Below are 72,089 nucleotides of genomic sequence, written 5' to 3'. Positions count from 1 at the left end.
TAAATTGTATCATATCAAAACACAAAAAGTCTCATTGACTTCAGAACAAACCAAGGCCAAGGCTGAATTTTGACTGGGTTCTTATCAGAAAGCCAAGTCGGGGAATATTTTTCTCATGGTTGAATTGCCCCTGCTACGGTTTTGGCCTTGGCTGTACCAGGCAGCTACATTCCTGGCCAAAGGGGAATAGTGTTAAGCCTTTTAACTTCTGGTTAGCTAGGAACTTAAAGCTTTACAATAAGGCCACAATACTTTTCAACAAGAAATCACAAGGATCACAAAAGGGGTCAAAAGAGGAGTCTCAGATTTTTATCTATTCTCTTATTGGCTTCCCACACTTCCCTTCTGGCTCTAAATACATGATTATTTGACTAACTAGGCCTTCAATTAAGGCCAGCCATGACACCAAGGAGAACTGGAGACCATCTCGTGAGCCCAGATGAAGAAACAGGGAAATTTTATGTGGAGCTAATAAGTTAGAATTGGTAAGAACTTTGGAATCTTGAAGTACAGAAATGCAAGTTGCATATATGTATATAAGGAAAATCACTTCCTTACCTGCCATCCATTGGCTAATGCCCATTTAACTGTAGAAATACCATCTTATTTATGCCACTCCCTAAGCCATCATGGATTGATGACCTACTTTTCTTCCTTAAATCTCCTTCTTTCCTATCCAGCTTCCACAGTTTGAACTCTGGCTTCCTACAGCTGCAACTCTTCCCCAGTTATAAGGTTTTCCTTGGATTCTCCATTTCCCAGTACAAGTACACTCTGTGGTCCTATATAAATGGAGGGGGGAAATTGAGGAAGACTCATAAATTTTCGTAATCTCTGGCATGGCCTTAAAGGCCTCTCTCTGTTACCTCCTTGGCCCAGATTTTTTTCCAGTCTCTGTAAATTGGTGGATAACCCCAACATTTGCTGTTAAAGATGATCTGGGGGCTTCTCGGCAGTCATATTCCTAATCTTTTAAAAGGCATCATGAAGGGGGCAGCTGGGTTGCTCAGTGGATTGAGAGTCAAGCCTAGAGATGGGAGGCCCTAGGTTCAAAGCCGGCCTCAGACACTTCTAAGCTGTGTGACCCTGGGCAAGTCACTTGACCCCCATTGCCCACCCTTACCTCTTCCACCTAGGAGCCAATACACAGAAGTTAAAGGTTTAAAAATGTAAAAAATAAAAATAAAAGGCATCATGAAGGATAACTCTGTTCTCTCAGATGGTCCCTTGATACACCTAGTGGTATTCTGGGCCTAGAAAGACGATCTTCATGAAGGGCTGAGGGGATGGGGCACCTGACCTTTCATTACTATGGTCCTGTCTTTAATAAAGGCTTTAAGAGTGTCTTTAAGGCTTTTTTGTAATATTTTACTGGACCTCAGGCAGATTGACGTCCATGACCAGTCATATGGCCTTCATCCCAGAAAGCACTTCTCTCACCTGTCCAGTGCCTTGATTAGAATTCTGCCACTAATCGAAACTCATTCAGTTGAATGGCAAACACTTGCCACATGGCCACAAGAGACCAGAGATCCAGAGAGAGATGAAGTAGTCCCTGAAGGCCCAGAGACCTTTATTAGACTGGAGTGGGTAAGTAAAACCAAAGTGGGCTTATGTTTTAGGATGTGAAACAGCATGGGGCAGCAGGCTAGAACTCTGGATTTGGAATCAATGGCTCTGGGTTCAAACATTTAACTCTACCATGCCCAGTGTGCCTTAGACAATGAATAGCAAGGGAAGAGGAGGGACAGGTAAGATTTTGGGATATGAATAGAAAGGAAAAGAACCCCTGAAAAATCAATAAATTCACTGTAATAGTGGAAACAAAAGGGGGTTTAATTTGCAATTCAGATAGATGTGCCATGGTACTTAGGGTGCCAGGAGGAAAGCCAACAGTGTCATTTCCATGGATAAAAAATCCATGTGACATTGGACCATCTGTAATCAAGGATTGGGAAATCCAGAATTTTCTTTTCTGGATCTTCAATGGTTATAAGTATTTCATGGGTGCCTACAGAAGCTGGGACTATCTCTGTAGAGGTGACTACTGAGGACAATGCAGGAGGGAAGAGAAGGGGACAGACGGCCTCTTTCTCTATAAAGGAAAGGGATTGGACTGGGAAACCAAGGTTTATGCCAGTCCTCTGGGATCCTATGAGCTTCAGGGCAGGAGGAGGTATTGCCTTCCAAGGCAGCCAGTGCTACTTTGGGGGAGACTCCAGTGGTTAGAAATTGTTTTTTCCCCCTGTGTCAAGGCTAGACCTGCTTAAGCTGAAGGTTAGACAAAGGAGAGGTCCTTGTGCAGGTTAGACTATGTGAGGCAGATGCTGTTTTCAGCTTTGATAGCCAGGCACTTTGAATCAGTATATAACTGGGTTATTAAAGGGGTAAATGGGAGACCAGCAGAAGAGGCTAAGCCCTTAGAAATCCTAAGGTACTAGCAGTATAGACCTCAGGAGAAGATGAACTTGACTTGGTTCTAATAGCACCCCTTCCATAAAAATTGAATTAACAAAGCATTTATTATTCACTTTTTAAAACCCTTACCTTCCATATCTTAGAATCAACATTGTGTATTGGTTCCAAGCAGAAGAGTGGTAAGGGCTAGGCAATGAGGATTGACTTGCCCAGGGTCACACAGCTAGAAGTGTCCAAAACCAGATTTGAACATACAACCTCCTGGGCTCTAGGGTCTGACTCTCAATCTACTGAGCCACCTACCCAGCTACATTTTTAAAACTGAGTCTATGTGCACTAAGCAATTATTGAAGTCATTTAGACTTAAGTTTTCTACTTGAGTACTTCCTACAATTATGAATATGATCAATAACCCAATTGGTAATGACCTCTCCCAACCCAAGGTTACCATAGAAAACAGAAGATGCAAAACCAGGATCTAGGTGCTTAAAATACCTAAAGTCAGTGCAAACATGACATTGTCAGGGACTAAAGAGTTCTGCAGCAAGAGGCTCGCCAATTAAGAAATATGTAAAGGCTATGGATTGTTGTAGATTGAAAACTAACCATTTCTTTAAATCACAACAGCTAGACTCCAGAGACTTTAATTCAAGTCCTGTCTTGGATCCTAATTAGCAGGTGACCTCTGGCTAGTCACTCAGGTTAAGGCTTGTGTCTTGAGAAGTGACAGTTGTATTGCCTACCAAGGTCTGCTGTGAAAGTAAAATGCTCAAGAGATCTTAAGACTCCATTCAAATATGAAGCCCCTCCCACCAGCAAAGCCCTGAGCTAAATCACCTACTTAGAGTGTCCAATGTAGGGTCTTATTCATAGAAGTCTACAATGGCTCAATTGAAGCTCAGCTCAGATAAACAGGCTAGAAGCAATTTTAGCTTTGGACTGATGCCACCTCATTTCCTTGACAAAATGGAGCACCCAGGGAAATTGCGTCTATGTTAAGGTCATAGGCACAGACAGAGGCAGGGTTCAAACCCAGTTCATCTGTCTCTAAATCCAGTATTAGATACTGGATTGTTAAGAATTGTGTGAATAAGAGGGAGATGGGGGAGAGGAGAGAATTAAAATTTCTCATCATACAGAGAAGACTTCCTTGATTTGGACTCTCAATCACAAACTAAGTTTCCTCTTTCCCCACTTTCATTGCTATTCTAGAACAACTTAAACCTTGCAAGAAAGGAAAAGGAGAATAGGGCAGTATCTAAGAAAAGCCCAATTCTCTGAGAGTACTCACACTGTTAAAGGACTCTGCTCATTCTACTGTGTTTGTTTGTTTTTTTATAAAGAAAACACCTGATGCTATCAATGATGAGGAAGAGAGTGTCCAAAGTTTAATTTCTTAGTATCGTACACAGCAAGTGATCATGGAAACCCAACTCAAACCCAGGCCCTTTTGAGATCCAAAGTTTTTTCCCTCCATAATATTCTGTGTGTTATGGTGGTTCCACTTCCCCACAAAGTTTGTTACTCCTCTTTAGACAGTGTTCTTTATTAGCCCTGGCTATATCTCCTCCCAGGCACTGAATTCAAAGCCTCACCCAGGCAAACTCAGGTATATGGAATTATGGAGGAAACCAACAGCACCTAAGAAATTCCAATTAAATAAGAACAAAATAGTGTCAACCTAGGTCAGTTCCCTCCCATTACAGGTTCTCTTCTAATTCTCAGGTAAGCTTGTTCAAGTAAAATTTTTTAAACCCCTTCCTTCCTATCTTTAATACTGTATATTGGTTCCAAGGCAGAAGAGCAGTAAAGACTAGGCAATGGGGCTAAAGTGACTTGCCCAACGTCACACTGCTAGAAAGTTTCTGAGATCAGATTTGAATCCAGGAGCTCCCATCTCCAAGTCTGGTTCTCAATCCACTGGTCCATGTAGCTGCTCCCTAAAAGAGCCTTTAAAAAAGAAAGTTCTAAAGCAGACTCTCTCCTCTCCTTAGAGATTCAACAATAAGTATAGAGAAAGATCTCTGAATTCATACTGAAAGAAATTAGTAAATAGCAAAGACAAGATTTGAACCTATCTAGACGAGATTTGAGGAGAGTCACTTGGAAGAGTCTTATTTTTCTTCTATACATGAAAGATTTTACTCTATGTAATTCCAGGTTCACTTGTTTCACTACTACTTGGCTCCTGCCTTTTTGTCTAAGAGTGTTACTAAGCCACAAAGTAAGGATTTAAAAAGATACTTGTTTCACCAGGCACTCTGAAAGCTAACAAATACTCTTACTGTATCTTTAGAAGCCAAATAAAATGTTGCTAATAGAAGGGGAAATTTCCAGCTCGAAATCCTCTGGGGCCAGAAAAGTTAGTAGAAGGCTGGAATGTTTTTGTTGACAATTAAGCCCACAACAAAGAAAAGTAACTCTTCCCCAGCTTTCTGGCTATCACAGAGAGCAGCTAAAGTTACTCTTTTCTCTCCATCAGTGGGAGAAGAAGGGAGAGACTAGTACATTGGCATGTCTAGCAAAAGCCACAAGATAAAGGCTCAGATTAGTGAGGAGAAACTTGGGAGAGAAAAAGAAAAGGCTCTTCTCATCCCCTGGGAAGCCTCTGCTAGTAGAACTGCTCCCTGCCTAACTAGAACTCTTTCTGGGTTCTCTCAGTCCCACCCCATTCTTGACAGCTTCAGAAGTGACCCCAGTTTTAAGCAGGGGAGAAAGCTCTAACTGAATAAGTGACATCTAGGCAACAAATAGTAAAGTGAAGCTTGGTCAAGGCATTAGAGAAGAAGCAAAAGAATCAGTTTAGAAGAGACAAAAACGCAGGAAACAACCAGCAGCCATTTCAGCAGGAATGCTCCCCCAACCCCCTCATAGTGGGTTTTAACCTTTCTCTGGCTGCCCTCCTTGCTACCTATTGGCCGGATGACCAGCCCCCTCAAATCTCTTACACCTGGGCCAGACTCAGGAAAGTTGTTGCTGAAAGGGGGTGGGCTGAGAGGCTGGTTTGGCAAGTTCAGAGCAAACTGACTGGTACTAGATGTTGTTCATCAAGGGAAAATAGCACTGGGATGGGCACCAAAACCCTGTAAGAAGCACAAAGAAAGCATCCTGAAAGCAGTCAGGCAGAAACCACCATGTGAAAGCATTTCTCCTGAAGCAGGTAGGTGTCCCAGTAGACGGAGTTCAAATCCTGCCTTGTATCCTCACTACTTACATGGCTTCTTGACAATATCATTTAAATTCTTAGCCTCAGTTTCCCCATTTAAAAATGAGAATGATAATAGTGCCTGCCTCATAAGGTTTATTGTGAAGATAAAATGAGGTAATACATACATGGTACCTAGAAAACCTTAGGTGTTATGTAGATCAGAGCTATTATTTTATTATTACTTTAAGGATAGCTTTATACAGAAGAGAGATATGCAGTTCAATAGTTCAGTCAATGAAAAGCCACCACAACAAAAGACAGCCCTGTCTTGGGGAAGGGCCTTGGACTGAGTGTTCAGACCTCTCAGATGGGCATCCAGTGCCCTCCACCACAATCCTAGCTTCTCAACCTCATTTCCTCCTCCTCCTCCCCCTCTCAGTATACTGGGTTTCCCTGAGTCTAAACAGAACTCATCAATTTGCACCAGATCCTCCCTTCACTTTCCTGACTCAGGGTCTTTGGACTCTTCCTTGTACCTAGAGTGCCAGCCTCCCTCCTGAGTCTTCTTTGCCAGTTGAATTCAATCCCATCAATTTCAATGCCCCTTCAAGCAGCAGCTCCCTTTCCATCCCTTTGGCCAGTAAAGAGTCTTTCTTCCTCATTGCAACTCACATTGTAAATCTCCAATAAATGTATGCTGCCATATTTTATTTTATATATTTTAGGGCACTCAGGTGTCACAATGGGCTTAGAGTCAGGAAGACTCATATTTCTGAGTTCAAATCTGGCCTCAGACACTTACTAGCTGTGTGATCCTGGGCAAGTTATTTATCCCCTTTTGCCTCAGTTTCCTCATCTGTAAAATGAGCCAAAGAAGGAAATAGAAACCATTTCTGTATCTTTGCAAAGAACATCCCAAATAAGGCCATGAAGAGTCAGACATGACTTTAAAAAGGCTGAACAATAACAAACAAATAAACAAACAAACAAAACCACGTTCTATGTGCCAGGCATTATGCTAAGAGCAGAGGATCCAATGGGGACAAAAAGGTAAAATGGTCTTCCCAGGAGGCGCTCACATTCTATGGGAGGAAGGACAAGACAGGGGGATCCACACAGAGTAGAGAGAGGCATCATTAGCAATAGAAGGTGCTACTACTCCATGATCCTCTAACTTGTGGGGATGGATTTAAAAATAGCCAGGCTCCCACTCCAAACTCGATTCTGCTGAGCAGGAATGGAGCCACTTACTGACTAGGGAACCACAGTTCCAGCTAGCAACCATATGGCCTGGGACCCAGGGACGCAGAAATACCTTCCAGGGGCTCCAGGAAGCCAGAAGCGGAGCCTTTTTTTTTTTTTTTAATTCTCCCAGAAGTGGACTCGGTTCCCCCTCCCACTCCAACCCCCCCATACTTTTTTAGCAATCATATCTGACTGCTCTTTGCTAATTTCCAACAGATGTTTCACTAATGAATAACAATGTAATCTCAGTTCCTTAATATAGTGCCAGGGCGCGATAAGTCCGGAACGGCTGTCATCGTCCGCCCGAGGATGGTCTGGTCACTGTTCGAGACTGTCTTCTTCTGATGATTATGTGAAGGGGAATTTTTTTTCTCTCATCTTCTTTCCCCCCCCCCATTCCAACACCCCTCCCTCTCCCAGCCCTCCCCAAATTAAAAATATGCCCCGACCATTCTGAAAGGCATTCAATCTGGCTCCAAGAACCAGACGTACAACCAGTGTGTTGAAGGGGAGATCTATGATCTGTGAGAGCCTGAATCAATATCCCCTAATAACAACACCAAACTTCGTCTATACCAGCCCAGACGAGGCTCCTGGGCTATCTCTTCACAGCAGATGCTGCCCACCGAGGGGGTGCTGGGCTGTCCGAAGGAGAAGGGGGGAGCCCCATGGAAACCCAGCAGGAAACATCCATTTATGAGCTCTCCAGGGGAGAAGGGAAGGGGCGCCCCAGCCATTCAGGCCTGAAGAAAGGAGCTAAGGTTGGTTCTGGCCTCTTCATTTGTGTCTGATCACATCATGTCTGATTGCCTTCTCTTGGGGTCCCAGAGGGCTACCATATGAATTGGAAGGGCTTGCTGGTTTGGGCCTGGGATAGGCAGCCTTCCCCCATGCTAACGCAGAGGACTTGGCCGGCTCCTATCTCTAGTGCGTTCATCAAGGTTTGCAAAGTACTTTTGTAAATGCGGGCACATAGGTAGCCTGGTATTGGAGTCAGAAAGATCTGGGTTCAAATCTGGCTTCAGACACATCCTGTGTGACACTGGGTGAGTCATTTAACCCTAGTTGCCAACACACTATCCCTGATTTATACCAAGACAGAAGGTAAGGATTTAAAAGGAATAGGGAGAGAGAGAGAGAGAGAGAGAGAGAGAGAGAGAGAGAGAGAGAGAGAGTTACTTACTTACTTACTTACTTACTTACTTACTTACTTACTTACTTACTTACTTACTTACAATAGCCCTGAGGTGGTAGAAGGGGCTGTGGAGTAAAATGGAAAGATCACTAACCCTAGTGGAGTCCCAGGTTCTGGGTTCAAATTCCACCTCCATCACTTATTTTTTTGTGGTCTACACATCTCCTGGTCCTCAGTTTCCTCACCTCTAAAATGACAATGAAAAGATCCTCTCCAGTTCTAAATCTGTGATCCTGTGAGCTATGTACTCTAAGTATTATTTTTGTTGTTGTTCAGTCATTTCAGTCTTCATGACCTAATATGGCATTTTCTTGGCAAAGATACTAGAGTCATTTGCCCTTTCTTTCTCCAGCTTATTTTACAAACGAGGAAACTAAAACTAACAGTGTTAAGTGACTTGCCACAGCTAAGAAATGATTAAGGTCAGATTAAACCTAGGCCCTCCTGACTCCAATCCTAGCGTTCTTCCCACTGTGCCACCCTGCTGCCCCTATTATACCTATTTTATATGTTGGAAAACAAGGCTTTGGAAATTTGAGGATTTGGAAATAAAGGACCTGGGTTCAAGTCTCAGTTTTACCCATTACATGACCTTAGTCAAGTTACCTACAAGATGGTAAGTGGATAATGTACGGGCTCTCAAAGGACTTTGGTTCAAATCCCTTCTCTGACATGGCCTGTGTGACATTCAGGGCATCATTTAACCTCTTTGGTCCTTAGTATCACTCAATTATAAAATGAGAGGGTTAGATAAGGTAGCCTCTGATGTCCCTTCCAGCTCTTAATCTATGGTTTTTGTTCAATCGTTTTTCAATCATGTCTGACTCTCCATGATGCCATTTGGGGTTTTCTTGGCAAAGATCCTAGGGTTCTTTGCTATTTCCTTCTCCAGTTCATTTTCCAGATGTGAAAACTGAGGCAAATGGGGTTAATTGATTTGCCAAAGGTCACACAGCTAGTTCCTATCTGAGGCCAGATTTTAGCTCATGAAGAGGAGTGTTGTTTTTTTTTATTCCAAGCCCAATGTCCTATCCACTACGCCACTCTAGCTGAGTTGTTTTTTTTTTTTTTTTTTTTTTTTTTTTTGTCAGCCATATACCTAATAAATAAACCAGACTGGATTTTCTATCATGTACATCAAGCAAAGAAGGGAAATAAGTGATCCCAAAGCACTAAGTCCTCTGAGTTTTTACACAGTTGATCTGTAATGTCTACTGCTACTGTGGAACTATGGATGATCTAATCTTTTGGGAAAGCAATATGGCAGCTGATAATCAGAATGAAGAAATGATCGTGCCCTTTGTTAGGGATCCTACTGATGGGACAAAAAAATCTCTATGCAAAAATGTAGCAAGAAATCAAACAGCTATTTATAAAGTGTCTATTATATGCCAAGCACTTTGCTAAATGAAGTAGGAGAAGGATCAGAGTTCAAATCTTGGTTCAGCCATATGCTACCTGTGTGACCTTAGTAAAGTCACTTCCCATTCACAGTAAAATGAGCTGGAGAACACTCTATGTGATGACTCCAACACTACAAAGTGAAATCCAGTGACAAATTACAACTCCAGATTACTGATAACAAAACATGCTTCCCAGCTATTGTCAGAGAAGAGGTGGTGAAGAATGAGAGAGGTATTTTCAGAGCTGCCCAATATATCTCCCTGTTATAAAGAAAGGTTTTTACTGGATGAAGAAAAGGATAGTTGTTGGGATATCAGGGGTGTAGTGGATAGGGAAGCAAGAGAAAAGTGAAAAGCTCATCAATGATTTTTTAATGCACAAAACGGAGTTAAGAAGGGGGTACAAAACAGCAGAGCAAAATTGGAACTATTGTGTTAAATTTAACATGCACTTAAAAGCTCTAATAGAAATGTGTGACTTTATATATTGTTGCTATTGTTGTTCAGTGACTCTTTGTAACTCCATTTGGGATTTTCTTGGCAAAGATACTGGAGTGGTTTGCAGTTTTCTTCTTTAGCTCATTTGACAGATAAGGAAACTGAGGCAAACAGGGTTAAGTGACTTAACCAGGTTCCCAAGGTTAGTGTAAATGTCTCCAGCCAAAACTGGACTCAGGAAGATGAGTTTTCTTGACTCTACACTGGTAGTCTAACAATTGGACCACCTAGCTGCTCCATGATTTTATTACCAGCTTTGTTTCTGTTCTTCCTTCTATGTGGCGTGTATGTTTTTTCAAGGCATTCACGAAAAAGGAAATTTTAAAAAAGAGAAAAACAAAGTCCCTTCCCCTCTGAGTCTCAGTTTTCTTATCCTTAAAATGAAGATGTTGCACTGCATGACCCCAATGTTCCTTCCAGCTCTATATCTAGGATCCTTGCAAGATAATACATTGTCTCTCTCAATGTCTCTTTCTGCAAGAATCTTAGCTTGTGTGTGCCTTCTCTTACAAGAAGTCTTTCCTGATTTCCTTGGTATTAAGGCTCCCTCCTCCATGTATAATCACTTAAATGTGTGTCCTTTTACATGAGAGATTTTCTCCAGTAGAATGTCGAGTCCTTGAGAGCAAGGATTTTTCTTCCCTTGTTTTTGTCCCCATCTCCAGCACTTAGGACAGAGCTTGGCATATAGTAAGCATTTGTCGGTTTGAACTGGAATTGAGCTCTCTAGCAGGCATTAAGCACAGGGTTACATAGCATCATAGTTCTATATCTGGAAGAACCTGATCATTTTTTGTAGATGAGGTTCCACAGGTATTATATGGAAGAGCTGAGAAATGGAGCCAAGTGCAAATTTATTCTTTATTCTGAGTTGTATCCTGTGTTGCAGCACACAGGATCTGGAGTCAGAAGGACTCATCTTCCTGAGTTCAGATCTATCCTCAGATACTTCCTAGCTGTGTGACCTTAGGCAAGTCACTTAACCCTGTCTGCCTCAGTTTCCTTATCTGGAAAATGACCCTGGAGAAGGAAATGGTAAACCACTCCAGCATTTTTGCCAAGAAGGCCCCAAATTGAGTCACAAAGATTCAGACAGGACTGAAAATGACTAAGCAGCAAAATTCTGAGTTGTATTTTTCTCTAGGAGCTTCAAGCATGAGCCTTTTGTCTTTGTAGACTGTGAGCCTCTAAGGCACTCTTATTCATATTTCTCTGTACCCCCCAAAGTACCTAACATGGGCCAGAGGACACAGGAAGCTGGCTGAGGATCTGCTAATTGAGTGAATGAAGGGATACACCCAGATCTACTTTGTGATGTGACCCATCACTCATGGAGGGGGATCTCCCCTGCAGTCCATTGTGAAGGTTGAAGTCCAGAATTCAGGTTGGAATTACAAGCATCTTCGAGGCCACATGGCTTTCTCCCACTACTGACCTCTGGCTTGCCAGCAATAAAGGGGAGCAAAGAAGACTCCAGCTCTTAATTGGCCTTGGCTCTGGGCCCAGAGCAACATGGAAGGAAACTCAGGGCCCTTGCTTTGAAATTGCAGTCAAGGGGGTCAAAGGCTGGGGGAGACGCTGCCCAGAACATTGTAAAACCCAGAAGGTTAGGTGGCCTGAAGACTCACTTTCACTCTCTCAAACCCAAGTGTTAACTGGCCACGAAAATGTGTTTCACCTAGACTGGCACCATAGGGCAGGGCTGGGCCAGGGAATCTGGGGAGTAGCCTGTCTCTGGGCTGACTTTTGGTGGGGAAGATCAGGGACTGTTAAGAGCTCCTGTGGAAGGGGCAAGTGAGATGACTGCCCAGGACCCAAGCCTTAGGGAATATCTGTTATATACAAGGAGGTCTTGGGGGAGCTTGGTGGCTCAGTCAATAGAAAATCAAGAGATGGGAGGTCCCAGGTTCAAAACTGGTCTCAGACACTTCCTAGCCATGTCACCCTGGGCAAGTCACTTTAGATTTCCTAACCCTTGTAGCTCTTCTGCCTTAGAAGCAATACAAACAGAAGGCAAGGGTTTTTTTAAAGGCGGTATTAAAGTAGATATATAAGATCCTCCATCATTATAGTTGCTTTATCAACTCTTTATGAAAATCCTCCAGTCTCCATTAATTGAGCTAAAAGGCTCCTGGGAGTTCTTTCTCAGAGCTTTTCATAAAAGCTGAGGCTCAATGCCCCCTTGACTACTGAAGCACTGAGAATATTAACTCACAGCAAATAGAACCCATCCTTGTTTATCAGACCTTACAGGGAGGCCATTTCTGGGCAACTGGTTGATTCCTAGAATCCCAGATTTGGAAGGAGCCCTGGAGGTCAATCAGTTCAACTCTGCCTAATATATGAAACCCATCTTCCAACATTCCCAACAAATAGGAATTCAGCAGCCTCTCTTTGAATCCCTCTAGTGATGGTGTGCTCACTACTTTACCTCAGTACATTCAATTTCCAAACATTTTTTTTCTTTCTACATACTCTTTGCTTCACCTACAAAGGTAGAGTAGAAAGAACCCTGGATCTGGAGTCACAAAACCTGAGTTTGAGTCTTGATTCTACTATTTACTATCTGTAAATAATGGAAATATTCAACGTTACTTCATACATAAAATAGGTATCGTGTTTCTTTCCTACTCAATGGGTGGAATAAGGGAGAGAATTTAAAACCAAAAGAATTTTTTTTTAATTTTAAACCCTTAACTTCTGTGTATTGACTCATAGGTGGAAGATTGGTAAGGGTAGGCAATGGGGGTCAAGTGACTTGCCCAGGGTCACACAGCTGGGAAGTCCAAAAGAATTTTTTAATCAAAAAAATTATATAATTACTACCTGGAATACCTTAGATCCTCTCTTATGGGAGAATAGTGACACACGATATTATCAAAGACAATTTATAATTTGATGTGATCACAGGTCCATTTAAGAATTTTAGTGTGACCTTGGGTAAGTCCCTTAACCTCTCTTGGATTCAATTTCTTCATCTGTAAAATAAGAGAACTGAGTTAGATGGCCATTAAGGAAGGCCCTTTGTAGTTCTAAATGTATGCTTGGATGACTTTTGCCTTTCTCTCCACTCATCTATGGTCCTGCCTTCCTCCCTTTCTATTACTTCTCCCATCCCCACTCTCTTCTCCTATCCACTCTTCATAGATCCTTTCATCTGTCCTCAGAAATAACATCTATTCACTGTGGGAAAACCATTGGATTCTAGACTCAGATTCTAGACTTGCCTCTACTATCCATTTGCTATAAGACCTCAAGCAAATCACTTTCTTTCTTTGACACAAAGAGCCTTCATCCATTAAAAAAAAAAGAGACTGGGGGATGCAAACTCGAAACGATCACACCAGTGCAATTATCAATAATATGGAAATAAGTCTTGATCAATGGCACATGTTAAAAGTAGTGGAAATGCACGTCGGCTATTGGGGAGGAGGGTGAAAGGGAAAGTAAGAACATGAATCATGTAGCCATGGAAAATTTTTCTAAAAAATAAAATATTTAAAAAATAAATAAAAATTTAATTAAAAAAGAGACTGGGGAGTAGTGGGGTGTTGGAGGTACACTAGATGGCATCTCGTGTCCCAACATGACTTTCTTTGTCCTAGGGTCCCTTCTTGCTCTGACAATCCATGTTCTAAGAATGCTCCCAGTTCTAGCATTTTGTGCTTTATAGTCTGAGGCTTGTCCTGGCTTTGTTCTTCATTGCACCATGATTATAATAGATTGGTTATAATTATTGTTTATAATAACTCATAATAATTATGATTGTCATGGAGCATTATTGATTATAATTCATGATTAGAACTCAGACTACATCTACACATGACCAAAACAACAGGGTGAAATATTAGAAATTCACGAGGTCAGCTGGCTATTCGCTTACTGTACTGAGCCAAGAATCAGCCGGCTCCATTCTCTCACTGAATTGACTTCTTCTCCACCCCTACTCTGACTCCTCAAGTCAGTTTATCGAAAGGAAAAAAAAAATCATTCCTACCATTTGTTCAATTAAATTGGCCATTGCTTCCATTAACTGCACACACTAAGTCTTTATTGAGCTTGGCCTGTTTGCCTAACCCTATCGGGGGGCGCTGGGGAACAAAGGAGAAGAGACTCTTCCATTGCAGGTTCTGGGAGGGCTTATCTGTGGCTAGAACAATAAGACTCCCCAAATCCTAAAAGAGCAGCACGGAATAGAACATAATCATGCGTCTGTGGTTAGTCAAAGTAAGGTTGATAGGATGGATCCGAAGTTATTAGATTAGATTCTTGTCAATTATTAATATTTATACTATGTAAAAATTGTTAAATATTTATTAGATTAGGACAAGAGAGTCTGTGCCAGTTGAAGGCAAAGAAGAAGCCAGAGGAGATTTTGGTGTTGTGGAGACAAATCAATTAACCAGCATTTATTAAGCATTTACGATGCAGATAGGTGGCAGAGTGGATAGAGAGAAAGACCTCAGTTCAAATCTAGCCTCATACACATATCTGGTGTGTGATCCTCCCTGGTCCAGTCACTTAACCCTGTGTATCTCAGTTTCCTCATCTGTAAAATGTGCTGGGAAAGGAAAGGGCACATCACTCCAGTGTCTTTGCCAAGAAAACGCTGATTGGGATCATGAAGAGTTGGGCATGAATGAAAAAAAAAAAAAAAAGAAAATGGACTGATGATATGCTAGGGAGATGAGGTTGTTCCCAGCAACTGCGACCCTTTCTGTTTCACTGCTGGGCATCATCTAGTCAGTCAATAAACACTTATATAAGGGTTTCCACCTGGTCCCTCAAAGGCTGCTTCACTTGTAGACTTAGTACAATGGAAAATATCCCTTGTTCTAGAGCTGGTTCTGTTATTGAGTTCCTGTGTGATGTCGGGTAAGTTTCCTCCCCATTCTGGCCCTCAGTTTCTTCATCTGTAATGGGAACAGGTTCACCTTATAGGAGAAATATCAAACATATTGCTTAACCCTATTCAAATGTAATTCGGCAGGGGGCAGCTGGGTAGCTCAGTGGATTGAGTCAGGCCTAGAGACAGGAGGTCCTAGGTTCAAATCTGGCCTCAGACACTTCCCAGCTGTGTGACCCTGGGCAAGTCACTTGACCCCCATTGCCTACCCTTACTACTCTTCTGCCTTGGAGCCAATACACAATATTGACTGCAAGAAGGAAGGTAAGGGTTTAAAAAAAAACAAATGTAAGTTGGCAATGTTTGAAAAAATAAATAAAGATACAATAAAACAGATGGTAAATATGTGATTTTCTAAGTCAATCTGCACCCCAAGGGATCCTTATTGCATGGGTTAGTGGGTCCCATTTCTATCTGAATTTGACACCCCTGGGCTATACGACCTGTAAACTGGGATACACAACTGGACTCACTTTCAGCTCTAAATCTAAGATCTTACAATAAATAACTCCTAATCCATATTAAGTGGTGAGACATATATGGAGAAGGACAGTGGGGAAAGAGACCTGCAATAATGGACTGGGTGTCAGGAGACCAGAGTTCTAATCCTGCTTCTGTGGCTAACTTGATGATACCTTTTCCTTTCTCTAAGACTCCTTCTCCTGGGGTAGCCAAGTGGCTCAGTAGAGAGCTAGGCCTGGAAACAGGAGATTCTAGGGTCAAATCTACCTTCAGACACTTTCTACATGTGTGACCCTGAGCAAGTCACTAAACCCCAATTTAACCCTTCCTGCTCTTCTGCCTTGGAATCAATACTTAGTATCCATTCTAAGACAGAAGGTAAGGGTTAAAAAAAAAAGACCCCATTTCCTACTCAGTAAAATAAGGGGTTAAACTAGACCAAAAGTTTCTTTATGGAGAAATTTCAGGATGTCTATAAATTTATTTTTAAAATATTATTACAAAATTTATTTCAACATAGTTTCTTTTTATCCTAATTTTTAAATTTTCATTTTTATTTTTTATTCCAAATTCACTCCCTCCATCTATCCCCCCAACCCATCCCATTATACAAGTGAAGTCATGCAAAACATTTCCATATTAGCCATATTCTGGGGGGAAAAGACAAGAAAAGTAAAGAGAAAAAGCCTACTTTAATATTTATATCAATAATGATGGTGGTGTATCAATCAGAATGGTAAAATCTTTCAAAGTCAATCATCTTTACAATATTGCTGTACTTTGTAAATTTACAAATTGACTTTGTAAATTGTTCTCCTGGTCCTGATCACTTCACTTTGGGTCAGTTCATATGTCTCCCCAGGTTTCTCTGAAATGTCTCCAGCTTGTCATTTCTTATAGTATAATAGGATCCTATCACATTCACACACCACAACTTGTTCAGCCATTTCCCAGTTGATGGGCATGCCATCAGTTTTCAGTTCATTAATAGCTCTGTATCTGTGCTTTCTATATTTAAATAAAGGATTCTGAGAAACATGAGCTTCACTGGACTGACTGTCCATGAGAGCCAGGACACAAAAAAGGCAAATAATTCCTAAACAGGATGATCAAGCAAGAATGGAAAAATTACAGTACAGAGAGCCCAGGGCCCTGGGTTCAAATTCCTGTGGTTCTATATGACCTTGAAAAAATCATTTTCATCTTTCTGAGCTTTGGTTTCCTCATCTGTAAAATGAGGAAATTGGATGAGCTGTTCCCTGAGGTCTTTTCCAACTTGAAATCTATAATGGAGCTAGGTGGTACAGTGGATAGACTGGGTCCTGTAGTCAGGAAGATGTGAGTTCAAATTCATTTCAAACACTTACTAGCTATACGATACTAAAATCACTTAACTTCAGTCTATCTCAGTTTCATCACCTGTAAAATGGGGATCATAATAGTGGCTCCCTCCCAGAGTTGTGGGAATCAAAGGAGACAACCTATTATATGCTTTGCACAGTGCCTGACCCACAATGTTAAGTGCTTAATTAATGTGTTTTTCCCTTCCTTTCTATGATCTTTTAAGGCCCTTTCTAGCCCTAAAACCTATAATCCCAAGACAGCTTCTAACTCCTAAATGGTTTAATGAATCAAACAATGGACTGGGTATCATTCTACCTGGGTCCTAGCCCTGCTTCTGCTGCTAATTTGTGTGACCTTGGCAAAGTCCCTTTCGTTCTCAGAAATTTAATTTTTCACTCTGTAATACAAGGCGGTAATAGATGATTTTTGAAGACCTCTTTCAGCTCTGCATGTTATCCTGCTTGTCGGACCCTCTTTTCCCCCTTTTTCCTCCTTCTGAGATATGTCCAATGTTCTCAGTGGTTAATGGGGTAACATATATCTACCATCCACTTGCCAGGGAGAATTCTTCCTCTGTGACAGCCGGAAGACCTGCTAGCTTTATACACAAGCAAAACCAGCGTCTCCAGAAATGTCTGGCATTTTTCACTGGCACTAAATTCAGGCTTAAAAAAATAGTTTATGTTCCTCATAATTGTAAAATTTATTAGATATTTTAACACACACTAAATTTATAAGGCCCAATTAAGACAACCCTGGGAAAACATCAGCCTCTGCTGGCTGGAAATTAACTAATTTTCCTGCCCGTCAGGAAACATCCCAGCAACCACTGGAGCAGGCTGGGTCACTGCATTTCCCACCTCCTTGGCTGAAGGCAGCTGCCTTGTTTGCTCTCCATGGGGTGCTGGGGAAGGGATCCTCTAGGACTCACTGGCAGCCATAATACTGACCATCCGAGGCAGAGTCCAAGACATCATCACCCATGAAACAAAGGTAGAGGGTTAACAAAATGAGGCTCCAAATTTTTGGAAGTAATCATTTGAGTAACGCTAAGTCCTATGGAAGACAAATGATAAATGACAAGGTGGGGAGCCCAGGAGGGCTCTCTAGCCAACCAGCAAAGGACAAGAAGAAACCCGTTTTCCTAGCAAACGCCCAATTACAGGGGAAGTCTTACAAGGCAAGAAGAAGGGGCAGTTTGCTGATGCTGGCTGTTACTGTGGTGTGGATTGGGGACTGGACCTGTGAAGCCATTGGTATGGGTTGCTCCCAGGTGAGGAAACTCTACCAGTGTAAGTCAAAGGTTTGGGGGGTTTTCCTGCCATTTATAGTCTTAGAGAGTACCTAGAACACTGAGATGTCAAGTGATGCACAGGGATGCATAGCCACTAAGTGCCAGAGGTGGGATTGGAACAGAGGTTTTCCTCGTTGGACAACCATGGCTCTGGCCACTATGCTTTGCTGCCTCAGTGTCAACAATATTGGTAAATGAGATGACTAGATGGCTGTGTGACCCTGGGTAAGTCACATAACCCCAAGGTTAAAGATAACTGATGGTTCTCAAATCCATCTGGGAGTTAGGAGGGTGTCTATACCATGCATGTAAAGACATCCGCCAGAGAAAGGGGCAGATGAGAACAATTTGTTCCACTGGGCACAAAGGCAGCTGATGTAGGTGCAGCAAAATACCCTTGGATTTTGGTTAGACATCAAAGATGCCAAGTCACACATTGCATCCTGGACCATCACCAGTCATCCAACTTGTGTTGCTGCTGGACTCTGGAAGAGAGAGTGAGGCTGATGACTTTGTGCCCCTTTGCCTCACTTAAATCCAATCCATGCATAGGTCATGTTAAAATGCTAGAAGGAGAGCCCCAAAGATGTAATTGGTTGGCTAGTCTATTTGTGTGTTAAGATTAGCTGGGTTACTCTCCTCCCTAACACTGAGAGCTTCAAAGGGTTTATCTCTGTGATGGTATGGAGAACAGAGATGGACAGGAACCAGAATTCAAAGGACTTTGGGGTTTTGGTATGGACTGTTTGCCAGAGGTTGGGGAATGGCCTGGCCCCTAAAAGTCCCCACTGAACCCAGTTCTCTGTCAGGGGTACAACAATGCCAGACAGCTTTGGGTTTGGCTTAATAGAAGCTTAATAGAGTTGTCTCCCTCAATTCCCTTCACACCCTCAGCCTGCTTTAGGTATTCCCAAGGAACTCTAATCTGACTGCTTATCTCTCAAACAGGGGTGGTTTATTATAACAGTAACAAGGAAGAGAGAGGGTAGTGGGATCAGGAAACCCTATTCTAACCCACGTGAAGTTTGGGGTCTCTGGCCAATGCCAAGCCAATAGCTTGGCTTCAAGCATTCTTTCCTCAATTCCTATCAGCTAACCTAATCTAATGACAGGTAGCAAGTGTTTCTCTTTAGTTAGCCAGAGTAGGTCGAGTGTCTTCAGGCTGACTCAGCAAGCTTTCTGGGTCGACCCCTCCAGCTGCTCTCGATGTCTAGACAGCCTCTTTGGTTTTATTCAGGAGAAACTGGAACACTTTCAGATCTTCAGGGTACAAGGGAAAGAAAGGGAAAACCCAAGGTATTCAAATGTTGAATCCTGAGGTGAGGTAAAGTCCCCCTTCCTGCACCAAGTCCAGAGATGAAGTTCCTCCTCCTAGTTCTATTTACTAAAAGCCTCTGTTCTCCTTCCAATTGTCGCACCTGTCCTTCAAGCTTTCTTGCAACATTCCAAAAATCTCCTCCCTGTGCCAAACTTTTCCTACAGTCATCACCCTGGGATGTCATTTTCCACCTTGAAATTGAAGGATAAACAACAGCAATGACAATGATAACAACCACGCTGGCTCAGAACCCCAGATACTTCCCCTCTGGTGATTCTGGTTCCCACTGCAGGTCTCCTAATACCTGGTCCAGGATTCTTTTCCCTGTACTGAGGCTGGTCACCATATGTAATTGCAAGGGCAAGTTGGAAGAGTGAGGTCACTGGAGAGCCTCAGGAACCAATAACTTCAGGACATCTGGAAATCTCATGCACTACACTAATCTACTATTATATCCACATATGAATATATTATATGGATTTAGGAGGTAATGACTATAGTAGGGATAAACTTTCATTCATCTTACTTGTGTTCTCTCTCTTTTCCCCCTCCCTCTCCCTCTGTTTATCCTTTTCTCTTTCCCTCCCTTCCTCTCTGTATGTCTGTCTCTTTCTCCCTCCCTCCTTTTACTCCTCCTCTCTTTCCTTCTCTCTCCCTTCTTCCTCTGTCCTTTCTATCTCTCTCCTTTACCTCTTTTTCTTCCTTCCTTTGTCTTTCTCTGTCTCTCTCCTTCTGTCTCTTGCCCTTTCCCTCCCTTCCTCCTCCCTCTCTTTCTATGTCTCTCTCCTTCTCTTTCTCTCCTCTCTTTTCCTCCCTTCCTCCCTGTCTCTCATTTCATCTCTCTCATTTTGCTGTCTTGCTCTCTTCTTTTCTCTCCTAATTTTCTAATTTTTCATTATTCTCTCATTCTTTCTGTGTCTTTCTAATTGTCTTTACTTCTCTGTCCCTCTCTCTGTTTTACTCTACCTCTCTTTCATGATAGCATACTCTCCTTGCTTTAACCCTCACTATTGTTCACCGAGCTGGTCTCCCCCAGAACTCTGATCCCAGATTCTGAGTCTTGATACATGGCCACAAGAAGAAGGCTATAGACATACTTCAAAATGGCCTCTGGGGGCCCCAGTGTCTTCAGGAGCAGCCCCCAGGCTCTCAAGGTTTCATCTTCAGCAGCCTTCATTGAAACAGCAGCCAGAGCCTGGTTAAGACATGAATCGGGGTCCTCCCACTCCCCCCTTGCTTTAAGGCCACCTTCTCTGGTCTGTATGAGATTTCCTTCCTGCCCATACAACAGGACTGGGCTGAACTTCATGGAAAGTGGGGAAGGGGGAAAAGGGGTGCACAGGAGTCACAACTCTCTCCAGAATCCAGTATGATTCATGGGGTAAAGTGGAAGAACCAAGGCCTGAAAGTTAGATCCTATCACTTGACTAGTTTTGTGACATCAGTCAAGTCATTTCCCTTCTTGGATCATCAGGTTTTTCAGTTAAAAAATGAGGGAGTCAGATTATATGGTTTCTAAGATGCCTTCCAGCCCTGACCTTCTTGTTCTAAGACCCTTCCTCAACCTACCATTCTCTTTCCTAAGTCCCCATCCAGCTCTGACATTCCCGGTTCTAAAAGCCAAGTTCATAAGCTCAATCAGCCATGATCTTGGACTACCTGTCCATGTGCTACTTTTACATCCTCCACTGATGCTAGCAACAGCTAGACTTTCAGCTACTATCTTCCCCTTTTAACTGGGAAAGTAACAACTCCCTGATTCTTTCTCTTTTTATAGGCTTGTAGTAATAATACTGACATGATCCTACTGGTTATATTTATATCTGAGTAACTGGTCCTAAAAGCCAGTGGGTTTTTATAATGTCAGATTATGAAAATATTGTGTGACCCTGTAAAAGTCACTTCGCTGCTATGTGACTCAGTTTCCTCATCTGTAAAAAGTTGACAATCATAATTGAATTATTACCTCACAAGGTTGATGTGAGGAAAGAGTTTGGGAAACTTTAGGTGCAAATGTTATTATTAATCCCCTCACAGCCCAACCCATTATCTAAGCTGAGTATGTGTTTAAGGAGATATGGTGGAATGGCAAAAATAAGGGGGGTGCCTTTCACAGTGATACACACACCAGGGACTTCATGTCCCCTAAGGCTGTCTGGGTTAGTGAAGATAGTAATAGACCTAAACTAAGTTCAAATACCTAAGTTCAAATCTTGCCTCCAATACTAACTCTCCCTAAGAGTCAAAGAAACAAATAGGTCATGATAGTTCTGTAGTCGGGACCAACTTGGAAGCACTGTGATTATCTTGTTGGCATGGAGGCCAGTGGAGAGAGTGTCCCTCCTTCATTCCTGGCACCAAAAATGGCAAACTATGTGAAAGAAATGAAAAACACCAATACCCCTCCCAACCATCCTGCTGGAAATGCTTTGAAGCCAACAGCATGTTCTTCTTTCTTTCTTCCCTTCTTTCTTTCTTTCCTCCTTCTTCCTTCCTCCTTCTTCCTTCTTCCTTCTTCCTTCCTCCTTCTTCCTTCTTCCTTCTTCTTTCTATAATCTGAACTGATTACTTTGTGGACTTCTTAAGAATAACCCTTCTATAATTTCTAGCAGAGCTGTTCTATTCCTGATTCTGGTCATAAACCACAAACAAATCCTCATTACTCAACTCTTTGTTTGACATTTCTTTGTTGACACATCTTATTTTCACAAGGTTGTTGCCCACAGAAGGCCTTTGGATTCCTCTCTTTGATCAGAGATATGCCACAGACTCCATTTGAAGATAAAGTGCTTTAGGTTATAATCAGCAAATACAATGTCAACCTCTGCTTATTTGGCGAACTGATGTTTGCTTGTTCTAAAAGTATTCTTGAAGGATTCTATCCTGGATGTACTCTGAGAATGTCAATTGATCATCTTTTTTGAGAGAAGAAGCATTTATATAGCAGCTTCAGTAGAGGGGAACCTGTGGTTCTTTAATATAGCTAAAGGGGTTGTTTGGGTACTTCCCAGATTTGTTAGGACTCATTTTACATTATGCAATCTACATCATACAATTACATAATGTACAATGTTCATACATTAAGGCTGCTGTTGCAGAGATATGAATTGGCTTCAATATCTTCTTCCCATTTTGCTTTGATTTCAGAGTCACAATAACTCTTTTGACAGCTTTATGCTTGAGGGGCGTTAACTGGAGAAATCCAAGGTCTTTGTAAGAATCACCTTTATCCATCATTTCAATAATTTTGTACTTTTTAAGACAAAATTACATTTGTATATAGTTATTTTATATCATTAGACAAAAGTAATAATAGCAAAGAATAATTCTTTTGCAAAGCATTTCCTATTTATTATCTCATCTGAAACTCACAACAAGCCAAACACTGGCAGCCATAATACTGGCCATCCGAGGCAGAGATCCAAGTCATCATCACCCATGAAACAAAGGTAGAGGGTTAACAAAATGAGGCTCCAAATTTTTGGATGTAATCATTGGAGTAACGCTAAGACCTATGGAAGACAAATGATAAATGACAAGGTGGGGAGCCCAGGAGGGCGCTCTAGCCAACCAGCAAAGGACAAGAAGAAACCCGTTTTCCTAGCAAACGCCCAATTACAGGGGAAGTCTTACAAGGCAAGAAGGAGGGGCAGTTTGCTGATGCTGGCTGTTACTGTGATGTGGATTGGGGACTGGACCTGTGAAGCCATTGGTATGGGTTGCTCCCAGGTGAGGAAACTCTACCAGTGTAAGTCAAAGGTTTGGGGGGTTTTCCTGCCATTTATAGTCTTAGAGAGTACCTAGCAAACAGGAGCTAGGGAAGGTATTATTATGTCCATTCTACAGAAGAGGAAATTAAGAATCAAAAAGGAGAAGTGAATTATCCAAGGTCATGTGGAGTTTAGACAGGGCTAAGAACTCAAAACCAGGTCTTCTAAGTAGTCCAGAGTCTTCTTCTATCTGTGCCTCTGTTCTTGCTCCCTCTTGCTCACTTAACTCTAAGTAGCAGCCTACTCTTTCTCTTTCCTTGGACCAATGATGGGCTGGAGACTGAATGAATGACTGAATATAGAGGACTCCCAAATGAGAAGACTCCCTCTACCCCTGCAGATTAGAGAGGGTCAAAGGAAAACAGGATAATAGATTTAAAGCTCGAAGAGAGTTTAGAGGGCATTGATTTGAAACTTCTCATTTTCTAGAGAAGGAAATCAAGGCATAAAGAGAGACAAAGTGTCTTGCCCAGGGAACATAGCTAGTAAGTGTTTCAGATGAGATTTGAACATGGGCTTTTCTAATTCCAAGTCTAGGGTCATTCCACTATACTGGTAATGGCAAAACTTTTAGAGGGCCGGGTGATGTGAGAAATGTCATCAGGTGCCCTTGACGAGGGTAAGGGAGGCAGCCTGGCCCCATTTCCCTCTGGCTTTCTAGTAATGAACTCTGTACTGGGGCAATGGCACACATGCCCACAGAAAGAGCTCTGAGTGCCCTCTCCAGCACATGTGCCATAGGTTCACTAACATAGCACTTACCATACTATACCATCATCAAGTTACAGAGAATTGCATAAAGCACAGAGAACTTAAGTGACTTGTCCAGGGTAACACAGCCAGTATTTGTCAGCATCTTAAATCCAGGTCTTTGTGGCTCCAAGACCGGATCTCTAGCACCATACCACCTACTACTGACACTATCACTGCCATTCCTACTAGTACCACCACCACCACTGCTACTCAGGATACTAATAAAAATGATACTAACCTTGTTTATATCTAAAAGGCATTATACTAGAGTAGAAAGAAGGCTGAATTTAGATTCAGAGGACCTGACTTCAAAAACTTGATTGTAGCACTAAATAATTTCTATAATACTTTCTACATTACATTTCTAAAATACTTTAATGTTTGCAAAGCATGTTTACTATAACTCATTTGAGCCCTAGGACAAGGAGAAGTAATAATAACAACAATAATAATAGTTAGCATTTAAGGTATGCAAAATACTTCACAAATATTATCTCATCCTCACAATAGCCCTAGGAAGGTAGGTGCTGTCATTATTGTCCCATTTTGACAGATGAGGAAACTGAGGCCAAAGGCACTGTGACCTGCCCAGGGTCACATAGCTTGTAAGTATCTAAAGCTGGATTTGAATGCAGCTCCTCCTGACTCCAGGCCTAGCAGTCTAATCACAGTGCCATCTCAAGTTATTGTTATCTTTGTTCTGGAGATGAGGAAATCATTTTGGAGAGATGATCTGAGCTTTCTGGCTGCTGCTACAAAGACAATGTCAGAGGCAGGATTTGTACCTTGGTGGTCCTGACTTGCAGCCCTGCATTCTTTTCCACGTATGTCTTTGAGCCTCAGTTTCCCCCTCTATAAAACAAGGGGGTTGGATAAGAAGGATGCTGAGATCCCTCCCAGCTCTAAGTCTGCCATCTCTGTTCTATCCTCTCCCTAGCCATGTCTCACCATCGTTCTCCATCTCCAATGTTACAAAACACCCCCCAGCCATCTTGGGCCCGTTGTGCACACATGCTTAACCTGCCTGGCCCCCCTGGATGGCAGTTTAGAATGAGTTAATAATTGCACATAATCCCCACTCAGCACATTAGATGTGGGGCCCTCCGTGAATTCCCGTCTCCCTCAGAACATCTGGGCTTTCGGCCCTAATCGGGGAAGTCTGTCTCTCTCTCGGGATGTGTCTGCAGACCTTGGCAGTGTCGGCATGGCAAGGGCTGATGGGGAGGCGGGGGCAGAGGAAGAGAGAGGGCGAAGCCCCTGGTAGAGGAGGGGAAGGGCAGAGCCGAGCCACGAGAGCTCAGTGCCCCCCAGCTGCGGCATCACATAACAGCAGTGGCAGCTGTCCAGGCCAGAATGGGCCACACCTGTTTGCAATGTAATTTAGCCATTATCAGCCTTCACATCCAGCTGTAATTCAAAGAGAGGGGAATGGGGGGAGGAGGGCAGGATGGGCCGATCGAATGTCCTAAATTGACTCCGCTTTAGTGCCTTATATAAAAATTTCCTGTAATGCATGTTACCATAAATAAGGGCTTTTCCAAGGAGCTCGGGGCAAAGCCGCTTTCTAGTTGAGGGAAGCTTTCTCCTGGAGGGAAGCTTCCCAACTGCTCCAGGCAGGGCCCATCCTTGGAATTATCTCCCTTGTGAGAGCCCCAGCTGGGACTGCCATGACTTACAGGGCAGGAGAACATCCATTCGAGCCTTCTTCAGGGAAATGCATTTGAGAGTCTTTGCTTTGAAGAGATTTGCCACAGAGCCCCAGACCTTGGTTGAGTCCCCAGTTACCGCAGTAGATGCATGGATGGATGGATAAATAAATAAAAAAAAGCACTGTCTATGTGCCAGGCACTGTATCCTGGGATTGGATGGAACACACAGAGAAGGAGAATCTCCTCAGGCAGATTCCTAGCATCCTTCAAAGCAGTTCTTTAGGAACAAAAACAAGCCAGGCCCAGAGATGGGAGGTCCTGGGTTCAAATCTGACCTCAGATACTTCCTAGCTGTGTGATCCTGGGAAAGTCACTTAACACCCATTACCTATCCATCTGAGACAAACAAGGTTAAGTGACTTGCCCAGGGTCACACAACTAGTAAGGGACTGAGGCCAGATTGGAACTCAGGAAGATGAGTCTTTCTGACTCCAGCCCCAGCACTCTCTCTACTTTTTTTATTATTATTTTTTTATTATTATTCCTATTGACTCCTTAGGAGCATAGGGCCGCAACCATCTCACGCCAACGGACTCTGTTCTGGGCAACTTCCCCCAGCTGGGCCCATGTCATTCCGACTGTTTTTGTTTCATTTTCGGCAGATCTGTTTTGGCCTTCCGACTTTCCTCCTCCCTGAAGGGTTCCAGCTCAATGCTTGTCTGGCTACGCTGTCTTCCGGTTTTCGTAGCGTATGTCCTATCCATCTCCACTTACGTTTCTTTATGTCCTGACTAATGGGATACTGGATTGTTCTTTCCCAGAGACTAGCATTGGAGATCTTTTCAGGCCATCTGATGTTCAAGATGTAGCGTAGACATCTGTTAACAAAGACTAGGAGTTTGTTGGTGTTGACTTTCGTCACTCTCCAGCTTTCTGATCCATATAGGAGGACGGCCTTTACGTTGGTGTTGAAGATTCGGAGCTTAGTGACGAGGGACAGTGCTTTGGAGATCCAGACAGACCATAAGGTGTTAAATGCCTGTCTGGCTTTGTTGATTCGGTTTCTGATGTCCTCGTCTGCCCCGCTGTCCTTACTGACTATGCTACCCAAGTAGGTGAAGTGGTCCGTCTCCTTGATGTTTTCTCCCTATAATTGGATTGGCAGGTCCTGTCTGCTGTTGACTGTGAGCACCTCGGTCTTCTTGTTGATCTTCAGACCTGTCTTCTCCACTTCTTCAGAGAGTCGTGCAAGTTTGGCTTGCGCATCCTGCTGCTTGTGAGAAAGGAGACAGATGTCATCTGCGAAGTCAAGGTCCTCGAGCTGTTTGGTGTGAGTCCATTGAATGCCCGTATTGCTGCCCTTGGTAATTCTTCTCATGATCCAATCTATGACCATCAAGAAGATAAGGGGCGAAAGCATGCAACCTTGCTTCACTCCGGTCTTCACTGTGAAGGGAGCTGTCAGTTTCCTATTATGGATGGCCTGGCAGGTAGAGTCTTCATATAACCGCTGGATGATGTTGATGAGCTTCGGGGGAATCCCATAATGCTGCATCAATCTCCAGATGATGCTCCTGTCCACGCTATCAAATGCCTTCTCGAAATCCACGAAAGTCATGTAGAGGGGGGGCTGCCACTCGATGGACTGTTCGATGATGATTCTTAGGGTGACGATGTGGTCGGTGCACAATCTGTGCTGACGAAACCCTGCTTGTTCTATTCTCAGTTTCCTGTCCAAGGCCTCCTTCAGTCTTTCTAAGATTACTCTGGTTAGGATTTTGCTGGGAGCAGATAGAAGCATGATTCCTCGCCAGTTGTTGCATTGGGATAGGTCACCTTTCTTGGGTATCTTCACCAGGTAGCCTAGTTTCCAGTCTGTCGGGACTTGTTCCTGTTCCCAGATCTTCTGCAGGAGGGGTTGTAGCACCTCTGCTGACATTTCTGGGTCTGCCTTGAGGGCTTCAGGGGGGATGCCGTCTGGACCTGCAGCCTTACCATTTTTCATGGTCTTGATGGCTTTGATGATCTCAACTTTGGTAGGTGGGCCCGTGTTCAACTGAAGCAGTTCAGTGGTTGGCGGTATGTCCGGAACAGTTGGTGGAGGCGGTCGGTTCAGGATCTCCTCGAAATGCTCTGCCCATCGGGCTCTCTGCCCTGCATTGCTTGTTATTGTCTTGCCAGTCTTGTCCTTCACTGGCTTGCTAGGGTTGTAATTCTTTCCCGATAGAATTCTTGTCATTTCGTATAGCCTCTTCATGTTCCCCTGCCCAGTTGCTGTTTCTGCTTCTTCGGTCATATCGTGAATGAACCGTCTCTTGTCATATCTTGCGCTCTTCTTGACTTGACGGTTAATTTCCCAGTACTGTGTTCAAAATTCTTCTTTCTCCTGTTGATCTTGGCACTGGCTGATCTTCTGTTTCAAATCTCTTCTCTGTTGTATCTTGGCCCATGTCTCCTGTGTTAACCATTCCTTGCACTTTCTCTCTCTCTTTCTCAGGACTTCTGCACAGGTGGTCTTCCAGGTCTGCTGGCGTTTGGTCCAGTGGTTTTCAACTGTCTCTCCCGTGAGTCCTGTCAAGGCCGCGAACCTGTTCTTGATTTCGCGATTGAATGCTTCTTTTTCCTCTCTGGTCTTTAGATCTTGCACGTTGAACTTATGCTGTAATCTGCCTGAAAGGTCGTTGAATGATTTCAACTTGGTTCTTAAAGTTGCCACCAGGAGTCGGTGGTCCAAGGCCACATCTGCACCACGTCTTGCTCTAACATCTACACCAGCCTAATAAATCCTTGTGTCTGTTCTACTAAAGAACAAACATTGTCCGCACCTTGGGATTAAACGTCAGCTCCTCTCTCCTGCTGAAATTTAATGCTGTCTCATCCATGGTGCCCTCTGATGGCACTGCAGGAAGATGGGGGTCCAAACTTACATCTGATACATACCAGCTGACTCACTTAGCTTCTGGGAGCTCCATGTAGCCTTCTAAGACCACATAAACATTGCCTCTGTATCATTAGAGGGACTTTCTGCCCTGGCAGCAGCCGATAGTGATGAAATCCCAAGTCCAGACAAAAAAAAGAAAAGAAAGAAAGAAACTGCCAACCAAGAATAAAGTTCGAGTTCTCCTATTTTCCAAAAGAACAAATGTTGTCAGCACCCAGCTTTGGGGGTCCCTTGGATAAAGCCTCGGCTGCTCTAGCCTCGTTGTGGCTCCAGCCCTGGAAAATACTTACCTAGTAGAATTGCCAATGACGGTCAAGGTGGTACCTGCCACATTGGGGTCATCTGAGAACCTCTGAGCCTGCCAAGGAGACAAGGTTCTAATTTTCCTGGTCATCCACTCAGACGGGAGAGAAATGGGTCTTTAGCCTTTGGCTCTTCACTAATAGCTCCGTCAGGTATTTGCCCTCTTCCTTAAAGGAACTTCTATTTAGAGATGACAAGGCCCATAGAGATGATCCAGTCCAAATCCCCCATTTTACAGATGAGAAAACAAAGACCCACAGAGGATAAATGACTTGCCCCAGGTGCCCCAGTTTAACCAGGTAATAGAGAGGCAGAACTGAGATATGAACCAAAGTATTTTAATACTGAAAGGAGTGATTGTCAGAGGCTTTTTGATACAGCCAGGCAGTCTTCCCCAACCCCTCTTCCAAGCACAGATCCTCAGTAATGTCTTCTGATCCCCAGAGCTGCTATCCTACCTCAGCAGAAATACACTGTCCTCCCCAAAGGTCCTTTTCAAAGAGGCTTGCTGAGGAGGCAGCTAGGTGGCTCAGTGGATTGAGAGCCAGGCCCACAGATGGGAGGTGCTGGATTTAAATCTGGCCTCAGATGCTTCCTAGCTGGGTAAGTCACTTAACCCCCATTACCCAGCCCTTACTACTCTTCTGCTTTGGAAACAATACACAGCATTGATTCTAAGATGGAAGGAAAGAGTTAAAAAAAAAGAAGAAAGAGGTTTGCTGAAGGAATGGTAATGTGTGGCAGAGATGAATCAGAAAGAGAGAGACCTGGAGGAGAAACTCCTGGTAAAATTTATCTTGAAGAATTTGGAATTGAAATGATGCCATAGAACCAATCATACCATCTTTTTGTGGATTTGTTAGAGGCAGCTACATGGTGCAGAGGATAGAGTGCTAAGCCTGAAGTCAGGAAGATTTGTCTTGAGTTCAAATCTAGCCTTAGACTCATACTAGCTGTGTGACCCTAGGCAAGTCACTTAACCTTGTTTGCCTTAGTTTACTCTTCTGTAAAATGAGCTGGAGAAGAAAATGGTAAACTACTCTAGTATCTTTGCCAAGAAAACCCCAGCAGAGGTCACCAAGAGTCAGGTCCAACAGGAATGACTGAACAGATACAATTAAAGCCATTCTTTGGGTGGCAGGTAGAGCTTAATGACTTCTAAGATCCTGTCTGGAATAGAAACATGAAGTCATAGAATGAGAATCAGACATCCCATTTGAGTTGGGGGTAGCTGGATCTCTATAGTGCCACCCCCTGTCCCTCAGACATTTCCCTCATTTTGCATTCAAGAAAACTGGTCAAGAAAGACCAGGGACTTGCCCAAGGTCACACTAGTAGTAAGCAGCTGAGAAGGGATTTGAACCTGATCTTCTGACTTCAGAGACAACACCCTTTCCCCATTTGCTAGATGTCCTGACCATGGACAAGTCACTAATGTCTCTGATCCAAGTGGTCTTCCCTATAAAAGGAATATTTTGGTCTAGTTGTAGTATAAGGGCCCTTCCAGCTTGAAATTCCATTAGCCTATGATATCTTATAGCACCACTCAGATGCCCGAGTGCTGCAGAAGCCTTCCCCAGGAGAAAGTCCCTGCTGTGCACTCCCCACCCAGGCTGAGAGGAGAGATCACTTTCCATTGGCTCTCAGCCTGCCAACATGAACTCCAGATGGGCAGGAGTGTTTGGGTGGTGTGGACATTTGGTCATTAGGACTTGGATGGCTCTCCAAGAATACAGGGAACCGGCTGCTCCACTCCCCTCCCTCCCACAATGAGCATAAGCCTTGTTTTGACTGGCCAGTGGGAGGCAGTAGCTGCCATCAGTAGCTGAAATGCCAGGCTCTGAATCCCAGGGTCTCCCCACATGGAACAAAGCCCCTTTGGGGGACCATTAGGGTGGATGTTGGGATATTCTAGAAGAGAAAGAGGAAATACTTTGGACATTTCAGAAACCAACTCCAGGAACAGAAAACACATCAGAAATGATTCTTGACCCTCCTCGTCCCCATTCACTTTAGTTCCAGCCAATTAACTCATTCCATCTCCCACCTCTACACCTTTGCCATAGGCTGGCCCTCATACTTCGAATGCTCTCTCATCCTCTCTGCCCCCTTATAGTCAATGACTCCCTTTAAGCTATGACTCCAGTTCAGCTACGTTTTTTACTCACTACCTTTTCCAATCCCCCTCCCACTCTGGTTGTCAATGCTTCAATGCCTCCCCCCAACAAATTACTTAGTATTTCCTTTGGGTCTATCTGCTCTATATTTCTTTCTCTGTTCATACATGTTATATCCTGCCAGTGGAATGTCAGTTCTTTGGAAGACATTTTGTGCAATTTCATCTTTGAGCCCCCATCCTCTCACATAGTCCCTGGAACCCAAGTGATTGGTGAATAGAATCGAATTAGAAAATGGAGAGATTTTGAGACAGAAATTCTGGGTGTGGGTGGGCAGGATTGTTTCTACGTTCAGTCTTCCTCAAGTGTTTTCCTCAAGCTAATAAAATTCAATTCGATATAGGGAGAGAGGCCAGGATTGGGAGTCCAGAGATGAGTTCTGTACTTCCTGTATGATGTGTAGCAAATCATCCCATCCCTCTGAGGTTTGGTTTCTACTTCTGGGGGAAAAAGAGTTCAATTTGCTAATAGTTTAGGTTTGTTGGAGCTCTAAATTCCAATGCTTGGTGATCCCATGGCCATTGCTGTGATAAGGATTTGCAGATGGCATTGGGTAACAGACATCCAATAAAAAGACAATTGTGGACAAATGATTAAACCCTCAAAGCAATGAATGATTAGCTGGAAACTATCCTTGGAGCAGGCATGGGATCAGATTTTCCGAGTTGGGAGGGACCTTCGTGGCCAGCCAGGGTGATTCTGTGATAAATCATGTGGTCACGTGCTGTTTATGGAGCACAAGGGATGCCCTGGGAGCCCAGCTAGGAAGAAACTGATGCATGTCTAAGCCCAGGGAAGCCATATGTGTTGGTGGTGATGAATCTGCCCATTGTAGACTTGAGAACAAGGTTATGGATTTAGAACCAAGAAGTACCTCAGAGGCCACCTCGTCTCATTCTTTCATTTTACAGAGAAGGAACCTGACCACAGAAGTTAAAAGGTCTTATCTAAAGTCACATAGGTAGTAAGTAACAGAAGTGAGATTTAAAACCAGACCATCTGACTTGAGCCAGTATTTCTTCCCTTGTACCATGAAGTCTTGAGAAGAATCGTAGGGCAGAGAGGGTCAGAGCTGAAAGGGGCCATGGAGTATAGAATGTCGGAACAAGGAGTGCCTTGAGAATACAGACTATCAAATCTAGGAGGGGGAATCTTAGAACAGAGACTGTCAAAGCTGGGAGAGACCTTTAAGCCTAAAATAGCAGAACTAGGAAGGATCTTAGAATTTTAACTTTCACATCTGGGAGAGCCCTTAAAAGTAGAATTTCAGAGCTGGAAGGAACCTTAGAACACAGAATATCAAATATGGAAAGAACCTGAGAACATAGAATGTCAGACTGAACAGGAATCCGGAAATAGAAAATGTCAGAACTGGGTGGCAACATAGAACAGAAAGTGTCAGAGCTGGAAGGATCTTTAGAAGAACATCCAGAATGCCACTTGTCATTTTTGGTCCCCTTTAGAGAACACTTTATTTTTCTTTAAACCCTTACCTTTCATCTTAGAATCAGTACTGTATATTGGATCCCAGGCAGAAGAGTGGTAAGGGCTAAGAAATGGGGATTAAGTAACTAAACCAGGAGCACACAGCTAGAATGTATCTGAAGTCAGATTTGAACTAGGACCTCCCAACTCTAGTCTTGGCTCTAAATTCATTGAGCCACCTCACTACTCCTAGCCACTTGATTTTGAGAATTTTTTTTCTCACTCATGGCTGAGTTCCCTATTAGTATTGATTCAAAGACAGAAGGTAAGGGTTTTTAAAAAAAGACCCCTTTTTAGTTCTAAAAAGTTCTAAAGACCCCTTTAGTTCTAAAATTACATTTTCTAAGGTCCATTCCATTTGACAGTCTATATTCTAAGATCTGTTCTCATTCTGACATTTTCTTTTATAAAATCCCTTGTAATCTAATGAATCAATTCAACAATAAGCACTTGCTTAACACTATGGACATAAAGAATAAGCAAAAATGGTTCCTGCCCTCAGGGAGTTTACATTCTAAGGAGTCAGACAATAGATATGTGTGTAAGTACACATATACCTATGCATATACACATGGATCTGTGTGTATGTAAGAAGGCAGGGGATTGATTTATTCAACTTTACCCCACTTAAAATAAGTGATAAAGGAGCAGATATGTGACTCAGTGGATTAAGGGCCAGACCTAAACATGGGAGGGTTTGGTTCAAATTTGGCCTCAGACATTTCCCAACTATATGACCAGAGGCAAATCACTTAATTCCACTTGCCTAGTCCTTACCACTCTTCTGCCTTGGAACTGATACTTAGCATCAATTCTAAGATGGAAGGTAAGGATTTTAAAAAATAACATAAAATAAATGGTAAGATACCCATTCAGTCATAGGTCTTAGACTTAATGTGAAAAGCCTTTGAAAGCCATTCGATGAAGTGAGATGACAGCTAACAGGAAGTTTATTTGGTTGATGGACTTTGTCACACCCGAGTCTGATGTGAAAGAATTAAGATTGGAGAGGTTGGAGCAAGTAGGACTTTCCTGTGAACGTCTTGAGGAAGAACTTCGTGAGGGGGAAGGGAGACCCTTTAGGGGAGGAGAAGCCTCAGCTTTGGTCACTCTCACCCATCCCTCCTTTGAACCACCCGTCCTTTGGCTGGGGACCCTGTGAGCTTCAAAGGGTCTGAATGATATTGGTCTCTCCATCTTCTCATCACTGTCCTGGCATCATCTCCCTGGACCTGCCATGGTTGTTGGGGATGTCTACATCAGAGCCAAGGGCAAATTGGGCAAAGATTCCCCATGCTTAAGGAGGATTTATTGAACATCCCATGAAGGAGAGAAGAGGGTTTGGAGTATGTAGGAGCTGGGACTTACCCTTTGGCCACTTATTCTCTCTAAGCTTGAACTCTATATATACTTTTGGGGGAGTATTTGGTACCAGCTGCCTTTACTATACAACCTTAATGAATACTCTTTCTTAAAGCCTATTAAGACTGGCTGACTGAAATGTTCTCAACCAGTAATCTTAGGGGGATGGCATGGAAGGGCGAAAAAGCACTATTGTGGACCTGTGAGAACTCCCAAATCCCTCAGGGATATTCCTAGAATCTTAAGGGTGAAGTGTAGCCTTGTTCCAGGACCTGCAACTCATCTGTGAGAGTAGAGATTGAGGTAAGCACCCTCAGAGCTCACATCATCTAAACAGGTACATGAAGGAAAGAAAGTAACCTTAGAGAGAAAAATGCTAGAACCCAGAACTACCAAGAGAGGTTGGGTCCAATGGATGGTCTTAGAATTGAGTCTAGTAGAATGTCAGGGATTCCAAGAGGCCAAGGCAATGAGAGAGAACATTCTAGGTACAAGAACTAGACTATACAAAAGCAAGGAAGTCCCTACTAGCTCTCACATTCTAGTCTTCATTTTGGTAGTGAGGTTGTATGATCTTGTGTCATTCCTTTCCCCTCAGTGGGCTGTAGTTTCCCCGTCTCTATAAAATGAAAGAGTTTGCTAAGGAGTCTCCCAGGTCTGACACTGTGTTCTAAGGCCCTGCCAATTCTGACATTCCTTATTCTAAGGCCCCTCCAACTGGGATATTCCCTGTTCTAAGGACCCTCCCAGTTCTGGCACTATCTGGTCCTTATGGGAAAAGCCTGGACCACGATTCTCTCCTCCAGTCTCTTCTCATGAGTTGGCCATTTAAGTTTCGATGAAAATTCCCATCGAGAAGGTTGCCCTCTCACTACCACAGAGTCTGCCCAAGCAGCCACCTGAGCTACCCGAGTCTCGCAGAAGCCTTAGACCTGGTGGTTGAATGCTTACAACTCCCTGGCAAGGAACTACTTTTTGCTTTTAAAAATGATTTGTGGAGTACCCGATTTCCTTCCTGATTCCTTTCCTTTCACTTTTAAGACCAGGAGGAATTCCAGGGAAATGCAAGCCATATGTTCAGGAATCATTTCTACTTAAATCCTGACCATCCTGTGGTGGTTTAAAGAGCTATTTGATGTCCAAAACACCATACAAGGATTTTTAAAATAAGCTTTTGAAAGTCTCTTTTTACTCACAGTTGTGTTTTGCCAATAGTAAGTGAATTCAAACATCATGTAAGCCTGGAGGGTTATCTAAAGGGTCACCATGTGAATGGGGTTGGATTTCTTCCCAGCTTCCCAACAGCAGAATCTCTGAAATGGTTCAGATCTAAGGGCCCTTGAGTCCCAGGGGAGCACCTGAGAGCACCCCTCAACTCTATAGGACACCTAACAAGGGGATGCCTCACCTTGGCTTGAAGATCTCTAAGGACAGTCAGTCAGTTAATCAGCAAGCATTTATTAAACCCTTGCAGACAACAGGGTAAATTCTGGTAATACAAATATAAGCAGAATGACAGTCTGTGCCCTCAAGGGATATGCCAATGAGGAAGGCAACAGATAACAGGAAGCTGAAAGAAATGAGGAGGAGGAAATGATGCCCACCTTATTGGCATCATGGAAACATCCAGATGGGAACAGCTATGTGGGAAATAAAGAGTCCTTCTTATGGAGATTCTGGGAGGAGCCCTCCACTGCCACAATCAATAAAAAGGGGCATTTGCAGGCAGAGGGTACAGATAAGGTGTGAATTCTAGGGCTGAAGTGATCTGTTAGAATAAAGAGGGACAGAGAAGCTACTACTTCGCCAGATGGCCCATTCCACTTTGAGATAGCTGCACATGTTAGGAAGTTTCTCCTGGAAGCAGACTTAAACTTGCCACCCATCATTCTTGGTCTGTCCTCTGGAGCCAAGTCCCAAGAATGAGGCTGATCCTTCTTCCATGTGAATTTTCACATGGAAGCATTTCAAATAATATTCCAATGCAGCTATCTTGTTGTCCTTGAGCCTTCTCTTCTCCATTCAAAGTTCCTTCAGCTCACCCTTGGGTGGAATGAAGCTTTTTGTAGTGCGAGATTCCGTTAGATAATCAGTATTTTTATAAACACTTGTAGGACATAGACACATAGGCCTGGCCATGCAACTCTTTTCCTCAAACTTTTCCCATGGCTCCCTTTGCTTTCAAAGCCTGCTTCTATTATCTAGTGTGGTTGCTGCTAAATAGGATCTTAGCCAAGGTATAGAGAAGCACATGGCCCCTGCTCTCCCAGCATCTACAGCAACAAGGTCAAAACCAAGATCGAACTCAGAATTACAAAAAGCAGCTCCTAAAAAGCGTGCCAACATATGATGAGTCCAGCCCCTCCCCATTTTCCAGAAACGGGGTAGCATGATATAGATGAGAGAGAACTGTACTGGGAATTAGAAAGATCTGAGTTCAAAATCCTACCTCTGACACTCACCAGTTGTGTGACCCTTGATAGACAAGCCACTCCTCTTCCTCCCAGGCTCAGTTTCTTCACTTATAAAATGGGTACAATAATGAATCTAGAGGCAAATGATAAAACATTTAGGAAGGTCACTGCATACCTTAACAAGGATGGGGAACTCCTGGGTGAGAAAAATACCTTCTACTCATGCAAGTAGTCATTTTGTCTGAAATGTATAGACTTAGATAGTTTCTTTTAGCCCTTAGGGGTTATAGGACTCACCCAGGTTCCCATAGAAAATATATGTCTGAAGCAGAATTTAAACCATGGCTTCCTGACTCTGAGCCTGACTCTTTATCCACTTTTCAATTGGGAATCAGGCCTTGGGAAAGAAAGAGTCATGCCCAAGGCATCCCAACTGGCCTCCAGTCTGCTTCTCTTCAGAAAGATGATTGTCCTCTAGGGAAGTGGGAATTTCATTCTGGATTTAAACACCTTTTCTTTGATTATCCAAAAAGAAAGGAAAAGAAAAAATGTATTTATTTTCAGGCTGGCATAGCATTGTAGAATTTTATTGTTTGTTTGTTTGTGTTTTTTTAAGTGCCAGGTATCTTCCTCCAGTGGCATCTTCAGGTAACCATGACTGCCCCTTGGTCCCAAGGCACTCAGAGCTCTGGCACTCTGGACTTCTTTCTTTACATGTAGATACAATTTTAAATATTTGTTTTCTGACATTTTGCAATTCATATTCTCTCCTTCCCTTTCTCCTCTCCCCAAGAAGGCAGGTACTAGGATATAGGTTGCACATATATTATCCTATGACACATATTTCCATGTTTATCATTTTGTGAAACAAGGCACAGATTACTTACACTAAAGAAAAAGTCACAGAGGAAATAAAGTGAAGAATGATATGTTTCAGTCCGCATTCGGACTCACTGAGCTTCTCATCTTGAGCATTCATCCTAGGTAACCTGGACCCAGTCTTGGCTTTCATTTCCACTGATATGATATTACAGTTAGTCAAGAAACAGTGATTAAGGCTTACTATGTGTCCGGAACCAGCCGGATACAACAGTGGGGTCCGTGAAACAGCCACCTGAAAGACCATAGGGGAAAAGAGGGGAGACCAAGCACTCAAGAAGACAAGGGAGTCTAATGGAGCAAGGCTCGTTTATTGCTGGTACAGGGCAAGAATATATATGTTCAGAGTGAGGGGGCTGGCGTTCGGGATGATGAGAGAAAAGGACTAGATGTTACAAGGAAGGAACGCGGAAAAGAACATGCTGTTATTTGGAGGAGGTTTTTGCAATTATCTCCTTGCCCGAACGGGGCTCATGATCCATATCCTTCTCCTTGAAGAGTTACTATTTTTATTTTATAGTCTTGGCTCCTAACAATTCCCCCTTTCTTTATTTTTTAAATGAAGGGCATAATAACTAAATGCACTCCTTTTGACCGTTGTTTCCTCCAAGTCTATACCATATTTCTCAAAGCACCTTATGTTTCCCAGTTGATCCATAGATGATATTCGCAGCGACGGCCCCTGTCTTAGGCTACACAGGGGGAGTTACTCGACCATCGAGGGTCGAGGACCTGTGCTATTCCCGTCATTGGGTACTATGTACCAGGCACTGTGATACTGATGGAAACTCAAAGAAAGGCAAGAGATAATCCCTGCCCTCAAGAAGCTCCCAATTTAATGGAGGAAAAAACACACAAGCAACCATGTACAAACAAGCTATAGACAGGAGAGACTGGAAATAATCAACAGAGGGAAGGCACTTGAATTAAGAGGGATGAGGAAAGTGAGATTTTAACTAAGATTTAAAGGAAGCCAGGATGTGGGAGATGAGGAAGGAAAGAATTCCAGGCATGGAGGGAGGCCACCAGTGAAAATACCTGTAGTTTAGAGATGGAGTGTTTTGTTCAAGGAAATGCCAAGAGGTCAGTGACTGCAGGGAAGGCGTGGGGAAAGGCTGTAATAAGGTGTGATAGGACTGGAAATGACAGTGGGAGCAGGTTATGAAGGTTTTCTAATGACAAATAGATTTTATATTTGGTCTTGAAGGTGATCAGGAACCACTGGAATTTGCTGAGTAGGGGGCTGCATAATCAGAGCTGGGCCTTAAAATGATCATTTTGATATACAAATGAAGGTAATGAACTGGACTGGGAACTATCCAAGAGGCTATTGTAATAGTACATCCATGAAGTGATGAGAGAGAGCTTGTACCAGGTTGGTGGCAGAGACAGAGAGGAAAAGGAGGTGTATTTGAGAGATGTTGAAATTGATAAGCCCTGACAACAGATTGGATATGGGAGAATGAGAGATGAGTCGAGGATGACACCTGGATCTTATCATCCCAAAAGATTGGAGAAGCCAATAAAGGAGAAATTCCTTTCCATCAGAGCCAGTGTCACTCTGGAGTGTTCTAGAATTAACATACAAATAAAGGAAGTCTGTTATCAACTATAATATGTATTATCAATGTAATAATTTATATACAATTTATATTATTTTATTAATATTATATTATATACACTTTATATACAAATAAATAAAAATTTATTTGAAATCTTAAAAAAGGCTTGGGGGCCTGNTTTATATACAAATAAATAAAAATTTATTTGAAATCTTAAAAAAGGCTTGGGGGCCTGGGAAGATGGTGTTGTTCTCGATAATAATGGAGGAATTAAGAAGAGAGAAAGGCTTGGGGTCTGGGGATTGAAGATGTCTCTGGGATATCCAGTTTGAAGTGTCTAACCGACAGTGGGAGATGCGAGACTAAAGGGCGGCACAGAGGTTAGGGCTGGATAAGTACCAGGAGCTCGCTCCTCTCTTTTCCTTCTCTGCTCTAAAACAGTGGTGACATCAGTGACTACCCAAACCCACCTCCTTGGCTACCACTCCCCTACATGTGTTGTCTTCGAATAGAAGTTTCTTGTAGTCAGAACCCATCCTGTTCTTCTCCCATCTATCTTCTAGCATGATGCCTGGCACATCGTAATCACTAAATAAATGAGTTTCCATTCTATTCCAGTGTTATCCATAGGGCAGTACATGGCCTTTTGTCCTCAGCTCCTTGAAGGAAGGAAGAAAAAAAAAGACTTTAAGCCCGCTTAACAGGCCCCCTGGATCTTAATGAGGCTGTCCTGGTGAGCTCTGTTTTTTGTCATCTTCAAAAAGACTTTATTAAGCCCCTGTGTGCCCATTGCACTGTGCTAGGTGTTTATTATAAAGGATGAGCTCCATCAGGAATCACTAATTGAATAAGAGAAGTATTGGAATGTTGTGGAAAGAGCACCAAATTTGAAGTGAGGCTTTGGAGTCAAAGGATGTGAATTCAAATCTGTCTCCTACACTGACTACCTGTATGGCCTTAGACAAATCATTTCAGTCCTCAAGGCTTTGGTTTCCCCTTCAACTTGCCCTGTAAAATGAAGGAATTAGACAAGATGAAAGTTTCTTAACTTGAAGCCCCAGACCTTGAAGGGATACTAGAATAGATTTGCCAGGGTGCAGTGAACTCAGGGGAAAAATTTATATCATTCTTTTCACTAATTTAACTGTATTTCATTCAACTATGAATGTGAGCAATCTACATTCTTATGAGAAAGGGACCATAGGTTTTTCCAGACAGCCAAAAGGGGTGGTACAGTGGATAGATCAATGGGCCTAGAGTCAGGAAGACCTGAGTTCAAATCTGTCCTCAAACACTTACTACCTATATGACCATAGGCAAATCACTTAAATTCTGTTTGCCTCAGTTTCCCCAACTGTAAAAGGAGGATAATTAGAGCACCTACCTCCCAGGGCTGATGTCAGGATCAAATAAGATGATAATTGTAAAGCATTTAGCACAGTGCTTGGCACATAGTAAATGGCAATATAAATGTTTTTGGTGGTGGTGATCAGTTGTTTTTCAGTTATGTCCAAATTCTCCATGACTTCTTTTGGCGTTTTCTTGGCAAAGATACTGGGGTGGTTTGCCATTTCCTTCTCAAGCTCACTTGACAGATTAGGAAACTGAGGCAAACAGGGTTAAATGACTTGTCCAGAATCACTCAGTTAGTATCTGAGAAGCTGTGTCTTCCTGATTCCAAACCCAGTGTGCTATCCACTACTTCATCTAACTGCCCCCTATAGAAATGCTGGCTATTATTATTGACATAAAAAAGGTTAAGAATTTATGGACTCAATAATTTAGAAGGCTCTGAAGTCAGAGGACCTGGATTCAAATCTTGACTATGATACTTATTGCCTGTATGCTCTTGTTTCCCTTGACCTCAGTTTCTTTCCTCTAAGATGATGGAGCTAGAATAGAGGTGCCTGAGGTCCCTTCTAGCTGGAGAGGGATAATTCTGCCACCTGCTTTACAGAAGTCTATTCAGCAAACCTTTGTAAATACCTGCTGTAGGCCAGCAGGGCCATGGAAGATTTAAGTCACATGGTAACCCTGCCTTCCAAGAGGTCCCAGTCTAACCAGGAAACTAAAACTTAAGCACAAATCATCCCCCCGCAAAATTCATTTAAATTGCCTTAAGCTCTACAAAGATTTTCTTCTGCAACCCTTTGTTATAAGGGGATACAAGACTGAATAACTATTTTATAGATTAGGAAACTAAGACTGTAGATTTAATAGCTTGTCTATAACCACAAAATGAGAAATTGTCAGGAGAGATTTGAATCCAGGTCTCCAGATTCTAAATCCATGTCCCATTATGTTCCATGTGACCCTACATATTCCTTGAAAATAGAACCACAGCGTGATGGAAAAAGCATCGAGTCTAAAGTCAGAGGACCTAGATTTGAATCCTAGCTCTGTTTTGTACTTTGTGACCTTGGGCCAGTCCTTTAACCTCTCTAGGCCTCAGTTTCCCTCTCTGTAAAAATGAAGGGGTTGGACTAGATGTTTCTAAGATCCCGCCACCTTTATGATCCCAGAGAGGGTCTTCATGGCAAATAGAGTACTGGCCACATGGGTCGAAGTCCTGCCTCTGACACAGAGGGACAGGATGACACTAAGGAAGTGACTGAATATCTCTGTGATCCTAGACAACTCTCTAGGATTGTAAATTGTAGAATATGTGCTGGTATGGACCAATAGAGGGAAATCCTGGGCAAATCATAGATCTGGTTGAAAAAAAGAAAAGATCCTAGAACAAAAGTAAAAGGGGGGGTGCTCAATAATGACGTTTCTAGAGGATTTTAAGTATCTCTTTTAATCCTCATGACAACTCTGAGCAAAGGGGAGATCCTTTTCATACAGCCTTTCAGGCTTCTTGGAAGAGGCAGCTCCCTGAGGTTAGCCTTAAAGGAAGTTGAAATGGTGTAGTAGGATTTCAGCAGAAATTAATGAGGGTCAGAGGCAATTGCAGAAGGGGAATCTGTTCAGAGGCTTAGGGACAGGATGGACAAAAGCACAAATTTAGGGTAAGAAGTGGGTCTTAGAAATCTCCTCCTCTCTGCCTCTTTCCTATCTCTGAAGAAGGGTTTTTCTGATATTTGATTAGATTTTGAGTGGAGTCTCTTAAAAGTCTGACTGTGCAAAGGTTTTTTGGTTGGGGTTTGAGGGCAATATTGAGCGCTGGCCCTCCATGGAATAGCAGAGTGTCAATGAGAAGGTCTCCAATCTGCTGGAGATGGCAGTGCAGTTGCCTTCTTCCTCTCCTTCCCTCCTTAAAAGAGGACAACTGTCAGAAGAGTCTTCTACATATTGGGGGTCTTGGCTAGAACCCCAGCTGACCTGCCCTCCACTTTAAAAGCCCTTTTCCGAATCTACAACTGTCATTACCCTCCTAGACATAGCCTTGCCCATTTTTCACCTCCTCTTATAGAAATAGTTTATGGTTTTCCTTTTGCTTTTTAAATTGATGAAATGACTAATCCCTTCATTCCTTCAACAAACATTTTCTAAGTGCCTGCTAAGAAACTCAATTGCTACATAAACCAGGCTGAATTTGGTCTGTTCTTCAGTCTTCCTTCATGCTGTGATAATTAAATTAAGTCTACACAAAGGTGGGAGCACCTTCCAATTCTGGGAGGTCCTAACCCACGTGTACTAGAGGGAGTAACCAATCAGAATTGAGGCACCGCCCCCTACAATTTCTATGAGAAATCATCTATTGTAATTGGACATGAAGGCTAAGGGAAGGCACTGGAAGTGACATATATGTGAGCCTTTCCAAAGAGGAAGGAGAAAGGCTGAGGCTGGTGTGGTAAAGGGGACCTGAAGGAGCATTGCTGGTTCATGACTTAGACTGTTCCATGTGGATAAATTAGGCTGACTCTCTTTCTCGTCCTGGTCCAGGCCAGAGTTTCTCTCTCCCAATTTCCCTACCTTCAACCTTCCTAATTGTAAATAAATAAACTTCCATAAAAGTCAATTTTGATTTGAGATTATTCTTAATTGAGGATTGGTAATAGTTCAATCCTCTGGAGACCACTTTTAATGTATTGAACCCAAAAAACCCCTTTTCCCCCCTTACATTTTGGCAGACCACGAATGGTTGTGCCATTACTCTCAAACTTCTGATATTTTCTTGCCTCTTCTTTTACTCTGTAAACCTCAACACAGCTGAAAGAGGTAAATTCATTTTTTTTTTATCTTAGAAAAATAACACACAGTTGTTTGAAATTTAGAGGCTAGGTCCTAAAACCCCGCCAGGGAAATTGGTTCCCAAACCACCCCCTCCCATACCAGGAAAAACCCTGGAGAGAGTATTCGTGGATCTTCAGATTTTGGGAAGGATTATATCTCTCTGCTGGCTAGTTTGCCTTACTGGCAACAAACAGGCTGCTCATTTCTTAATTAACTGTGGGCTACACCTGGAGAAAAGCTTTTGAAAAACTGGAAAAAAAGCCATTGAGCTTAGCTCAGTTTTGTTTTTAGAAAAGGTGATTGTTAAAATTGAAATTAGCCATTTTTACCTTGTTTTACTCCTGAAAAAACTCCTTTTACCTCAGAAAAGCTGCATTTTGCCCAAAAGAGAAAACACATGGATTCTAGCTGCTTTTACCCTTAGCAGCTACTTAATCTATACTTAATCCTATTTTTACCCTCAGACAAAAGATTCCTAGCCTAGCCCTGGACCCAAAAGTTAATTAAATCAAAGTGTGACACACTGAAAAAGTGTGAAGTACTTAAAGGGAACACACCCTTACTTGTGAAATCTCACACCTTGACTTTAACCCCTAGCCAAGGCAAAACCTACTCAGTAGCACCATCTACTGACAAAAACTAGAATTACAAGCAATCTAATTAAATTTTAACATCATAAGAAAACCATTTAAAATGATTTTTGATAGCATTTCCCAAGCTGGAACAACATTGTTTCTTTGGTATTTAAATTGGCTCATAATCCCAGAGAATATATCACAGTGGATACACAACACTGTTCCTGGGTATGCTTATGATAGCAGGATATGTGGCTATCTATCTCTATTTAAGAGAAGATTGACAAACAGTCTGAATAATCTGCAACTCATCCAATATGGGGTTTGTTCACACTATGCTCAGGGACGGAATGTCACACCCAGAGGAGTGACAAAAGCAAGTCTAGATGGATAATGATATTGGGGAGGAGAACGAAATTTAATGATTCTGGAGGTGACTTTATAAGCCTTTTCAGACTCCATTGTTTTCTTAATGATTAATTCTTTTCAGTTTTGTTTCCACTCCATAATAGGACTCTGGAACACAGTGCCAATCCTTTCATCTATATTGTATTTGCTGATTGTTTTAAGATTTAATTTTGTTTGTTAATTGTCACATATATGATGGATGGATTCTATCAAACTGGTTACAACCTGTATTAACAATCTTTAGGGAATTTAATGCGCTAAACATCTCAAATTATTTCAAGGGGCCTTCAGAAATAATTTTTAGATATTTAGTAGCATTAACCACCTCTGATCATTTGCCTGCCTCTGAGTTCTTCGTAACAAGAGGTAAAGGTTCATTTAGTAGCTGAAGTGATTATTACATAGTCCCCACCTCCACATTTATAAAATGTAATGGATGAGATATAGAATAGTCTCATACCAGAGGAGCTGGGAAGATGTTCCTAGGGCATGGTATCCCTGGATGGCTCCCAAGAGGGAGCATCTCGAAGGAAGCCTAAATGCCTTTCTGCAGATTTTTTAAGTCTTTATTTTACTCTACTTCACCAGAATGATCTAAATTCCTGGTGACGTTTTAGACCCAAAAAAGGGTTTACATCAACAGTACAGAGGTGTGTTTTTGGTTTGTTTTTTTTTTCCTGGGCTCCTCTGCCACATTGGAATGATGGTAGTAAAAGACTTTCTTAAAAATATCTCAGCCAATTGAAGAGAATGACAATGATGAGACATCCTACCAATCTCTGTGGATGCAGCCAAGGCAGTACTCAGGGGGAAATTTATATCCTTGAGTGCATATATTAACAAATTAAGGAGGGCAGAGATTAATGAATTGGGCATGCAACTAAAAAAATTAGAAAGCGAGCAAATTAAAAATCCCCAGATGAAAACTAAATTAGAAATACTACAAACCAAGGGAGAAATTAATAAAATCGAAGTTAAAAAGAACTATTGAATTAATAAATAAGATTAGAAGCTGGTATTTTGAGAAAACAGATAAAATAGACAAAGTACTCATCAATCTAATAAAAAAAAGGAAAGAAGAAAACCAAATTGACAGAACCAAAGATGAAAAGGGAGACCTCACCTCTATTGGAGGGGAAATTAAGGCAATCATTAAAAACTATTTCACCCAATTATATGGCAATAAATATAACAATTTAGGAGATATGGATGAATATTTACAAAAATATAAATTGCCTAGATTAACAGCAGAAGAAATAGAATACCTAAATAATCTCATATTAGAAAAAGAAATTGAACAAGCCATCAAAGAACTCCCTAAGAAAAAATGGCCAGGGCCTGATGGATTCACAAGTGAATTCAATCAGACATTCAAAGAGCAACTAATCCCAATACTTTAAAATTATTTGAAATGATAAGCAAAGAAGGAGTCCTACCAAATTCCTTTTATGACACAAATATGGTACTGATTCCAAAGCCAGGGAGATCAAAAACAGAGAAAGAAAACTACAGACCAATCTCCCTAATGAACATAGATGCAAAAATCTTAAATAGAATACTAGCAAAGAGACTCCAGCAAGTAATTAAGAAGATCATCCACCATGATCAGGTGGGATTTATACCAGGAATGCAAGGATGGTTCAACATTAGAAAACCATCCACATAATTGACCATATCAACAGTCTAACAAACAAAAATCACATAATTATCTCAATAGATGCTGAAAAAGCCTTTGACAAAATACAGCATCCATTCCTATTGAAAACACTGAAAAGTATAGGAATAGAAGGACCTGTCTAAAAATAATAAACAGTATATACCTAAAACCATCAACAAGCACCATATGCAATGGGGATAAATTAGAAGCCTTCCCAATAAGATCAGGAGTGAAAAAAGGATGCCCATTATCACGTCTATTATTCAACATAGTACTAGAAACACTAGCAGTAGCAATTAGAGAAGAAAAAGAAATTGAAGGTATCAAAATAGGCAATGAGGAGACTAAGCTATCACTCTTTGCAGATGATATGATGGTCTACTTAAAAAATCCTAGAGAATCAACTAAGAAGCTTGTAGAAATAATCAACAACTTTAGCAAAGTTGCAGGATAAAAATAAATGCACATAAATCATCAGCATTTCTATATATTTCCAACATATTAGAGCAGCAAGAGGTAGAAAGAGAAACACCATTTAAAATCACCCTAGACAATATAAAATACTTAGGAATCTATCTACCAAAACAAACACAGCAATTATATGAAAACAACTACAAAACACTTTCCAAACAAATAAAACTGGATCTAAACAATTGGAAAGCCATTGATTGCTTGTGGGTAGGACGAGCTAACATAATAAAAATGACAATTCTACCCAAATTAATTCACCTATTTAGCACCATACTTATCAAACTACCAAAAAACTTCTTTACTGAATTAGGAAAAACTGTAACAAATTTCATTTGGAATAACAAAAGGTCAAGAATATCAAGGGAAATAATGAAAAAAAATGTGAAGGAAGGGTGCCTAGCAGTACCAGATATTAAACTATACTATAAAGCAGCAGTCATCAAAACAATATGGTACTGGCTAAGAGACAGAAGGGAGGATCAGTGGAATAGACTTGGGGTAAATGACATCAGCAAGACAGTGTATAATAAACCCAAAGAGCCCAAATTTTGGGACAAAAATCCACTATTTGACAAAAACTGCTGGGAAATTTGGAAAACAATATGGGAGAGATTAGGGTTAGATCAACATCTCACACCCTACACCAAGATAAATTCAGAATGGGTGAATGACTTGAATATAAAGAGGGAAACTATAAATAAGTTAAGTGAACACAGAATAGTATACTTGTCAGATCTCTGAGAAAGGAAAGATTTTAAAACCAAGCAAGAGTTAGAGAAAATTACAAAATGTAAATTAAATGGTTTTGATTATATTAAACTAAAAAGCTTTTGTACAAACAAAATCAATGTAGTCAAAATCAGAAGGGAAACAACAAATTGGGAAAAAATCTTTATAACAAAAACCACTGACAGGGATCTAATTACTCAAATATACAAGGGGCTAAATCAATTGTATAAAAAATGAAGCCATTCCCCAATTGAAAAATGGGCAAGAGACATGAATAGGCAATTTTCACATAAAGAAATCAAAAGTATCAATAAGCACATGAGAAAGTGTTCCAAATCTCTAATAATTAGAGAAATGCAAATCAAAACAACTCTGAGGTATCACCTCACACCTAGCAGATTGGCTAAAATGAAAGAAGGGGAGAGTAATGAATGTTGGAGGGGATGTGGCAAAATTGGGACATTAATGCATTGCTGGTGGAGTTGTGAACTGATCCAACCATTCTGGCTGGCAATTTGGAACTATGCCCCAACGGCTATAAAAGACTGCCTGCCCTTTGATCCAGCCATACCATTGCTGGGTTTGTACCCCAAAGAGATCATAGATAAACAGACTTGTACGAAAATATTTATAGCTGCGCTTTTTGTAGTGGCAAAAAACTGGAAAATGAGGGGATGTCCTTCAATTGGGGAATGGCTGAACAAATTGTGGTATATGCAGGTGATGGAATACTATTGTGCTAAAGGGAATAATAAACTGCAGGAATTCCATGCAAATTGGAGAGACCTCCAGGAAGTGATGCAGAGTGAAAGGAGCAGAGCCAGAAGAACATTGTACACAGAGACTCATATACTATAGTAAAATCAAATGTAATGGGCTCCTGTACCAGCAGCACTGCAATGACACAAGACAGCTCTGAGGGATTTATGGTAAAGAATGCTACCCACATTCAGAGGACGAACTGCAGGAGAGGAAACATATAAGAAAAACAATTGCTTGAACACATGGGGCGGGATGGACATGAATGGGGATGTAGACTTGAAACTACCACACCAATGCAACTAACAACAATTTGGAAATAGGTCTTGATCAAGGACACATGTTAAAACCAGTGGAAATGTGCATTGGCCATGGGTGGGGGGAGTTCAGGGGGTGAAGGGAAAAGTAGGAGCATGAATCATGTAACCATGTTAAATATGAATATTAATAAATGTTTAAAAATATCTCAGCCAAGGTTGAAAGATTTGCTATATCTGTAGAACTTGTGACAAGTATTCATGAGTTCATAGATTTTTTCAAATGTCACATTCATTGGAGATAATAATCCATAAAAAAGTAGATGCCATTTTGGTAACACATTGAATTCTTGAAATTTTGTTTTGCTATTGCCTTTTACTTTTTTAGAACATTTGATTTTTCCTGCTTTTTAAAAAAATTCCTTGTACTTAAGGTACGTATAATCAATATTACTTTTTGATTCTGGTGTAATATAAGTTTAAACATATTTGTTCTAATATTAATGCATACTCACAAAACCTTAGACTATGGCAACCTGTCATTTATTATTAAATATTATAAGACTATGATTAATGATTCTGTCTGATCCCAGAAGAAGGGAACAACAGAGCCAACATATAGTGCCCTGGAGCACAGGGTCAAAAGAGACCATACCAATTCAAGTAGGGTTGTTGAAAATGAGGGATTGTAGGACTTTTTTAAGACTATTCGAGAATAATACACAGCCAACAGATAACTATAGGAATAACAGAAACAGAAATAGCAATAATAATGATGATGATTCCAGGAATAGCAATTTTAGGCATGATAGAAATGCTAAAAATAAACCTCGGGATGATGATAGCTCATACCAAATGACCCCACAACAGTATATCTCAAGTGGAGCTCGCCCCCGAACTAATCAGGGTGCTAATGCCCCTCAGGGGGGTGCCCATGGAGCCCAAGCATCTTTATGAAGGTGCGTGGGGGGAGGGACGGCTTTGGAATCAGAAAGGGAAACTTTTGACTTTCCTGACCATGATGTTCTAATGCCTATTATCCCTATACATTCCCCCCCAAATAGTAAGGAACCTTATGTAACCCTAAAAGTGGGTAATTCATGTTATGGTTGTTTATTAGATACTGGGGCTTCAAGATCAGTACTGGTGAGCAAACCAGATGTAAACTGTAATTCTATTGGCTCTCTAAACGTAGTAGGGGTATCAGGAATATCTCAAAAGGTCCCAGAACTTTCTCCTCGTATGGTAAGCCTTGGACCTTTATCAATAGAACACTCCTTTCTTTTAATGCCTGGATCCCCCACAAATTTACTGGGAAGGGATCTATTATGTAAACTTAGAGCCACAATAATTTGCAATCCAGATGGTTCTATGTCACTGGAATTGCCAGAGGACTCTTTAAACCTACTCCCTGTACTTCTTTCAGAAGAGCAGGAAGTAAAAGAGCCTCCCATTTTTAAAATCCCAGATGATATTCCAGAGTCTCTATGGGCTACATCTTCTACTGATGTAGGCCTACTTAAATCAGCTGTACCTGTTCAGATTAGAACAAAAGGAGGACCAGCTCCCTCCATTCCTCAGTACCCCTTATCAAAAGAAGCCATTGAGGGAATTACCCCAGTGATAAATTCACTAATTGAGCAAGGAATAATAATCCCGTGCAAGTCAGAATATAATACACCTATTTTACCTGTCAAGAAGCCGAAATTAGGCCCAGATGGAAAACCCCAATATAGATTTGTTCAGGATCTAAGAGCTATAAACAATCATGTTATAAAGAGACACCAAGTGGTTTCAAACCCAAACACAATTATTTCTTCTATTCCCAGCACAGCCACTTACTTTACGGTCGTGGACCTGTGCTCAGCCTTTTTCTCAATTCCCATTCATGAGAATTCCAGACATATATTTGCCTTTACCTGGAATAATTCTCAGTGGTCCTGGGCCCGTCTTCCCCAAGGTTTCTGCGAGAGCCCGTGTATTTTTGCACAGATTTTGAGCCAAGATACAGAAAATATAATATTTAAAAATAGTAAATTGATTAAATATGTAGATGACTTGCTCCTGGCTTCACCTGATGCTGAAACATGCCAAGAAGATAGTAAACACCTTCTTTTAGAGTTACATAAAAGAGGACATAAAATAGCAAAAGAAAAAGTGCAGTGGTGTCTCCCCAGAGTGGAATATTTGGGGTTCATCTTGACAACTGGTGCACGACATATATCCCCTAAGCGCATTGAAAATATTCAAAAATTGAGCAATCCTACCACTAAAAAACACTTAAGAGCAATCCTAGGAGCAACAGGTTTCTGCAGACAATGGATCCCTTGCTATGGGGAAATTACTAAACCCCTTATAGCATTAACAAAAGATTCAGTCCCTGAACCACTTAAATTAGAGCCAGAACACAAGTTAGCTCTATCGAATTTAAAACAGGCTATTCTGTCTGCTCCTGCTCTAGGCATCCCAGATTATAACAAACCATTTACTTTATATATACATGAGCGTAGAGGAGTAGCTTCAGGTGTTTTAACCCAAACTTTGGGACCATACCAGCGTCCAATTGCTTATTATTCAGCTCAGCTAGATCCTATAGCTGCAGGTGCACCACCATGCCTTAGAGGTGTAGCTGCCACAGCTCTGTTAGTGACAAAAACTGTTGATCTAGTAGTGGGATGCCCATTAACAATTATGTGCCCACATGAAGTGGAAGCATTACTGCTAAGACATAGAACACAGGCATTTTCTGATCAGAGAATTACAAGGTATGAAATAACCTTGCTAAATAATGAAAATATTACTTTAAAACGTTGTACAACCCTTAACCCAGCCACCTTACTTCCAGATTTACCAGTTTCGGAAGAACCTTTACATAATTGTGAAACACTAGTGTCCATGGCTGAAAAGCCTCGAGACGATCTCCTGGACACTCCTTTAGAGAATCCTGATCTAGTTTTATTTACTGATGGCTCTTCATTTATGAGAGATGGCATACGCTACACTGGAGCTGCTGTAGTTACAGAATTTAACACTGTATGGTCAGCTTCACTGCCCTCAAATCTAAGTGCTCAAGCCGCAGAACTCATGGCTCTAAAACATGCATGTATAATTGCCAAAGATAAAAAGGCTACAATTTATACGGATTCTCGATATGCATTTGGAATATGTCATGCAGTAGGTATGTTATGGCTCCAGAGAGGATTTTTAACCTCAGCTGGAAAATCTATAGCTAATGCAAAAATTATTAATGAAGTTCTTTCTGCTCTCCAGCTACCTAAAGCCCTAGCTGTAGTTCACTGCTCTGCTCATACAGGTGGCACTGACCCTGTCTCTAAGGGAAATAATCGGGCAGATATTGCTGCAAAGCTAGCAGCAATAGAAGGGCCTGAACTAATTTTAACATTAACAACCACTGATGACTTAAATTTATCACTTTCCTATGATGAGAAGGAAATAACAAAATGGAAGCAGAAATTTAAAGCCAAACAGATAAATGGAGTATGGGTGTCCTCTGAAGGAAAACCCCTGCTCCCTAGACACTTTTATCGCCAAATTTGCCAATCTATTCATAAAAATGGTCATTTTGGTACCCAGGGCATCGTGGACTCTGTTAAGAGAGTATGGATAGCTCCTGGCATAACCACTATAGCCTCTAAAGTGTGTGCAGCTTGCCCTACTTGCCAAGCATATAACCAACACGCCTTTCGTGGCAAGGCTTTTGGTGGGCGTCCATTGGCTTACACACCTTTTGAGCACCTACAAATTGATTTCATAACAATGCCAAAGGCTGGACAATATAAATTCTGTCTGGTCATAGTGGATCAACTGACCAGGTGGCCGGAAGCATTTCCTACTGCCCGAGCCACGTCAGCCTTTGTTGCCAAGGTGCTTTTAAAAGAAATTATTCCTCGTTTTGGTCTGCCTGCACGTATTGACTCGGACAGAGGGAGTCACTTTACTGATTCAGTTTTATCTGAAATATATTCATGCCTGGGGATAACTCCAAAATTCCATGTACCATATCACCCCCAGAGCTCAGGCCAAGTTGAACGGATGAACAGAGAACTTAAAACCATGATTGGCAAATTATGTACTGAGACACATCTAAAATGGCCTGAAATTCTCCCTCTAGCTCTATTTTATCTTAGAAGCAGACCTAGGGGAGATCTACACATCTCACCATATGAGATGCTTTTTGGACATCCTCCTATACAGGCTAAACCCTTTTCTCCTGCATATACATCACTATTAGGAGGAGATACTTCTATTGCTTCCTATATACAGGAATTGCAACACAGACTGTGTGAACTCCATGAATCTGGAACTGCAGTACAAGCAGGACCAATAGACTTTTCACTTCACGACCTGAATCCAGGAGACAAAGTGTATATAAAGAACTTCCAGCGCACTGGGGCAACCCAGCCTTCGTGGGATGGGCCGTTTGAAATTTTAATAACCACCCCAACAGCTATAAAGATCGGAGAAAAGGACTCTTGGATTCATTGCTCACATGTAAAGAGGGCATCTTCTATTGAACCTGATTGACTGTTTCCTGTTACCTGCATTGGAGATAACAGTTCATGGACTCATGGATGTTAATTTGGAATCATTGGTTTGTCTTGATTCTTTCCCTGATTTTATTCTAATTTCTTATTGATTTCCTAATATCTTTAATTGAATAATTGATATTTTTTTTTCTTTTTTCTCATTTCCTTGTACTTGAGTACATATAATCACTTAATTTTTTTCATTTTTTGCAATGCTATAATTTTAATATATATAATTACTGTAATATTAATGCTTACTCACAAGGTTCAGACTCCAAGAACTTGCCATACATTGTTAAATGTTATGGGACTGTGATTAATGCTTCTGTCTAATTCCAGGAGAAGGGAACACATGAGCCATTAATGGTGCTAAGGAAAGCACAAGGTCATGAAGACCGACCGACAAATCCAATGGGATTTCTGAGAACATCTGCACAGTGCCAAGGAGCACGAGGATAAAGAGATCATACATATACAGGTGGGATTGAGGTACTCCCACGCCAACACTGAGGACTTGAACTCAGTGTAAGAATCGAAGCTGCGACGCTTAACATATGTTAAGACGTAGGACTCTCCGAACTACACTGCCAGTCAGGTACCACAGGTTGGCTATTATCTGGCTCACCCATATATTCCTGAGAGTAAAGGGAATGACAGACGCTTCCCTTGCATTTAAATCTGGTCCTTTTTTCTCTCTTATAGAATGGCAACTTCCTGTAGTCTTAGCTGCAAATGGGTAAGTGCAGTATTACTGCATTGTATCCTACAGACTAGTAGGATGGAAATTATAATTGATTGGACCCTAATACAAGGGCCTGTTATTTTGTTTTCTTCAAAATTTTTTATGTACATAACTTATGATATTTGATTTTGATTTTAATGCCTTTCTTTTTCAAAAGCTTCAATTTTCTTCTATTTGATTTTTTATATTTTTTTCTTTTGAATTTACTCATACAACCCCATGACTCAACTGTATATATTGAGCTGATCTGGGTATTTCTTTTTAAATACCCACGTCAGGGGGGATTGTATTTTTATAAAATCCAAGATTAATCGTATTTTTATTATATTCAAGATTTAATTTTTGGTTTTGTTTGAGAAAATTCTCAGGGAAAGAAACTTGCTGATTCCTTAATCCAGAGAATGAACTGTTTGCAGAGAGATGCCTGAAGAACCTACGTTTAATCAAGAGATCCAGAATGAACTTTGGGTTGCAATTGATTGAACTGATGGGGTTGGTTGCATCAAGTGATCCAGAACGAACTTTGGGTACTAATGAATGGACTAATGGGGTTTTTGAACAGTTACCTTAATTGTACATGTTATGCTGATTGGGGACTGCCCCCAATTGGTTTCTTGTCAACGCGCTTAGCAAAACATTGGTTTTGCTTTCTCTCTTTTCCATTTCCCTCTTATCTCTAACTATTGTAGTTAGAAGGACCTTTGTGGTAGAAGATGTTTGTGTAACATGATCACTTGGGGTGACTAGGCACCCAATGATCATCAGGGGGGATTGTGTAATAGAATTAGCTCGATCCCATTAATAGTCAAAAATCTACCCAACCCAGGCGTGCTAATGATGTCACTCCCACCTCCCTTAGTGGGGAGGGGAGACGAGTTACCCACACGTGACAATAAGTAACAAATCAAGAATAAGGGACTGCCCTTTGGGCAGTCCAAATCAATGTAGAAACTGCCATTTGTCCATTTGAATTAGAGGTGGACCACAGGAAGTGATGAAAGACACATTCTCTTTAAGTAAGTGAGTGAACTTCCTGTGGGGGCAGTTGCCGTTTGGAACTTGAAGAAGAAGCATCTCCTGAGATCACAGACAGATTACACTCTGTATTGTCACGTGGGTAAGTTAGGCTGGCTTCCTTGGCCTAGTTGGCCAATTCTAAACTCTGCCTATCCGGCTGTTGGGCCTTGCGGCTTACAGCTTCATTTATTTAGACTTCTAACCTCCCTCTTCTCTTTATCCCTACTTACTTTCCTGATTGTAAATAAACTCCTCAACCCGATGCTGACTTGGGTCTGATTTTATTACGGAATCAACCTGAATTGTTGATTCCTGGCGGCCACATATTTTAAAAATATAACTATAATAACTAAATTTTAATTCTTACATATGCCAATACTAAAGGACTTGAACCTAGTGTGAGAATCAAAGTCTTAACATAAGAACTTAACATATATTAAGTCGTAAGACTTAAATGCAACTGTGTTATCTAATAAGCTGAAGTATACAACAGTAGTAAGGAGAAATTTTACCTCCCATTATAAGAGGAAAGCTCCCCACAGAAATTTAACTAATGACTGAATGAAAAAAAATTCAAGGAAACCAGCTTGATTCTTGATAAACCTGGATCTGGGAGACGCTAGCAATCTAAGAAACTGGCTTAAAATGAGAGAAAATTTGAACAAAATTCTCAGAAGTCAGTGCACCAAGTATCTACTGAATTCAGCATTTCAAAGACCACTGTGCACAAAATGCAGGGTAAATTCTTTTCATACAATGATCAGATACATTAATCAACCCCTTAACATGGGGATGGGGAAAGAAATAATCAAGCCATAGAATGGGGGCTTACCTATATGGATCAAGGTTTGCACATGGTAGGTAATGAAATGTTTTGTTTAGGGATACTCAACACATAGAAAGAGGTGGTTTCAAGATCTTCAGGAGGCCCCAAGGACAACATCAGTTCCTATTCTCAACTACTTTCATGCCTGCAGATTCCTACTATAAAAGGGAATTCTTTGTTCTCTTTGCTTAGTTAATACTTTTGTTGGCAATAACTTTGAATCAACAAAAGCTTGCACTAGATGGGAGAAGCTTGAAAAGCACTTAGTGAATTCACACCCTATCTAGTGTTAGGTGCTAACTCCAACAGTCAGAAATTTGTTCACACCCTCAGAAAGTGTGAACCCTCTTGATGAGTATTCATCCCTCTTGAAGTTGTGAACTAGGTCCCACAAACACTGTCTCCTGGGCGGTACTAGATAATTTGGAAGCTGTGATTGGCCCTTATAAAAAGGGGCAGGGACAGGAAACCACCATAAAAGCCATGAAGGCAGTCTGGTAAGGGAGGTCTGCTGAGGGATTGTAGAAGAGAGTGAACTCCAAGAAGAGAGTTACTCCAAGAAGGAGAGAGTGAACTCCAAGAACAGAGTCAGTCCCCCCCAAGAACATAATCACTTCAAGAAGGAAGTGGGGTTCAAGAAGAAGGTTGGCTTGCTCTTTCCTCTCCACACTCCACCCCCAGTTTGGTGGCAGTTCTCTTGCAGAGTCAAGATGTCAATTGAGATTGAGTCTTCTGATGTTATACGTCTCATCATGCAGTACTTGAAGGAAAATGGTTTGCATCGAGCATTAGCCACTTTGCAGGAGGAGACAACTGTATCATTGAATACTGTGGACAGCATAGAGAGTTTTGTAGCCGATGTTAACAGTGGACAATGGGATACTGTTTTGCAAGCTATACAGTCCCTGAGATTGCCAGACAAAACACTGATTGACCTCTATGAACAGGTTGTCCTGGAATTGATAGAATTTCGTGAATTGGGTGCTGCCAGATCTCTTCTGAGACAGACTGACCCCATGATCATGTTAAAACAAACTCAGCCAGAGAGATACATTCATCTTGAGAATCTCTTGGCCAGATGCTATTTTGACCCTCATGAGGCATATCCAGATGGAAGCAGCAAGGAGAAAAGAAGAACAGCAATTGCACAGGCTTTAGCTGGAGAAGTCAGTGTTGTACCTCCATCTCGTCTTATGGCACTGTTGGGGCAGGCTTTGAAGTGGCAACAGCACCAAGGTTTGCTTCCTCCTGGTATGACTATTGATTTGTTTAGAGGCAAAGCAGCTGTCAAAGATGTGGAAGAAGAGAAGTTTCCTACACAGTTAAGCAGATACATGAAGTTTGGCCAGAAATCACATGTGGAATGCGCTCAATTTTCTCCAGATGGCCAGTATTTGGTCACTGGCTCAGTTGATGGATTCATTGAAGTATGGAACTTTACAACTGGAAAGATTAGGAAAGATCTCCAGTACCAGGCACAAGACAATTTTATGATGATGGATGATGCCATACTATGTATGTGTTTCAGCAGAGATACAGAAATGTTAGCAACTGGGGCCCAAGGTGGAAAAATTAAGGTATGGAAGATACAGAGTGGACAGTGTTTAAGGAGATTTGAAAGGGCACACAGTAAAGGTGTCACCTGCGTAAGCTTCTCCAAGGATAGCAGTCAGATCCTCAGTGCATCCTTTGACAAGACAATCAGAATTCATGGCTTAAAATCTGGGAAAACCTTGAAGGAATTTCGTGGTCACTCTTCATTTGTTAATGAAGCTACTTTTACTCAAGATGGACATCATATAATCAGTGCATCATCTGATGGCACTGTGAAGATTTGGAATATGAAGACCACCGAGTGTTCAAATACTTTCAAATCTCTTGGCAGCACTGCAGGGACAGACATCACTGTCAACAGTGTCATCCTTCTTCCTAAAAATCCAGAGCACTTTGTTGTGTGTAACAGGTCCAATACAGTGGTCATCATGAACATGCAGGGACAGATTGTCAGGAGTTTCAGCTCTGGGAAGAGAGAAGGTGGTGACTTCCTCTGCTGTGCCCTCTCACCACGTGGTGAATGGATCTACTGTGTGGGTGAAGATTTTGTTCTGTATTGTTTCAGCACAGTAACTGGCAAACTGGAACGAACATTGACAGTTCACGAAAAGGATGTCATTGGCATTGCTCATCATCCCCATCAGAACCTGATTGCTACCTACAGCGAAGATGGGCTCTTAAAGCTCTGGAAACCCTAATTTCACAATTTTATTTTCTGAGATATAGCCTGAGAGCATACAACTTAAATGAAGAGACATTTCTGCGTTGCTGCTTTTATTGGTTTTTGTTTTTTAAGGGAGAAAATTGCCTAAATGTGTTTATGAGCGTAAGTTTTGCTCAATTTCTCATTTATGTAGAAGTGTTGGTTTTAAAAATCAGTCTGACAGACTACTGAACTATTTCTAGCCTGGACAAGCTACCCCCAGCCCCCAAAGTTTCCCAGCACAGTCTTCCTTATCTCCCTCTATGATAAGCCTAAAACTGAAGCTATCTTGTCTGATGAATATTAACCTTCTTGAGGAATGTTTGTCTATGTTTGCCTGCTTAAAAATATTTGCCTACTTAATGTATATTTGCCAAATGCTTCCTGACCCCTGACCCTGAAACCTCCCCCTCCCCAGATGATTCCTGACCACCTGTCCCTGACACTACCTTGATAATTATGTGTGTGCCAACCCCCTTCCCAAACATTTCTATATAAACTCTTAGCTAAGAATTCCAAGGGGTCGGTTCAGGCACACCTCTCTGCCTAGTGACCCTAGCTATTATTGCTAGTAAAGAATGAGCCTCTTCTTGCATATTGCATTGTCAGTGTGATTCTTCCTCAGGCCACCAACCTGGTTTAGGTATTAAAATTTGGGCACAACAGAAGTTACCCTTTTTTGTATATTTTTAAAAATATTAGCTGATCTGCTTCCAAAGAAGCAGGTATTTAGAGTGGATAGAATGTTTTCAGTAATCCTGTACTGTGATAATTAAATTAAGTCTACACAAAGGTGAGAGCACCTTCCAATTCTGGGAGGTCCTAACCCACGTGCGCTAGAGTGAAGAACCAATCAGAATTGAGGCACCGCCCCCTACACTTTCTATGTCTTACTCTCTTTCCTAGTCTCTCTTGGACTCTTTGTCTCTACATCTCTCTGGCTCACAGAGCATTCAGCACCTAGTCAGTGGCCTGGAGTCCAAGCAAGACAGATGCCGCAGTGGATCCCCCTAATGGCCTGCGCCTCAATCCCAGAGTTCCAAGGAAGGGGGGACCCATCGGGGCGGGGTGCGGGGAAGGAAGGATGGGTGCAGAAATGTATGGGGGTCGTCAAGGCATCCCATTTCCAATTCTCCTGTCTCATTCCAAATCATTCTTACAGTGCGGTTTGGAAACTGGTGAAGTCCCTCGGATGTCCCCATGGCCACAGCAAACCCTCTGGAAAGGGCTGGGCTGGGGATCAGCTGAGGCTGAGGCTTGAAGGGGTTGGGGGTGGGGAGGTGGGGGGAAGGGAAGGGCTCCATGGAGGAAAAGACCTAAAAGCTGCCTCGTTTCAGAACCATGCTCTCATTGAAAGGTCATGTTTGTCCCATAGAAAGCCGAGATGATGGCCAAGTTCATCTCCAGGTGTGTTTGGGGTTCGGTTGGTGTTGTATCTCCCCCTCCCCCCACTCAGTGTGTTGTAAAATAGACTTAAATGAAAATAAAAATGAATGGAAATGAATGAATAAGGTTTAGAAAAGTGATTTTTTTTTAAAGAGTCTAAAGTGACTCGCATATCAGTTCTTCAACATGCAATCGAATGCAGAACTCTTTTGGGGTGGGATGAAGCGGAATACCTGTAGCCCTTCCTTGTTAGACTGTATTAATGAAATCTGTGTCTTTTGAATATTATTGTGATGTCTTAAGAGCCCCTGTAGGGCCCTCGCATGCTCCCCGCAGTAGTTATTTCTCTGTTTTCTTTTTCTGTTGTTTTTAATTCCCAGGGAGAAAAGAAAAGGACCCCTCCCCCCACAGCCCCCTTCATAATAGGAAGAAGGGGGAGGGCAATTGAATTTGTCTGATCCCAAATAGGTTTGGTTGTTGTCTCCCTCTATTTCCTTCTCTCTTTACTGTATATGCAATAACCAGGTTATTCAAGAATAGTTCCAAAGAGAAGTGGACGCTATTAGACAAAGTATTGATGTAATTATTTGGTAACTTATTTGGCAAATAAGTGGAATATGAATACTCAAAACTAAACTTTAATTTATTGACACTGTACAGATCTCTGTAAATAAGGCAGCAGCTGTCCCGCCTTTCGTTCTCCATTTCATTTCAAGGTCAGACTTGGAAAAGGAGGAAACGCACAGCTCTGGGTTGGTTTGGGGTTTTTTTCCCCATTGCTCCTTCTTGCAAAGTATCTCCCTGCTAATAACCAAGTTAATTTAAAAAAGAAAAAAAAAGAATCCTAATGCAGAAGATAAAAAGAAAAATGAATGCCACGGATGCTATTATTAGGTCCTTTCTAGAGTCAAATGAAGGGAATGGGGAGCAGAAAAGGAGCAAAGCAGAATCTTGAGGTTCCCATCTCTCCTTTGATTTGGCCCATTCCTCCTTGCGTCCAAATGAAATGGATTTGACTACTGGTGTCGCTGTGTTGTCCATTATTCATTCGGTGCCTGGAGAGTATAGCTAATCCAAGTTTGAAAGTCAGGTGTTTTCCAGAAAGAATTAAAAAAAATAAATAAAAGAAAAAGGAAAATCCGTGAAGGTATATTTTGTGTTAGAGAATCGTTAATGAGTTCTTGGTTTTCTGTATTTTTTTCTTTTAAAACGTCTCTGAAATTTCAATAAATTTTTATTGAAATGTCTCCTAGATTTGTCGAATGCCTTTCTTGGTGGGACCTTCATAGGAGCGGAGAAACAGGAAGGAACAAAGAATCCGACTCTTCCCCGTCCCTTAAATAACTAAGGCTCCCCCTCCTCCCCTTGCAAACTGAGATATTCTGGGGGGCTCTTCCTCAAGCGTCCCCGAGGCGCCCAAATCCTTTTTTGCTCCAGAAAAAGGAAGGTTGGGGGGCGGGGGAATGCTCCAAATTGAATCTGCCCGTGCATTTTCCTGGAGATGAGAGAGGGAGAGGACGAGAAGGGAGGAAGGAGGATTTGGATGGCCGAGCCCCTTCAGATCTTGCTTTCAATGGCAAAAGACCCAGTAAAAGGTCCGCTGGCCCGCGCCGGGCTCCCTCAAGCCCTACATCTGTCATAAATTAATGGAGCCTACGGGAAGAAGGTGGGAGCCTCCAAAGTGAAACTTTAGAGCCGCTTTTGCCCTTTCCTGCGGTGATTCCTCCCAGCCCCCAATTCGCTACCACCGCTGCCCCCTCCCCCACTGAAAGTGACCCGGGGATGCGAATCAGAGAGCGTGCGCGTGTGGGTGTGCGTGTGTGTCGCCTTGGTCGTCCCTTCCAGGTGAGGCTGCCTTCGCTCGCCGTGCTCCTGTCGCGCTCAGCTCTGCGGTGGGAAAGGTGGCTCCCTGGCCTTAGGTTTGGACGGAGGGTCCAAAGCCCGCTGGCTAGCGGGCTCCCAGTTTCCACGTCTAGCAGGCTGGGCCTGCCTCGAAGGAGAAGGAGAAGGATAGTGCCAGTGGAGTTCCCACTGCTTTCAGAGTGAGGGCCGCCGGGAGGTTCTCTAATCCCCCACCCCCAGCTGGCACCGGGCCCTGACCTGAACCGCCCCGCCCTTGGCCCGGGTCAGGAAGCTGCGGCTCCCAGGTAGTGTCAGCTTCCCAAACATTGGGAAGGAGGGGCCGAGGCTCCATTTCTTTAGCACTCTAGGGGGCTCATAAAACCCTTTGCCCCTAGCCCTCTCCTCCAACAGCCGGGTTAGGAAGCAAAACTATTCTCCCATTCAGAGGCCAAGGACTTGCCCACTGCCACCTGTCAAAAACCGGAGTGGCCAGGTCTCCTACCAAGGACTAGTCCAGGGCTCTTTCCTTCAGGAGCCTGCCGAGGGTCCGCACCTGCCAATCTCCGGAAGCCCTAGAAAAAGGCGGCCGCGGCCTCAGGGGTCCGGGGACTGCCACCTGGCAGCGAGAGGCGACGCGGGCTGAAAGCGCATCCCGGGCTCTGAATGCGCGGCCCCAGCTCCCCAGGTCTTCCCTAGGCCTGAGCCCCTTAAACTTTCATTCCAAGAGCCGAGGCCATTCTGCCCGAGTGGAAGGGACCTTTCTCAGCTCCAGAGGAAGGCTGCCGGGGCCTAGCTGGCCCCCGCCCCCATTTCTCCCTGCTCCTGCCTACCCTCCTCTCCCGAAGATCCCCCCCCCAGCCCCCAGGCAGTCCAGTAGGTTGAGTTTTATCTTTGAAACAGTCTATAAAATGCGGAGCGCCAGTCCAATCTTCCCTTCTGCATATTCATTCCTACCTTTACCTCGAGGTGGAAGGGAGTGGGGGGGAGGGAGTCTGAGGGGGACTCCCAGTGAAAGCCTTCTGCCTCCATGCCCCGGAGCCATGAACCGGGAGATCGCTGTAGGAGCGGGTTAGGCGGCTGCCCCTGCTCCCTCAGCTGGCTGGGGGCAGGGAGGGGGCTGGCCCAGGTCCACAGCTCTTACACCTTGGAGCAGCTAAAATAACCTGCAATGCTGCAAAGCGGAGTGGGGGGTGTCTTCCTCTCCCTGCCCCCCCACTTCCTGCCTCGATTCTTCTTCTCGGTCCCCAATAGCGGGATGGAGGGAGTGGTGGAGTAGGTATTTCTCTTGGGCCACAGAATCGGCAGGGGCTGGGACAGGCCCCCAGCATCTCCTTGCCCTTCTTTCCTGCTGCCCACCCTCTGCAAAATGGGTCATTTGGGCAGTCATAGAACCAGAGGCCAATTCTTTTTAGCCCGACTTTCCTCTGGGACTGGATGAATATGAAACTGAATTCAAGTAGGTGGTTATCCTCTTTCAAGAGATAAATCCAGAAAATTGCAGCACACTGGCCACCTTATACCCACCTACTTAGACCTATGAAGGAAATGCAATAACCCATGTTGATGACTTCACAAAGCAAAATAAACATCATAGGGTCCCTTTACCCAAAGTCTTGCTTGCCACTGTTTTAGTCATCCAGTCAGTTGAAATGTTAGAGATCCACTTTTACTATTTTCACTTTAAAATTTTTTTTATTATTATATTTTGTAGAAGGAAGTGGAAGCTCTAAGTGCTGAGCTAAAAGGCCCAAGCAGGGAGAAAGAACACATATAAGCAAGCACCGACTGACTTCAAATATATGTGTGGTTTTAGCCATCCACCGTTAAGTCTTGGAACATAGTTCCTCCCCAAGGATGTATTAATAAAATATTAATATTAAAAATATTAATAAAAGAAACTCTAGAGATGCTTTAGTCATTCCAAGCATTTCACAGGGCATTGGGCAAACCACATTTTATCTCTTGAAAATTTCATTAAGGGCTACTTTTCATTGGCCATTAGCTGGTGCCACCAAGACAACTGCATGCACACACACACACACACACACACACACACACACACACACACTCCTCCATGGCCTTACTTATGACTATAGACAGGGTTGGATGTACCTCTTGTTGAGGGACAGGAAACTACTCCAGGACCTTGCCAAGACTATGACCCCAAGATGTGGAATACCCCCTTGGACATGGCACCCTGAGCACTCACTAGACTAAGGTTTTCTAAAGACCTTCCCATCAAGGGTTGGATTTCTCTCTTTCCATTCCTGAAAAAAACAAACATTACCTTTCTAGTCCCAGTGAGACTGTTGCCTTGTCATCCAGAAGGGACCCTTGTTGCCAATCAGGCCAGTATAGACTGTTTGCAGCCATTTTAATTTGGCATTCATTGCTCTGTGCTATATTGACATGAAAAATAGAAACATAACTGACTCACTTGCTCTCCCTTGAGCACAGCTTGAGAAAGCAAAGAGGTCAAGGAGAGATTCAAGAAGGTGAAACCATGGCATAAGAAGTCCTCAGGCAGAGAAGGAAAAAGGGAGTTTGTTTGCTGCTATAGACACTTCTTGATCCTCTGTGGTGAATCCAGAAAGTCAAGGTCATCATGACCATGTAATCCATATAACTCATCAGGTTTTCCAACCTTTGTTTGCTTTTTTTTTTGTGGGAGGGGATAGTCTCAATTTAGGCCAAATTTAAGAAAAATTATATTCAGCTACTGTGAGATATGGGAAATTACAATATGGTAGACTCCTCACACTGGTTCCCTGAAGGAGAATAAAACTGGGAAGAGATGGGGCCACATCCTATCTAAAGCCCAATTTCCCCACATCAGCAGGACATTATGAGAAACATTATAAGTTATTCCTTTAAGAGGCTAACAGGAGAAGTTGGTTTCACTTTGATTCAAACTCCTATGGATATTAGGGTAATGAATTGTAACTTCCATATTCGAATTAGCTGTCTCTCCTGAATAGACTGTAACACTTAGTGATGGGCAAATGGTGAATGAGGGGAGGGACTAGGATATAAGGAGCCTGTGTGTTTCCATACTTTGAACTTGATGGCTTGGCTAGAACACTGGCTCATGAGGACCCATTCTTGAGAGGATGAAATAAAGTCTTTTCCACATTAATGCTAAGTTCAAGTTTTGTTTTGACTAGGTTCCTCTCAACTACCTATCTGTTGGGAAAGAAGGCTCAAATTTTTGTACATCCTTTTCTCTAGTATCTTGGGCCTTCCTAGACACTTTTCTTCAATTAAAATAAGTCAGCCAATATCCTTCATTTTCTGATTGAGAATAAGAGTTTAAAAGTAGGACTAAATTGAACTACCCCAAATCTCTTTCCTAGTTGTGAGCTTGTTGCAGCCTGAGCTCAGCTCTTGCCCTGTGGTCAGCAATTTATTTTCACTCACTGGGTCATGGGGATCCAGATTTTACTCTAATGTAATTGATTATGATTCAATCATAGATAGTTGAAACCACAAAAATGTTTGTGGAGCAATCTGTCTCATATTGTTCTAAGTCATGACCATTCTTGGCCATTCAAAAAGCAGACTTAGTTGCTTTACATAGAGAACAGAATGAACTGTCAAAATTTGAGAAGCCTTCTGGCTAAGAGAAATGATGGGCACCAACAAGGTCATTCATCCTCTGTGACTTTCATGAAAGCAGTGACTACAATGGAGGATACCACAGACTGGTCATCTATGATATTCAGAAGGATCATGGGAGGTCTTTTCTTTCATTTTCTTCTAGTAGAGTCCTTAAATTTAATTAACTATCAGCAATCTACAAAGTCTACATGTAGATCTTTATAGGATATGATGGTTCATGGGAGCAAAAATCAACTAGGAAGTACAAAACTCATTCATTACCAAGGGCCTTAGAATGATAAGGAAAAGGTTGAACTCAAAGAAAATCATCTCTCATTAAAAGGGTCAGATTTTCCCCCTTTGTTCTCTGCAACTATCTCTAGGAATCCTAGGAATTGCCTTGTTTTATTCTTCCACAAATCCTGGATTACCTCCATCCAGAGTCCCTCAATCAAGGTTCTTTTCCAGTTATCGAGACAAGGGACCATTTGTGATATACCCAAAGACTGAGCAAATATACACAGTATGTCAGTCATCTGCAAGGAAATAATTGTGGATGTTGCCTTTGGAACTGAATGCTTATGGGTGCAAAGTCCATTCTATCTACCTAGAATGCCCAGGTCATACCTAAGGGAGACAGGGATATTCCCCAGAGAAGTTTTCTCTTCTTCCAAGGGTGAATTTGACAAAAGACCTTAAACTCTCATGTGAAACTGTGGGAAATCTGCAGAAGTCATCTCTACCAGGGCAGAAAAATTCAACTGTGTTATCTAATTAGCTGAAGTATACAACAGTAGTAAGGAGAATTTTTACCTCCCATTATAAGAGGAAAGCTCCCCACAGAAATTTAACTAATGATTGAATGAAAAAAAATTCAAGGAAACCAGCTTGATTCTTGATAAACCTGGATCTGGGAGAAGCTAGCAATCTAAGAAACTGGCTTAAAATGAGAGAAAATTTGAACAAAATTCTCAGAAGTCAGGGCACCAGGTATCTACTGAATTCAACATTTCAAAGACCACAGAGCACAAAATGTAGGGTAAATTCTTTTCATACAATGATCAGATACATTAATCAACCCCTTAACATGGGGATGGGGAAAGAAACAATCAAGTCATAGAATGGGGGCTTACCTATATGGATCAAGGTTTGCACATGGTAGGTAATGAAATGTTTTGTTTAGGGATACTCAACACATAGAAAGAGGTGGTTTCAAGATCTTCAGGAGGCCCCAAGGACAACATCAGTTCCTATTCTCAACTACTTTCATACCTGCAGATTCCTACTATAAAAGGGAATTCTTGGTTCTCTTTGCTTAGTTAACACTTTTGTTGGCAATAACTTTGAATCAACAAAAGCTTGAACTGGATGGGAGAAGCTTGAAAAGCACTTAGTGAATTCACACCCTAGTGTTAGGTGCTAACTCCAACAGTAGAAATTTGTTCACACCCTCAGAAAGTGTGAACCCTCTTGATGAGTATTCATCCCTCTTGAAGGTGTGAACTAGGTCCCACAAACACTGTCCCCTGGGCAGTACTAGATAATTTGGAAGCTGTGATTGGCCCTTACAAAAAGGGGCAGGGACAGGAAACCACCATAAAAGCCATGAAGGCAGTCTGGTAAGGGAGGTCTGCTGAGGGATTGTAGAAGAGAGTGAACTCCAAGAAAGAGAGAATGAACTCCAAGAACAGAGTCAGTCCCCCCAAGAACATAATCACTTCAAGAAGGAAGTGGGCTCCAAGAAGAAAGTAGGCCTCAGGAGTCACCTTCAGCTCCAGTCATTGTCTTGGGTGAGTGGAAAGCTGGTTTTTCCTTCCTTTTTTCTGGAGATAGTTTAATTCTAACTGAAGGTTAACAAGTCCTTGCTGAGTCAGGCACTGGTGGGCAACGTGGTCGGCATCATGGTGGAGGAGGTACAAAAACATTCTGTGCACATGCTTGTGTTCAGATCATTGAAGAGGACCCATGATATGTTTGTGGCTGATAATGCAAAGCCAGTAGAATTTGATGAAGAGAGTCACAAGCTAAAGATGTCTGTCAAACTTCATACAGAGTATGGTCCTGGGTTACACATGCCTATTTTGAAAGGAAGTCTTAGAGAGAAAGGTTCTCAGAGTGCAGTGGATGCATATGGGCATAAACAGTATCCTGCCAATCAAGGACAAGAAATTGAATCTTTGGTAACTGGTACACATCCATATCCACCAGGTCCTGGTGTGGCTTTGACAGCAGATACCAAAATTCAAAGACTGCCAAGTGAATCTGCAGCACAGTCTCTAACTGTAGCTCTACCTCCTTCACTATCCAGGATAGATGCAAACTGGACTTCAGCTACTGTAGGTGATATCTACCGCCATGCTGGACTTCCTGAACGTTCACAGCCACCTGGGTCATCTCTGGCTATGATGGGAGCTGGGGCCACCAAGAATGCTGCAATGATGGCCAAAAAGGCACCTACAATGCCTAAACCACAGTGGCATCCACCATGGAAACTATACAGAGTCATCAGTGGACATCTAGGCTGGGTTCGATGCATTGCAGTAGAGCCTGGGAATCAGTGGTTTGTTACTGGTTCTGCTGATAGGACTATAAAGATCTGGGACCTGGCTAGTGGCAAATTAAAATTATCATTGACTGGACATATCAGTACCGTACGAGGGGTGATAGTAAGTGCAAGGAGTCCATACCTGTTTTCCTGTGGAGAAGATAAACAGGTGAAGTGCTGGGATCTTGAATACAATAAGGTCATCAGACACTATCACGGACATCTAAGTGCAGTGTATGGTTTGGATCTGCACCCAACAATTGATGTGCTTGCAACATGTGGTAGAGATTCAACTGCACGCATATGGGATGTGCGGACACAAGCCAGTGTACACACATTGGCAGGGCATACAGACGCGGTGGCTACAGTAAAGTGTCAAGCTGCAGAACCACAAATCATCACAGGAAGCCATGACGCAACCATACGATTATGGGACTTGGTAGCAGGAAAAACACGTGTTACCTTAACAAATCACAAAAAGTCTGTTAGAGCACTGGTTTTGCATCCAAGACATTACACATTTGCATCTGGTTCTCCAGATAATATTAAACAGTGGAAATTCCAAGATGGAAACTTCATTCAAAACCTTTCTGGTCACAAGGCTATAATTAATACGTTAAGTGTGAATTCAGATGGTGTGTTGGTATCTGGAGCAGATAATGGCACTATGTATCTTTGGGACTGGAGAACTGGATATAATTTCCAAAGAGTACATGAAGCTGTGCAACCTGGATCTTTGGACAGTGAATCAGGAATATTTGCATGTGCATTTGACCAATCTGAAAGCCGATTACTCACTGCAGAAGCTGATAAAACCATTAAAGTATACAGAGAAGATAATTCAGTGACCGAAGAAACTCATCCAGTCCACTGGAAACCAGAAAGTATCAAGAGAAAAAGATTTTAAAGTCCAACATGTACATAATTGTACCATTGTTTTATTTTGGCTTTTATAAATGCATTCAACCACATTGTGCTCTATATAGGATTATAAAGCAGAAACTCAGCAGAAGTCATTACTGCTTCATCATATTTTACAATAAAACCCCCTTTTTCTTAAAAAAAAAAGTGTCAGCAATTTATTTTTACTCACTGGGTCATGAGGATCCAGATTTTACTCTAATGTAATTGATTATGATTTAATCATAGTTTAAACCACAAATATGTTTGCAGAGTGAGTAACCTATCAGAATTTAGACACCGTCCCCTATACTTTCTATGAGAAAGCTTCTATTGTGATTGGACACACAGGCTAAGGGAAGGCACTGGAAGTGACATATATGTGACCCCTTTCAAAGAGGAGGGGAGTGAGGCTGTGATTGGTGTGGTGGAGGAGACCTGAGGGAACATTGCTGGTTCGTGACCTAGACTGTTCCATGTGGGTAAGTTAGGCTGACTCTCTTTCTCTTCCCTTGGTGTTTCTGAAGGCTCTACCCTCAGGCTCATAATCCCAGAGAATACATCACAGTGGATATACTTCACACTGTTCCTGGGTATGCTTATGATAGCAAGATATGTAGCCATCCATGTATCTCTCTTTAAGAGAAGACTGACAAACAGTCTGAATGATCTGCAACACATCCAATATGGGATTTGTCCACACTATGCTCAGTGCTGGTATAGAGATCCCCAAAGCTGTGACAAAAGTAAATCTAGATGGATGATGATACTGGGGAGGAGAAGGAAATTTAATGATTCTGGAAGTGACTTTTTAAGTCTTTTCAGACTCCATTGTTTTCTTAATGATTAATTCTTTTTTTTTCGCTCCATAATAGGACTCTGAAACACAGTGCCAATCCTTTCATCTATATTGTATTTGCTGATTGTTTTAAGATTTAATTTTGTTTGTTAATTGTCACATATATGATGGATGGACTCTATCAAACTGGTTACAACCTGTATAAACGCTACTTAGAGAATTTAATGAGCTAAATATCTCGATTGATTTTAAGGAGCTTTCAGAAGTAATTTTTAGATATTTAGTAACATCTACTACCTCTGATCATTTGCCTGCCTCTGAGTTCTTTGTAACAAGAGGTAAAGGTTCATTTAGTAGCTGAAGTAATTATTATATATTCCCCACCTCCACATTTGCAAAAATGTAATGGATGAAATATATAACAGTCTCATACTAGAGGAGCTGGGAAGATGTTCCTAGGGCATGGTACCCCTGGATGGCTCCCAAGAGGGAGCATCTCGCAGGAAGCCTAAATACCTTTCTGCATTTTTTTAAACTTTTCAGCTTATTTTACTCCAGTTCTCCACCAGAATGATCTAAATTCCTGGTGACATTTTAGACCCCAAAAAGGGTTTTCTTCAACAGTACAGAGGGTTTGTGTTTTTGTTTTTTTTCTGGGCTCCTCTGCCACATATTGGAATGATGGTAGTAACAGACTTTTGTTCAAAATATCTTAGCCAAGGTTCAAAGATTTGCTATATCTATAGAACTTGTGACAAGTATTCATGAGTTCCTAGATTTTTTCAAATGCCATATTCATTGGACGTAATAATCCATAAAAAGTGGACACCATTTTGGGAACACATTGAATTCCTGAATTTTTATTTGGCTATTGCCTTTTACTTTTCTAATAGAATATTTTATTTTTTCCCATATTTTAATTTCTTGTACTTAAAATACATATAATCAATATTAATTTTTGATTCTGCAGTAATATGTTTAAAATATATTTGCTATAATAATAATGCATATCCACAAAGCCCTAGACTATGGCAACCTGTCATTTATTGTTAAATATTATAAAACTATGATTAATGATTATGTCTGATTCCAGAAGAAGGGAACAACAGAGCCACCATCCAGTGCAAAAAGCACAAGGTCATGGAGATTAACCAGTTCCATTGAGATTGATGAGAAACTACACAGCGCCATGGAGCACAAGGTCAAAAAAGTAGGATTGTTGAATTTCTATGGCAATACTAAGGGACTTGAACCTAGTGTGAGACTCGAAGTTGCAATGCTTAACATATGGTAAGTTGTAGGACTCTTCGTACTATTCTACAAGTTGAGTACCAAAGGTTGGCCATCATCATTCTGGCTCTCCTATCCTTGAGAATGAAGTGAAATCAGACCAGGGAATGACATTTCCCTTTTACATAAATATCTAGTCCTCTTTTCTCTTAAGATATGTCAACTTGCTGTAGTCTTGGCTGCCAATGGGTAAGTGCAATATTACTGCATTTTGTTTTACAGATTTATGGTACAGAATTTACTTTAATTGGACCCTAATACAAGGACCTGTTATGAATTTATTCTTATTTACTTACAAATTTTACATACATAGATTTTTGATATTTTGATTCTTATTTTGAATTTTTCTCTCTCCCAAAATTTAATTTTCTTGTGTTTTTGGTATTTCTTTTGATAATTGATTCATACACCCCATAACTCAATGATGTATTCTGAGCTGATCTGGGTGTTTCCTTTTTAAACACCCTCTTCAGGGGGTGATTGTATTTTTATAAAACCCAAGCCTTAAAATTTTGTTCGAGAAAATTTTTTTCAGAAAAAGAAGTCTGCTAATGCTTTGAAAACAGAAAATGGACTATTTACCTGCAAAAACCTACACTGAATCAAGATGATCCAGAAAAGATACCTGCATAAATCTACATCGAATCAAGATAATCCAAAATGAACTTTGGTGTGTAACTAATGGAACTTGAGGGGATTGAAATCAATTACTTGAATTGTAAACTCTTATGCCAAAGGGGATTGCCCCCTAATTGGCTTTTTGTCAATAGGCCTAGCAAAATATTGGTTTTGCTCTCTCTCTTTCTATCTCTTCTACTTATCTCTTATCTCTAACTACTGTAGTTAGAACTTTAGGGGTACAAGATGATTTTATCAAATGATCAAATTGGGGAGACCAGTCTCCCAAATGATCACAGGGGGATTGTGATAATTTAATTAAGTCCAGACAAAGGTGAGAGCACCTTCTAATTCTGGGAGGTCCTAACCCACATGTGCTAGAGTGAGAAACCAATCAGAATTGAGGCATTGCCCCCCCCCTATGCTTTCTATGAGAAAGCTTCTATTGTGATTGGACATGAAGGCTAAGGGAAGGCACTGGAAGTGACATATATGTGAGCCCTTCCAAAGATGAAGGAGGGAGGCTGAGGCTGGTTTGGTGAAAGGGACCTGAGGGAGCTTTGCTGGTTCGTGACCTAGACTGTTCCACGTGGGTAATTTAGACTGACTCTCTTTCTCTTCCTGGTCTAGGCCTCTGGTCTGGGCCAGAGTTTCTCTCTCTCAATTTCCCTACCTTCAACCTTCCTAATTGTAAATAAATAAACTTCCATAAAAGTCAATTTTGATTTGAGATTATTCTTAATTGAGGACTGATAATAGTTCAATCCTCTGGTGACATTTTAATATATTGAACCCATAAAACTCCTTTTTCCCCCTTACAGTGCCCAGGATGGGAGGAAAAGACAGCTCATTGGTTAACCGCTGATCAAAGCCAATTCTTTCTGTTGGCCCAAGTGTGCCCTCCCCTTCCTGCAATCTCCCATCCAGTCTGGCCGAAAGGGGCTTCTCGCTGTTCCTCATCCCTCACCTGTCTCTATGACTTTATCCAGGTTGGCCCCCATAGCTCAAATTCTCTCCCTCCTCACCTCTGCCCCTTGAAGTCTTTATTTTACTTTGATGTTCAGCCCAAATTCTGCCTTCTTCATGAGAGTGTTCCTTTATCCCATCTCTTGGTACCACATGTACTCTCTTGGCTGATATTGCCCTGAATTTACTCTGTATATAATCTGCAAAGATTTGGATTAGTACATTTTGTTTCTTCTGAAAGCAGGTTAGCTCTGTGAGGGCAGGCGACTTTTCAGTTTTTAATATTTGTCTCCCTGGTGCCAGGCATATAATAGATGCTTAATAAATTATAACACTTAATATAATATAATATAGCATAATGTAACAGTATAACATGACATAATAGAATGTAACATAACATATACAACATAATATAATGTAATATAGCATATGTAATAATGTAGCATAGCATAATATAGCATACCAATACAATGTAATATAATACAAAACAGTATGACACAATACAATATAATATAATATAGCATATGTAACAATATAGCATAGCATAACATAATGAAACAAACAAAATAAAGCATAGCAGAATATAACATAACAATACAATATAACAATGCAATATAATATGATATAATATAGCATAGGTAACATAATGTAGTATAGCAAAACATAATGAAACATAACATAAAACAGCAAAGCATAGCATAACATAATGAAATTTAATATATAATGTAACAGCAGATAAAACAAGATAATACAATGCAATATAACATAATGTAGCAGAATATAATGTAATATAACAACATGCATAACATAATACAGCTTAGCATAATATAATGAAACATAACATAAAATAACAAAGTATAGCATCATATAACATAATACAATGCAATGCAATGCAATATAATATGATATAACATATCATAAAATTATGGAATATAAAATAATAGAACGCAATATGATGTCATGTGATATAATGTGATATAACAGTATTTTGAAATAGATAACATTTATAGAGAGCCTTAAGGTTTGCAAAGAGATTTCCATTTAGGGTCTCATTTGATTGCTGGTTGATTGACCAATTAACATATAAGATCTCAGTTGCCTCTTCTGTAGAGTGGGTTGAAGGGAGGTCACTACTCAAGATGAATCCTCGTGTAGCCCCAACATGGATGAGTCTTTGAATCACAGATCTGCACCCA

At 41.8% G+C, this 72,089-nt stretch overlaps 2 protein-coding genes across 2 annotated transcripts; both read left to right on the top strand.

Moving 5' to 3' along the window:
- Positions 1–55,403: 55,403 nt before the first annotated feature.
- Positions 55,404–56,955, top strand: LOC123232375 (WD40 repeat-containing protein SMU1-like). The gene has a single exon (XM_044658803.1). The coding sequence runs from the start codon at positions 55,404–55,406 to the stop codon at positions 56,943–56,945; it is 1,542 nt and encodes a 513-aa protein (XP_044514738.1). The 3' UTR covers positions 56,946–56,955.
- Positions 56,956–65,676: 8,721 nt separating this feature from the next.
- LOC123232374 (pleiotropic regulator 1-like) lies at positions 65,677–67,227 on the top strand. Its single transcript, XM_044658802.1, has one exon. It carries the CDS (start codon positions 65,677–65,679, stop codon positions 67,225–67,227), a length of 1,551 nt encoding a protein of 516 aa, XP_044514737.1.
- Positions 67,228–72,089: the final 4,862 nt, after the last annotated feature.

This window comes from Gracilinanus agilis, chromosome 1, assembly GCF_016433145.1.
Source record: "Gracilinanus agilis isolate LMUSP501 chromosome 1, AgileGrace, whole genome shotgun sequence".
Lineage (NCBI taxonomy): Eukaryota > Metazoa > Chordata > Mammalia > Didelphimorphia > Didelphidae > Gracilinanus > Gracilinanus agilis.
This window is presented reverse-complemented; position numbering and strand designations above follow the sequence as displayed.

Bases quoted from the DNA above. Each gene is read 5' to 3' on its own strand.
- LOC123232375 (XM_044658803.1), top strand. From the start codon at position 55,404: ATGTCAATTGAGATTGAGTCTTCTGATGTTATACGTCTCATCATGCAG.
- LOC123232374 (XM_044658802.1), top strand. From the start codon at position 65,677: ATGGTGGAGGAGGTACAAAAACATTCTGTGCACATGCTTGTGTTCAGA.